This window comes from Pezoporus wallicus, unplaced genomic scaffold (assembly GCF_028554395.1).
Source record: "Pezoporus wallicus isolate ANWC-B61680 ecotype Strahan unplaced genomic scaffold, APGP_CSIRO_Pwel_v1 contig_10797, whole genome shotgun sequence".
Taxonomy (NCBI): domain Eukaryota; kingdom Metazoa; phylum Chordata; class Aves; order Psittaciformes; family Psittacidae; genus Pezoporus; species Pezoporus wallicus.
Window position 1 is genome coordinate 66,598 of NW_026642755.1, and position 60,903 is coordinate 127,500.

The following is a 60,903-nucleotide window of genomic DNA, read 5'->3' on the forward strand; positions in this document are numbered from 1 at the left end:
GGTGCTGGTAGGAACAGTCCCCCTGTTCCTCCAGGCACCCCTATACCACTCACTCCCAACAGGACCATGGGGTGGCAAAGGATGTCCAAGACCATGTCCCCACATCCCAGCCGGGATATGAGAGGCATGGTGTCTCCTTCCCTTGCAGAGCAGTACCGGCTGCTCTCTGTGTCCCCTAGAGCTGCTGGGTGCCCCATGTTGCTGGGGGGGCGGGACACAGACAGCCAGTGGGCATAGCACCACCTCCCAGCACTGGGTGCCCTCTGCTCCCCCGGTAAGGGCAGAAAGATGCTTCTGTGGCTCAATAAGCTGGTAATTGCTGCTGGGAGTGCACCCAGCGCACCCACAGTGGGGCTGGGGGAGCAGCAGGAGGGGGCACCACCAAGCACCACCCCATGTAGAATCATAGAACCATGGAATGATTTGTGTTGGAAGGGAGCTTAAAGCTCATTCAGCTCCAACCCCAACCCCTTCCACTGGAGCAGCTTGCTCCAAGCCCCTGTGTCCAACCTGGCCTTGAACACTGCCAGGGATGGGGCAGCCACAGCTTCTCTGGGCACCCTGTGCCAGCGCCTCAGCACCCTCCCAGGGAAGAGCTTCTGCCTAAGAGCTCATCTCAGTCTCCCCTCGGGCAGGTTCAAGCCGTTCCCCTTGGCCTGTCCCTACATCCCTTGTCCCAAGCCCCTCTCCAGGTTTCCTGCAGCCCCTTTAGGCACTGGAGCTGCTCTCAGGTCTCCCCTTCAGGAGCCTTCTCTTGTCCAGGCTGCCCCAGCCCAGCTCTCTCAGCCTGGCTCCAGAGCAGAGCTGCTCCAGCCCTCGCAGCATCTCCGTGCCCTCCGCTGGACTCCAGCAGCTCCACGTCCTTACGTCGAGGACACCAGAACTGCCCCCAGCGCTCCAAGCACCTGCAGGGCCGGGCAGGGCCAGGCACAGCACGTCAGCAGCGGGTGCGCCGCAGAACGGGTGGCAGCGGGAGCTGTGAGTCACCCCCGCACCTCCCTCCGCCCTGGACTTTGCCTCCTGTGGATGCTCCGGGCAATAAAACCCCCTCCAGGGAGGAGGGAAACGGGGTGGCAGGGAGAGCCCCCCCCCCCGCTGCAGGCACCCGTACGTGTGTGAGCGCCCTGCCTGCGGCGCTGCCCTGCCCCGCACACCACGGCCCCGGCCCCGGCACCGAGCGGAGCCGCGGGCGGGCCGACGGGAGGGTGGCGGCCGCGCCCCGGTCCGGGCGGGTGCCTCGCACCGCCCCGTCCGCATCCCGGTCCCCGCCGAGGCCAGGCTGGATCCGCCGGCCCCCATGCATCGGGAAGGGGCCCCCGCGGCCGAGGTGAAGGTGGTGGTGGTGGGGGACGGGGGCTGCGGGAAGACGTCTCTGCTGGTGGCGTTCGCCAGGGGCGACTTCCCAAAGGTACCGCATGCCGCGTCCCGGGGGAGCTCAGAGGGGTGCGATGTGGGCATGGGGGGGGAGTCGTGGTCCTGCAAGGGACGGGGGAGGCTCCTGGGAGCGGTGGCGTGGGAGAAGGGGGGCGGGATGGGGCGGGATGGGCACAGTGGGGCTGTTTGCAGGGCGTATAACTGGGGGTGCTGGGGCAGAGGGTGGCCCAGCATGGGGCTGATGGGAGCCTGATGAGGCTGATGAAGAAAGGCTCTTCATCAGGGACTGTAGCGACAGGACAAGGGGTGATGGTTTCAAACTGAACAGGGGAAGTTCAGGTTGGAGATGAGGAAGAAGTGCTTTACTGTGAGGGTGCTGAGGCGCTGGCACAGGGTGCCCAGAGAAGCTGTGGCTGCCCCATCTCTGGCAGTGTTCAAGGCCAGGTTGGACACAGGGGCTTGGAGCAACCTGCTCCAGTGGAAGGGGTCCCTGCCTGTGGCAGGGGTTGGAGCTGGATGGGCTTTAAGCTCGCTTCCACCATTCCATGTTTCTATGATGTTATGATGGACACCTCTGCCTCACCTGGGCAGGTTCATGGGATAGGGAGACGGGTCTGTCCTGTGGTCACGACCCCATTCTTTCCCCACATCCCATTTCCCTCTCCTGAGGCTGGGTATATCCTCGTGCCCTGTCTCATGCACACATCTCCTGTTGGGGGTCCCCTCTGCCTGTGGACAGGCAGGATTTGTCTCATGCCCTTCCTGTCCCCTGCCAGGTCTATGTCCCCACTGTATTCGAGAAGTACACAGCCTCCCTCCAGGTTGCTGGCAAGCCTGTGAAGATCCACCTCTGGGACACTGCAGGTAGGACAGCAGGGGATCCCAGCGTATTTATGGGGTTTGGGGTGTCATGATTCAGACGGGTGTCCCTATGCATTGACAACAGGAGATGGGAGGTTAACCTGGGGGGGGGGGGAACCCAGCCCATGAAGGAACTGGTGCATAAAAGCTTCCTCCCTGTGAGGGTGCTGAGGCGCTGGCACAGGGCGCCCAGAGAAGCTGCAGCTGCCCCATCCCTGGCAGTGTTCAAGGCCAGGTTGGACACAGGGGCTTGGAGAACACTGCTCTAGTGGAAGGTGTCCCTGCCCGTTGGGACTGGATGAGCTTGAAGTTCCTTTCTAACCCAAACCATTCCATGATTCCATGATCTCCACCCGGCAGGACAGGAAGACTATGACCGGCTTCGCCCATTGTCCTACTCGGATGCCAATGTTGTCCTCATCTGCTTTGACGTCACAGACCCCAGCAGCTACAACAACATCCTAACAAAGGTAACACATCCCCAGGGTGGCTTCTCCCACCCCACTCATCCTCCCTAGGAGAGGTGGCACTTCCCCATCGCTGGGCTCCATGAGTCCTCTCTCCATAGTGGTACCCAGAGGTGAACCACTTCTGCAAGAGCATCCCGGTGCTGCTGGTGGGCTGCAAGACCGACCTGCGGCGAGACCATGCCGTGCTGCGCAAGCTGCAGGAGGGGCGCTTGGAGCCCGTGTCCCACCACCAGGTGAGTGGTACCCCAGGATGCCCCCCAGTATGAGGGTGTGGGTGAACTGGGGCCATGTGGGGTGGGGGGGGTCTGACCCTGCTGCTCCCCACAGGGAGAGGCCATGGCCCGGCAGGTCCATGCCGTGTCCTACCTGGAGTGCTCGGCCAGGTACCAGGAGAACATCAGCAGCATCTTCACAGAGGCCTGCAGGGCTGCCCTCAGTGCTGCCCGCCGCAGCCAGCGCAGGAGGAGACCCAAGAGGGGCTGCGTGCTCTGCTGAGCCCCACACCATGGCTACGGGGAACCAGCGTGACCCAGCACCTCGGCTCCCAGCTGCTGCTGGGGATCATCAGCCACCACCGGCCCTCCGCTGCTACCGCTGTCACCCTGCAATGGGTCTGGGTGCAGAGAACTGATTTGGGGGGGGGGGGGCGTTCCTGCTGGCTGGCCAGTGAGGGAGGGGTGCCATGGGGTGAACGCGGTGCAGTGCCGACATTAAAGATCAACACAGAGCAGCGTGGCATGGTCCCTGTGGGCAGGAGCGGCCCTGGCTCCGTGATGGGGAGACGGGTCCCCTGTGGCCCCAGGGCCACTGGGAATGGGACCCTTGAGTTTGGATGGGGTGTGTCTATGTGTGTACATAGAGATGTGTGCATGTGTGTACATAGGTGTGTGTGTGCGGTGTGTACATAGATGTGTATGTGTGTTCTCTGTGTGCATAGGTGTGTATGTGTGTGCTGTGTGTACATAGATGTGTATGTGTGTTCTCTGTGTGCATAGGTGTGTATGTGTGTGCTGTGTGTACATAGGTGTGTATGTGTGTTCTCTGTGTGCATAGGCGTGTATGTGTGTGCTGTGTGGTGTGTATGTGTGTTCTCTGTGTGCATAGGTGTGTATGTGTGTGCTGTGTGTACATAGGTGTGTATGTGTGTGTGTAGGTGTGTATGTGTGTGTGTGTGTGTGTGTTTACATAGGTGTGTATGTGTGTGCTGTGTGTACATAGGTGTGTATGTGTGTGCTGTGTGTACATAGGTGTGTATGTGTGTGCTGTGTGTACATAGGTGTGTATGTGTGTGCTGTGTGTACATAGGTGTGTATGTGCGTGCTGTGTGTACATAGGTGTGTATGTGTGTGCTGTGTTTACATAGGTTTGTATGTGTGTGCTGTGTGTACAGGTGTGTAGGTGTGTATGTGTGTGCTGTGTGTGTGTATGTGTGTTCTCTGTGTTCATAGGTGTGTATGTGTGTGCTGTGTGTACATAGGTGTGTATGTGTGTTCTCTGTGTACATAGGTGTGTATGTGTGTTCTGTGTGTACATAGGTGTGTATGTGTGTGTGTTCATAGGTTTGTATGTGTGTGTGTGTCTGTGTGTACAGGTGTGTATGTGTGTGGTGTGTAGGTGTGTGTGTGTGCTGTGTGTACATAGGTGTGTATGTGTGTTCTGTGTGTACATAGGTGTGTATGTGTGTGTGCTGTGTGTACATAGGTGCTGTGTGTAGGTGTGTGTGTGTGTCTGTGTGTACATAGGTGTGTATGTGTGTGCTGTGTGTGTACATAGGTTTGTATGTGTGTGCTGTGTGTATAGGTGTGTGTGTGTTCTCTGTGTGTACATAGGTGTGTATGTGTGTGCTGTGTGTACATAGGTTTGGTGCTGTGTGTATAGGTGTGTATGTGTGTGCTGTGTGTACATAGGTGTGTATGTGTGTGTGTGTCTGTGTACAGGTGTGTATGTGTGTGCTGTGTGTACATAGGTGTGTATGTGTGTCTCTGTGTGTAGGTGTGTATGTGTGTTCTGTGTGTACATAGGTGTGTATGTGTGTGCTGTGTGTACATAGGTGTGTATGTGTGGTGTGTATGTGTGTTCTCTGTGTGTACATATGTGTGTGTGTATGTGTGTGCTGTGTGTACATAGGTGTGTATGTGTGTTCTCTGTGTGCATAGGTGTGTATGTGTGTGCTGTGTTTACATAGATGTGTATGTGTGTTCTCTGTGTGCATAGGTGTGTATGTGTGTGCTGTGTTTACATAGATGTGTATGTGTGTTCTCTGTGTGCATAGGTGTGTATGTGTGTGCTGTGTGTACATAGGTGTGTATGTGTGTTCTCTGTGTACATAGGTGTGTATGTGTGTGCTGTGTTTACATAGGTGTGTATGTGTGTTCTCTGTGTAAATAGGTGTGTATGTGTGTGCTGTGTGTACATAGGTGTGTATGTGTGTTCTCTGTGTAAATAGGTGTGTATGTGTGTGCTGTGTGTACATAGGTGTGTATGTGTGTTCTCTGTGTGAACATAGGTGTGTATGTGTGTTCTGTGTGTACATAGGTGTGTATGTGCGTGCTGTGTGTACATAGGTGTGTATGTGTGTGCTGTGTTTACATAGGTTTGTATGTGTGTGCTGTGTGTACATAGGTGTGTATGTGTGTTCTCTGTGTAAATAGGTGTGTATGTGTGTGCTGTGTGTACATAGGTGTGTATGTGTGTGCTGTGTGTACATAGGTGTGTATGTGTGTTCTCTGTGTACATAGGTGTGTATGTGTGTGCTGTGTTTACATAGGTGTGTATGTGTGTTCTCTGTGTAAGTAGGTGTGTATGTGTGTTCTCTGTGTGTACATAGGTGTGTATGTGCGTGCTGTGTGTACATAGGTGTGTATGTGTGTGCTGTGTGTACATAGGTGTGTATGTGTGTGCTGTGTGTACATAGGTGTGTATGTGTGTTCTCTGTGTACATAGGTGTGTATGTGTGTGCTGTGTTTACATAGGTTTGTATGTGCGTGCTGTGTGTACATAGGTGTGTATGTGTGTGCTGTGTTTACATAGGTGTGTATGTGTGTGCTGTGTTTACATAGGTGTGTATGTGTGTTCTCTGTGTAAATAGGTGTGTATGTGTGTGCTGTGTGTACATAGGTGTGTATGTGTGTTCTCTGTGTGTACATAGGTGTGTATGTGTGTGCTGTGTGTACATAGGTGTGTATGTGTGTTCTCTGTGTGTACATAGGTGTGTATGTGTGTGCTGTGTGTACATAGGTGTGTATGTGTGTTCTCTGTGTGCATAGGTGTGTATGTGTGTGCTGTGTTTACATAGGTGTGTATGTGTGTGCTGTGTTTACATAGGTGTGTATGTGTGTTCTCTGTGTAAATAGGTGTGTATGTGTGTGCTGTGTGTACATAGGTGTGTATGTGTGTGCTGTGTGTACATAGGTGTGTATGTGTGTGCTGTGTTTACATAGGTGTGTATGTGTGTTCTCTGTTCATAGGTGTGTATGTGTGTGCTGTGTGTACATAGGTGTGTATGTGTGTGCTGTGTGTACATAGGTGTGTATGTGCGTGCTGTGTGTACATAGGTGTGTATGTGTGTGCTGTGTTTACATAGGTGTGTATGTGTGTTCTCTGTTCATAGGTGTGTATGTGTGTGCTGTGTGTACATAGGTGTGTATGTGTGTGCTGTGTGTACATAGATGTGTATGTGTGTGCTGTGTGTACATAGATGTGTATGTGTGTTCTCTGTGTGCATAGGTGTGTATGTGGGCGCTGTGTGTACATAGGCAGGTGCATAGTGCTGCATGTATATGGGTGTGTATGTGTGTTCTGTGTGTACACAGGGGTGTGTGTGTGCTGTGTGTACACAGGGGGGTGTGTGTTGAATGTATTGGTGCATATGAGTGTGTTTTGCATGTATATATGGGTGCTGTGTTGCATATATACAGGAGTGTACGTATGTGTATGCATATATGCATGTGTAGGCTGCATGTATATAGATGTATGGGGGCTGCATGTATATGGGCATGCATATAGATGTGTGTTGCATGTATATAGCCGATTATGTGTTTTGTATGTGTATGTGTGTGCTGCATGTATGTTGCATGTATATAAGTGTGTGTTGCATGTATATAAGTGTGTATGCACTACATGCATATAGACATTTATATGGTTTGCATGTATATAGGTGTGATGTGTGTGTGCACATCTGTTGCATGCATGTGTTGCATGTACATAGCAGTGCACGTGTCCTGCATGTATATAGAACTGTATGTCTATATGCTACATGTATATAAACATGTATTGCATGTATATAGCCTTGTATGTGTTGCATGCCCATAGGTGTATATGTGTACATGCTGCATGTATATAGATGTGTGTTGCATGCATATAGGCATGTATCGTACGTACATAAAATACAAGCATGTATATACAAGCCTTGTGTATGTGTTGCATGTGTAATGGAGGCTATGTGTGTCTGTTGCATGTATGGGGGTGTGTGTGTTGCATGTGTATAGGTGTGTGTGTGCTGCATGTATATAGAGGTGCATGTGTCCTGCATCTTTATAGGAGTGTATGTGTGTATGCTACATGCGTATAAGCATGTATAGCCATGTATGTGTGCTGCATGTATACAGGAGTGTGTTGCATGGACCTAGGTATGTGACTGCCGCATGTATATAGGTGGGTGCGTTGCATGTATGTAGGCATGTACTACATGTATATAGCCTTGTATATGCATGCTGCATATACCTAGGTGTGCGTTACACGTACATAGGTGTGTTACATGTACCTAGGTGTGTGCTACACATACATAGGTGTGTGTTGCATGTACATAGCTGATATATGTACATAGGCGTGTTACATGTACATAGGTGTTACATGTACATAGGTGTGTGTTACATGTACATACGTGTTACATGTATATAGGTGTGTGTTACATGCACATAAGTGTGTGTTACATGTATATAGGCATGTTACATGCACATAGGTGTTACACGTACATAGGCGTGTAACACGTACATGGGTGTTACATGCACATAGTTGTGTGTTACACGTACATAGGTGTTACATGCACATAGTCGTGTGTTACACGTACACAGGCATGTTACATGCACATAGTCGTGTGTTACACGTACACAAGCATGTTACATGCACATAGTCGTGTGTTACATGTACACAGGCATGTTACATGCACATAGGTGTGTGTTACACATACATGGGTGTTACATGCACATAGTTGTGTGTTACACGTACATAGGTGTTACATGCACATAGTCGTGTGTTACACTTACACAGGCATGTTACATGCACATAGTCGTGTTACACGTACACAGGCATGTTACATGCACATAGTCGTGTGTTACACGTACACAAGCATGTTACATGCACATAGTCGTGTTACACGTACACAGGTGTGTTACATGCATAGTTGTGTGTTACATGTACATAAGCGTTACCTGCACATAGTTGTGTTACATGTACACAGGCATGTTACATGCACATAGTCGTGTGTTACACATACACAGGCGTGTTACATGCACACAGTCGTGTTACACGTGCACAGGCGTGTTACATGCACACAGTCGTGAGTAACACGTACACAGACATGCATGTCTTTCGCATGTACGCATGTGTGCCTGCGCCGCACGTACCCAGCCTCACAGGAGAGAGCATGCATAGAGGGGCCGGGCGCTGGGTACCGGCCGCCTCCCACCCGGCCGGGGCAGCGGTCCCGGCGCCCGAGGCGCGACCCGGGGGCGGGTCTCCCCTTGCTGGCGGCCCCCGGGAGGGCCGGGTCGGGAAGTTGGAGGGGAGCGGGCGGGTCCCGGGGCGGGCGGGTGCCGGCTGACAGCTCCCCCGGGACCGGGGTCCTGAGGGCTTTCCCCCGCCGCTGCTTTGTTCGGCCGGGCCGGAGCTGCTTTTCTCCTAGCCCGGAGGACAAGGGGCGGGGGGGGTGGCGTGGCCGGGGGTGGGTTAGGTGTTGTGTCACACTCCGGGTGTTTATAAACAAGAGTTCGGAAGTATAAGGGAGCTGCCTCAGCCGCGCTGGGAAGTCCGGTCCCGAATGGGAAGGGCGATAGGGATGGGGAAGGATGCTATGGGATGTGAGCGGCTCCGCTGTCAAACCGTGCTCGGAGGGTCCGGGAAGGGCAAGATGGAACAAGTTCTCTCCACGCTAGGGTAGCGGTTCTGTAACGCTTCACGGGGTGGGAAGGGGGGCAGATTCTTTGCCCGCAGGTCTGGTATAGGCATGGTGAATGGGATGAGGAGTTGCAATGTACCTGGGCTTTGGGTTCTTTTTGTCCCTTTACAAAGGGCAGGAAAAGTTGAGGTGCCATCAGATGCCTCGGGAGGCTTTGCTGAGTTCTTGTGCGGTGTCACAAGGTGGCAGGTTTTGAGATCTGAGTGTATAGGTAGGTCCTCTCAAGACAGGAGCTGCTCCCCTACCTGCAGCCCTGCTCGAGTGATGGGAGATGTTCTGTACCCGTGTGGCTTCTCCCAGGTACAGGATATGCAGGGGAGAGCAATGGTGTTTGGAGGAGTTGCTTCTCCAATGCCTCATCTTGTACTCCCTGATTGCTGTTGAGCGTTTGAGAGCAGCTTGCCTGCTCCATACCCCAACAGGGGCAAACTGAGCTGCCCCTGTGCTGGTGGTGGTGCAGAGCTGAGTCCTTTCTCTGCGCTCAGACCTGCAGCTCCTGTCGTGTTACAGAACAGCTGGTAAAGTCATTTACCCTGGGTCATGCCTAAAGTTAGAATGGGGGTGTTCAGAGTTGAGTTGGGCTCATCCACTGTGCTCTCTTAGCCCTGTGCAGGCTCCAAATGAGCAAAGAAATGAGGGATGGAGGAGTTTTATCTGTGTGCCCTGCTTCACTCTTTCTCTTTACTCCCAAGGAGGAAGAGGAGGAAGACAGCAGCCCTGGAGTGTCCTTCTCCCTCTCTTCAGAAGAGTCAGAGATGGAGCCTGAGGAAGAACGGATCCGTTATAGCCAAAGACTGGTCAGTATTGGCCCCAAACAGTTCTATTCTGTGCTTGGTTCTGTTGCAACTGAAGAAAGAAAAGGTTTAAACAACTCAGACAAGTGTTGTGGTGGATCCCTGCAGCCAGAGGTGTCAGCTCAGCTGGTGGGGGTTTTGATGGCTTCATGAGTCTTTCCTGTGTCAGTTTGCCTTAATGAAGGGCACTTGGCTCCTGAGCTCTGGAAGAGGGTTGGAGGCTGAGGCTGGGTAAGAAGCTGTGGATAGAAATAGGAAGTGAGTGTTGGTGTAGTTTCTGGCCCAGCAGCTTTTCTCCATGTGTTTGTGACAAGCAGAGAAGCTGGAATACTGTGTGTGACCATTGTGTTGGCCTGGACTTGCTTTGATTGTGCTGTGAAAACCAGTTTCAGCTTCAAGCTCAGATGTGCCCCTGTCTTCTCCTGGTGTCCTCTTTGGGAAGGAGCTATTCCAAAAGCCAGGCCCTAGTTAGGCCCTGTCTGGATTGTCAGGGGCACGCATGAAGTCCATGGTCTGTGAGTTGGGCTGTAACCGTGAGCACTTTGGGAGCAGTTGCTCTGAGAGGACATTCCCAGAGATGCCATGGAAGGAGGGAAGCTGCTGTGTCTCCTGCAGGTCATTTTTGCCTTGTTTTGAGGCACTGTAAACCCTATGAGTGAGTGTGGGCTCAGTGACAGCCGAAGCTATGATGGAGCTCCTCTGTGAGTACATGCACCCTCACCTTCAAGGTGCTGCCTGTAAAGGCAAATCCTTATCCTTTAATACTCTGGAATCATTTGGTGTGAGGGTGTGTGGTACTCAGCATTAAGCTTTGCCCTCAAGAACAAGCACTTCCTATTGCTGCTGGGTGCCAGGCTGTAGAAAGGGTGCTGGGAGTTGTGGCCAGCACTCACGGGTGTCTTTAAGGATGGAAATCCTCTTGTGAGGGTAGAAATGGTTATTCCAGCACTGGCCCCTATGGAGAAGAATGTACATTGTAAGCTGTGGTTTGTCCAGACCTTATAGAAGGTGTGCTCTTTTACTGGTGCTGCTTGTTGGGTCCTTCAGGATCACTTGGATTTTCCCCAAAGTGCTTTAGTGGCTGTTCTAATTTGGCAGTGCCTCCAAAAGCAGCAGTTCCACCTCCTCCTGACACCCTTGTGCCCACCACAACTGTGTGGCACACAATTCGACCTGCTGGTTTGCCTAGGGAGTGACTTGCTATAGGCAGCAGTCAGGAGAGCTTCACCTGGAGGCAAGGCCAGCTCCAGATTTGGTTCAACTGCAGTTTTGGCTACACTTTGACCAGAAATAATTCAAAATAGCTAGATAAAGGCATGGCAAATGAAGGGAACCAGCAGCCAGGAACATGCTGATGTTAAAATGCTTGTCATATCACAACTAAAACTGCTCAGGAAGAGTTGCTGACCTGGTGTAGGTGGCCTGGACTGCAGCAGCATGTACTAAGCTGGATAAATGAGCTGCATGCTTAAGGGGCTTGGGAAGACACATGGGCAGCAAGCAAAGGATGAGGCTGACCTCGGCTTTGGTGGCCTTATGTGCGTGTTGTCTCTGCTGGCCTGTGGCTGAGAGAAAACACAGCCCCTGTGTGGTAGGTGAGGTTTGGTTCATGGCTCCTGCTTCACTCTTCCAGGGAACTTCCAGCTCATGCCATTCCCTTTCTGTATCAGTAACTTTCCCTTCTTCAAGAACCTTCAAAAGATGATTATTCCCTTCAAGACACATGCTTTGAAATGGGGGAAGCTCTTAGCTTGTTTCTGACCGTTGCAGAACAAGATATCACAGGTGAATTACCCAGCAGGACAAAAGAGCTGAATAAGACTTATTTTAATATCCTACTCCTACACATGCTTTGGTTTTGGGAGTTGGCTTTAATATGCCTACATTAAAAGTTATAAGTAGGGAAACAGGTAACTGGTCGTACAGCATGTTGCTGTGTTTCTTGTATGCGAGTTCGAATCAATGCGGGGGTGACAGCAAAGGAATAAACCTATTTTAAAACGAAATCAAAAGCCAAGTGTGGTAGTTGTCCTGCCAGCCAAACAGCCTGGGCCAGAATGGTTTAGAGTGGTGAAGGAGCTCAATTCATTGCATGGGAAATGGTTTGATGATACCAGAGGCCTGAGATGGCAAAAGCAGTTTGTTATCTGCTGTGTCAGGGCACTTCCACCACCAGCATCTGTTGACTGACTGGTTTCCACAGCACAGAGGAGAAGTCTCGAGTGTTTTGTGCTACTGTTACCTTCCTCTGCTTCAACAAAAAGCTGATCTATGTCTGTTTTCTGAATGGGTTTACCAGTATTGGTGGAAGGTCTGGGTTTTGAAGAGAAAGTCGCCTCTGCTTTGGATGTAGTCACGCTCCTACAAGAACTCTGGCCTGGTTCACACATCCATGTGTAGTATAACACTGACATTAGGTGGGTCCCACTGCTTTAACTGTGCTTGCTTCCTAGTTCAGGCTCTCCATCCACAACTCCCAAGATTATAAAGGCCTGGGTGAGTTGGTTTGGATGTGGGATATCACTGGCAGTATGTCCTGTAGCCCTCTGAAATGAACTGTGGAAGGAGCTCTGAGAGGCTGACACAGGTAGGGAATGGCATCCTGCAGGTGATGCTGCATGAGCAGGGAGAGCAAGGAATGTCAGTGTTCCTCACCCAGAGATTCATCTGGGCCTCCCTGCACTGTGAGTAGCAGAGGAGGGGACTTAACAGGCACCATGGAGTAGCTTTCTACCAAGTGCATGCATATTTCTGCATCCTCAGCTCTGTAAGAGGCAGTACTTTGGGGCTTAGTGTGAGGTGCTGGCTTTACAAGCTGTAGATGTGTTTTGCAGGCCCTTAACTGTGGAGCTGAAACGCTCTATTGTATCCTGTGCCCTGAGTGACAGTGCAGCCCTGGCACCAACAATGTGATGGTTCCTTTCTGGGCCTTAGAAGTCTTCTGCTGACTGTCACTGGTTGCATCGAGCCCGTGTCACACCAAGCTGTTCAGCTCCCCATTAGGAGGCTGAGGGCACGCTGGCACTTTGAGCAGGAGCCTGGACCTCTTCAAGGCAGGAACAGCAATGTGAGCAGCTCTGGCTGTGAACTAGCAGCTATGGGGAGAAGGAAGTTGGGTTGGTCTGGTGCTGTGATGCTCAGGTGCTCTGTCTGCTTCAGGATTGTCCAGCAGTGATTTCACAGAGTGCGTTGTCCACCTCAGTACTCACAAGGTGACCCGAGTCAGAGGAGGAACTGTTGCATGTGTGTAGCTTAGTTTTTTGCTAAGGTTAGATCTGTGTTAAGTCACTGAGCACAATAAGGGGCAGCAGGGAAAGGAATCTCCTGGTGCTGCCTTTCAGCAAACTGGTCCATCTCAAAGCTGCTATGAAGGGGTTATTTGACGCAGCACGTTCTGAAGATGCTTTTGGTGTGCTGTAGGTGAGGTTGCCTCGCTGTCACAGCATGGGTGATGCTCTGCTGAGGACGGCTTTCTCATTTACTCCAGCCTTCACCACACACAAAGCCCCCAGACATGTCCAGATGTGTGTGAATTCATGGAGCTGCTGCAGGGCTTCTCAGTGGGATGTGGGGCTGGTGTCTGTAGCCACTGAGTATTCCTGGGTGCCACAAGTGTGAGGAAATGTTGCCTTCTGTCTGCTCCAGGCTACTTTTGCCAGGCCTTTACCGTGAACTAAAACTAGTCAGAATGTGAATTACGAGTTGGGATTAGCACATAGAGTCATGGAATGGTTTGTGTTGGAAAGGAGCTGAAAGCTCATCCAGTTCCAACCCCTGCCACAGGCAGGGACACCTTCCACTAGAGCAGCTTGCTCCAAGCCCCTGTGTCCAACCTGGCCTTGAGCACTGCCAGGGATGAGGCAGCCACAGCTTCTCTGGGCACCCTGTGCCAGTGCCTCAGCAAACATCACTGAAGTGATGCCAAACACTTCCAGAGGCAACACTGATGGGGAGGAATGAGGGGCAGCAGAGTTGTATCACTCCAGGATGGTTTGAGGGGAGCGTAGCAGGTGAATGCCATCACCCTAAGGACAAATCCTGCCCATCCTGGTGCCTCTGCTGCTGTCAAGTCAGCAGTCTGTATCTCAGGGTGTGGTTCCAGCATTGCTGGAGTGGCAGAGCTGGTTTAAGAGGTTTCCTCCCTCCCTTCCCTCCCTTAGTGCCTCAGGAGCTGATGCCCCTGAGCTAAATGCTCCTTCAGGGAGTTGTGGATCATGCCCTAGATAAAAGTTGGCAGCAGAGGGGGGCATCTAATCTAGATTGTCTGTGCTGTGCTATGAGCTACTGCCCCACCAGCCAACCTGATGAGAGTGGGGAGGTGGCAGCCTGAGACAGGGTGGCGTTGGAGCCTCTTCAGCTGGCTCTGCAGCTGCACCCTCCCTTGAGGCTCTGGGTGCTCTCTTGGGGTCAGGCTAAGGTATTATAGTGCCTGGGCTCTTGACCATCACGGCTGGGTGCACTGGCACCCTTGTTTTGGTTGTTGGAGGTTGATGTGACACCCATGAAGGGCAGTGGGTCTGTGGAGGAAGAGACCCACCTGCTCTTAAGTGCTCTGGGTGCACATAGGAGACAAGGGGTGGGGGGGGGTGAAGTGCTGTCTCTCCCATTGCTTGGGGCCTTGTGTCCTGCCTTAGCACGGCCCTGCCTCTGGTCAGATCCTTGTGTGAAATCTGAGAGGAGGCCTCTGCCTGTCCCTACCAGCCAAAACCTGAGGCCTCTCCTGTAAACAGCACTGAGCAAACCTGTCCTTACATGTTGGTGTCCATGTTATCCCTTGGGCAAAGGCTCACATGAGCTTCACAGTACGTGGAGTCATCAGCTGAGGGATGAAGCTTCGGAAGCACGGAGGGAAAGGCTTCTCTCTCAGCCGTGTATGTAGTGGTGTGGAGTGGCCCCAGCACGCTCAGGTGAGGGAGACTAGGATTCTGATGTGTGCCTAGAGTCACAGTGACTTTCATCCTGTGGTTTTCCAAGTCATTTGGTGGTACCAAATCCTTTCTGCAGGATGGGGTGATGGCAAATACAGGACACAACCCATGGGGCCAGGAAGGCTCAGGCATGGTAGTGTTCATGTGACACTTGTGACAAAAGGGGGCCTACAAGGATGCTGGGGAGGGACTCTTCATTAGGACTGTAGTGATAGGACAAAGGGTAATGGGTTAAAACTTAAACAGGGGAAGTTTAGATTGGATATAAGGAGGAAGTTCTCTGCTGTAAGGGTGGTGAGGCACTGGAATGGGTTGCCCAGGGAAGTTGTGAATGCTCCATCCCTGGCAGTGCTCAAGGCCAGGTTGGACAGAGCCTTGGGTGGCATGGTTTAGTGGGAGGTTTCCCTGCCCATGGAGGGGGGTTGGAACTGGATGATCTTAAGGTCCTTTCCAACCCTAACTTTTCTGTGATTCTAAAGTTCCAGCCCATATCCTCACATCACCAAGCGAGTAGGTGGCCTCAAAGCAGGGAGAGGGAGGTCAGCAGGTGCTGTGGCCTGGGAGGAGCTGCTTATGTCTGATAAGAGAGCAAAGAGGAGGACGCAGCTGCCTACCCATCCTGTGCTGGTCAAGCAGCTGCCCTTGCTCTATCTTGGATAGCTCATGCTGTCCTAAGCGGGATGCAAGGAACACTATCTCCAAATCAGGCTCTGCCTCACTCCTTGTTTGTTCTCCTTGTAACACTGCTCACCACCAGGTGATGATCCCTTGTGGCTGCTGCTGTTTGTTATCCTCAGATCTTGGTGTGCTCAGCAGAAGCCAGTCCTGCTGGATGCTGACTTTCCCAGAGGCAGTTCCATTGACTTGGGATTTGTTTGTGTGTGCTGGGATGAACCCAGTAGATCCTGCAGGTACTGAAGCATGGGATGAGCTGCATGTGCTGGGGTGAGAGTCTGGGTAGATGTACATCACCCCCATTTGAAACTTGGCACTGGCAATCCCTTATCCTGTCAAGTGAGTGTTCCTTGAGAAGGACGGGAGTTTGCTTCGTGTGAACCCCTGTCCAGATGTCCCTGCTCTGCTGGACACACCTCCATTCCCTAGTCTAGACAGGACCTGAGCAAGCAAAGTAATTAATCTCTCCCCACTGCCTCTGCTTCAAACTAAAGACACCACAAATGAGTCATTCCAAATGATCCAGGTGTAATAACTGAGCTCTAAATAATTCAGGGGCTGTTGAGATTGGATCTGAGCAGCTCTTTGGAAGCTAGCAGCCACTGAAGGTGATCCTTGGGAAACCTTTAGCAATCCCTGTGAGCATTTAGATCCTGAAAGATGCAAGAGCGTGCTGATCCCGGGCAGAAAATATCCTTGAAACCAACTGGATGAAGTTCTGTGTCAGCACAGAGGAGCACAGGAGGTAGATAGCTGATTTCTCATTGTCCCAAACCTGGCTGTGTCTCCAGTGTGGTCTGGAAGCTGCAGCACTGAATGAGCACCAGACAGCACAGGAGTACTTGAAGTTAACCTGTGAGTTACCAGACAACATCTGCAAGTTACATCCCTGTCTCCTGTTAATGCACAGGAGGAGGTTTTAACAGGGTTATCCCAGCTGGAGAAGACACTACAAGGTCTCCATGCCTCCGGTACCTGCTTTGTGTTTTTTAATTCTGTCAGGAGCCACTCAGACAAAGGTTGGCTGGGTTTAGGGAAGAAATGGCACATGTAGGTGTATTGGTTGTATGCTCAGAAGGTAAAGAAAGAAGGTGGTGCACTAACTGCCCTCTTTCAGCCATATCCTGGGCTGCATCCAAAGGAATGTGACCAGCAGGTTGAAGGAGGTGATTCTGCCCCTCTACTCTGCTCTCGTGAGACCTCACCTGGAGCATTGTGTGCAGTTCTGGTGTCCTCAACATAAAAAGGACATGGAACTGTTGGAACAAGTCCAGAGGAGGCCGTGAGGATGATCAGGGGCTGGAGCACCTCCTGTATGAAGACAGGCTGAGAAAGTTGGGGCTGTTCAGCCTAGAGAAGAGAAGGCTGTGTGGAGACCTCAGAGCAGCTTCCAGTATCTGAAGGGGGGCTGTAGGGATGCTGTGGAGGGACTCTTCATTAGGGACTGTAGTGATAGGACAAGGGGTAACAGGTTAAAACTTAAACAGGGGAAGTTTAGATTGGATCTTGCTTGGTTGCCTTGGGAAAAGCAGGAGAGCAAGTGGAAGAGCAAATCCTGTGGTAGGATGACAGGGCCTATAATTAGATACCAAAGATCCTCAGCTGTCAGGAGCACTGGGAGGCAGGGAGGGTGGGGAGCTTGTGTCACACGACTGGAGGTGTTGTCTCCAGTTGGTCTGGAGAACCTGGTTCAGTTTGGTTTTGGGGTGGGGGTCAGGCAGAACAAACCATGCCGAGCCTTCCCACTGGGAGGGAGCTGTGGATAGGCACATGCCTCTGTTTGGCAAATGGGATGTGACCATTTCAGCTGAAGCTAAGAAGCTCTCTGTGCGTGCACTTGTAGAAAAGCAGCATTAAAAAGCCTGTTGGTACAATCTGAAACCAGCATCATGGGTATCTTCTGTCTTGGATGGTCTCGAGCTAGTTGAGCTGCAGATAGAACTCCTTTTGTTGTGCAAGTGCCTGGGCTGGTCCAGGCTCCATTCCTTTTCTGGAGGGCTTGGGATAGGCTGTCAGCCTCTTGAAGGCTGTGGGTAGCTCTGGTGATGGTCTTCACTCCCCGTGCTGCCTCTCTTCAGGTACCTCCAGCTCTCCCTTGGCAAGGACACTAATGACCTCTGATATTTGAGGGCCAGGAGGTAGTAAGAACACGTTCCTACTGTTCTCTCTAACTCGCTACCTCTTGGGTCCTGTCAGTCCTGCTAAGTTCTCTGCTGCATTCCCTGTTCACCTCTTTTCCAGCTCCAAAGAACCGGGTGAGGAGGATGCATCGCTGTCTGCAGGTGCTGTGCTGGCACTTGAGGTGGTTTGGATAAACCTGGTGACAAAGTGGAGCCTGTGAATCCATGATGGGAGAGAGGAGATTGATCCATTTAGAATCCCAAGCTGGTTTGGTTTGGAAGGGAGCTTAAAGCCCATCCAGTTCCAACCCCTGCCACAGGCAGGGACACCTTCCACTAGAGCAGCTTGCTCCAACCTGACCTTGAACACTGCCAGGGATGGGGCAGCCACAGCTTCTCTGGGCACCCTGTGCCAGCGCCTCAGCACCCTCCCAGGGAAGAGCTTCTGCCTAAGAGTTCATCTCAGTCTCCTCTCTGGCAGGTTCAAGCCATTCCCCTTGGCCTGTTGGACAGGGTTTCTCTCTGTTCTGTTTCTGTGTGTCCATGCTTGTGCGCCTTGTTGCTGTAGGAACAGTACTGACAGTAAACAGCCCGAGCTGGCTGCCCAGGGACTATGAATCCCTGTGGAAGTTCAAGGAGCTTGAACTGGAGGAGATTTGGGGCTGGGATCTGCCCGGGGTTCCAGGGTGGTGAGAGGAAACAGGTGAGTTTATGCTTGTGCAGTGGTCTCATGGGGAGGTGTGTGCTCTGTAGTGCTTCCACCCGGGTCAGGTACTGGAAGGGTGCAAGTCTGGGTGACATCCTGCTGCCAGAAGAGCTGAGGTTGGCTGGTGGTGCTGTGTGTGATGTGCTCATGTGTGTGAGTGGGGCTGGGAGGGACAGGCCTGGCGGTTTTACTGCTGTGGAACAGAACAGGTCACTGTGACACTGAGGTGATGAGTGGAGCTGTGAACTTTCCTCCTTACACTCCATTAAACACTGCCAGCTTTTGTCTTTCCCTGGATCTTGCATGTTTTAGCTATTGCACTAGCAAGAGTTCAACAAAGCAGCACCCTCCCTACACCCTTGTATGTCAAGGAAGAGGTTCTGGGGTGCGATCATAGCATAGTTAGGGTCAGAAAGGAGCTTAGGATCATCAAGTTCCAACCCTGTCATCTGTGGTTTTTGTTAGTGCTGGTCCTTGGGTTGGGAGCTGGCTGCAGAGCGTGCTGGTGTGTCCCAGCCAGTCCTGACAGAGTCTGGGAGAAGAGGTCCCCTGATAAGAGGCACTGGGGGAAGGATGAGGACCTTGCTTGATAGAGCTGTTATCTCCAGCAGCAGATCCCAACCAAGGAGGCACATTCTCAAGTGAGATACTCAGAGGGGATGATCGTGTTTGGTGCTGGCTCTTACCTTGTCTAACCTTTCGTGAGGCAGTGGTGGAAGGGTGCAGGGTGAGGGAGAAGAGAGGTGGAGCTGCAGAACTTGGAGGGATGGCAAAGCAATCAGAAGGGGTAAAAGCAGAAAACACTATACGTATTTCAGAGTAACAAAGAGGCTGGCTTGTGCTGTTCAGTCCAAGGGTGCTGTGATTCCCTCTTTGCTCTCCCATGTTCCCCTGGTTCTCAGGAGCTGTAATCTTGGGATGGAGCTGGACGTTGAAATGAGAGGGCTGGCAACATGTGCTTCTATAGGGTGACACAGCCTCAGTGTCTCTAGTTTGCTCTGCATGAATATTTCCATGTGTCACTGAATTCTTGAGCTCCTTTGTCCCAGTTGGAGTAAGGAAGGGGCGAGTACTGGGCTTCTTGAGCAAAGGAGGGAGGAGAGTGTGCAGTGATGGTGTAACAGTGCAGAGTATGGGGGAAATACCCATCCGAGGCGGGGGGGGGGGGGGGCTTTGGACAAGGGCCTGTAGGGACAGGACAAGGGGAATGGCTTGAACCTGCCCGAGGGGAGACTGAGATGAGCTCTGAGGCAGAAGCTCTTCCCTGGGAGGGTGCTGAGGCGCTGGCACAGGGTGCCCAGAGAAGCTGTGGCTGCTCCATCCCTGGCAGTGTTCAAGGCCAGGTTGGACACAGGGGCTTGGAGCAAGCTGCTCTGGTGGAAGGTGTCCCTGCCCGTGGCAGGGGTTGGAACTGGAGGAGCCTTAAGCTCCCTTCCAGCACAAACCATTCCATGATTCTGTGGTTTCACGCACCATCCATGTTCTTCCCAATGGCCCTGGGTTGTATTCCTTCTCCATAAGCATCCCAGGCCCTCTAGCCTATAATTCAGGCAGCCTGTTTCTGCCCTCTTGAGAGGACAGTGTCGGCTTAGCAGGAATTGCAGGGCGCATCTCAAAGCTTCCTGCATTTTTGCTCTTCTGTGGTCCAGCCTTGCTCAGTTTGAGTGATGGGACAGAGAACTGGCAACAGGTTTCTGCAGAGCTGGGCTGGGGCACTGGGAGCTCTTCCCCACTGAAAATTCCAAGTCATTCCTCTGCATTCCCAGCATGTTGTGGGCAGGGAGTTGCTCTGCCTTTCCCAGCACGAGGAGGAGTAGTGCTGACCTACTAATGTGAGATGAGCTGTACATCTGTCTCTGAATGCATATGGCTCCATCTGCCCCTCGTGCTGTGGTCTGTGTGGGCTCAGCAGCCTGGACATGAATGGTCCAGTCTTTTCCCAGTGGGATTATGGATAAATGCATGGCGTTCTCAAGCTAAAAAGTTGGAGAAATTGGTTTGCTTTGTTCTGTTTGGGGATGCTCTATTGCCTTCCCATCCAAAGCAAAAAGTAGTGGCAAAGTTGGTAATGCTCATCTACCACATGCTGGGGACACCCGGGTAGGGAAAGGGCTCTACACAGCAAGCTTTTTGCTTGGATTCCTTCTGGTTTGGAATGGTGGGAGGTAATTAAAGGGGTTTCCTCAGTCTGCATGAGAAATAATAAGGCTGAATGTCCAAGAGTGGCTTTAACACAGCGTTTGTGGCTCAGAGGATGAGTGTTCAGTCCTGAAGTGTCGCATGGTGGGGGATTTTATGGGCTTTCATGACCTTCTTCAGGCTGACACAGAATCCATGCAGGTATTGTGCAGGTACCAGGGTGCTATGGCTGGTGCCGGGTATGGGCATGGGTGATCTGAGGGTTGGTAGTGCCATAAAGCTGGTTGGGACAGTGATGGCACATTGAAATACACTGCAGGTGATTGGAACTGCTTTCCTAGGAGCAGTGTTTCCTCATTGAGACTGTTGCCATCCACCTGTGTTGTGTTGTGATGTGATGTAGCGTGTTCCCCTGGCTCGTGGGTTTGCTGCTGGGGCTGGGCAGTGTGTGGTTTAGCAGCAGCAGCTGGACTTCTCCTTGGCCTGTTGGAGCTGCCCGTGTCAGCTGTGCTCTAATTCCCCTATTGCTCCTTGTGTACATCCAGTTTCATAACCCAAAGTGCAAACCAAAGCGTTCTCCTCCATCATTCTGAACTGCTGCCAGCCCTGCTCGTGATAGGAATCCCTCCTGGAGCTGTGAAGCCTGGAAGAGCTCCAGTTCCACATAAATCCTGTTCACTCCTCAGCCTGGTGCTCTTGAGTCTGTATCCAGGAATGTGCAACCTCAGGTGTGCCAGTTCTCCCCTCCAGGTTTGGAGGGAGACAGGAGATGCTGAGGGGCATTAACCCAGGTTAGTTCTTGGGTTCCTCTTGTGAAACCAGGCAGTGTGAGGTAGTTTAGGATGGCCACATTGTCCTGGTGGTCATCACTGGTGGATAGGGCACACAGAGCTGCTGAAAAGCCACCTGCAACCTTGTCCTAGCCCTGGGCTTGCCCTGGGACACATAGGGCCACTGAGAAGTTGTCCTGGATCACTTGCTTGAGGCATTATGGCCTCCTCTTCAGATCCTATTGCAGTGCAGCCTCCTAGTTGTGAATCAGTGAGCCCAGGACCACTTCATTGACCATCTCTAGGGCATTGGCTGTTGTTTGATGAAGCAAATGGCTCTGCAGAGCCAAAATGTTAACAGAAAATGGGCCCATCCTTATAGGACCCTCTGCATCCCAGGGGTGACAGGAGGTGCTGTGGTTTGGTTGTTGCTTCCTATGCTGGGGAGGAAGAGGAGCTGAGAAGCTGAAGTGACTGAAGGTGGGGAGGCACAGAGGGGAGAGAAACACAGGTGATGTGCTTGTATGGAGCAGAGCTTGGAGCCTGGACCAGGAGCTGAAGTGAGAGGTGCAGGCTTGGGGGAGAGTGATATAGAAAGGAAAAGCTCTTGTGCTTAAGCTAAGCAGTGACCTGGCACACTGCTCATTGGACGTCATAGGCTTTGTGCCTTGGTTCTTCGTGCTGTAGCTGAAAATACCTGCCAGGGAGCGTCTTCTGTGTGTGGTCAGTGCTAGCACTGGCATCTGCTCTGCCCCGCATCTGCCTGGTGGTGGCCTTGCTGCTTCCATGCTTGGCCATCCTCCTGCCTTTGCTTTGTGCCTTCCCAGAGGATCAAGACCTTTTCCCACAGAGAAGTTAAATTCCTAAAGGAGGAGAGTTGAGCTTGTTGCTTTATTACCACTTTGGATGTGTTGCAGCAAAGTAAACCTACAAAGGGATGGGTGGGAAGGAGACATCCAGTGAGGAACCTGAGTGGTGAAGGAGGGGGATCCACTGGTAAGTCCCTTTGTTCTCTACATGTGCTGGGAGCCAGGTAGAAGCTGTAATACCTGCAGTGAAAAGAGTTTGGAAGGAAAGAGTTCAGACACTTGTCTGCATTCTTTATGTCAGCATCCTGGCTCTGAAGGAATAAGGGAGGGCTGTGGGAGGCTTCAAACCAGGCTGGAAACACAGCAGGTATAGGGAAGGAGGCATAGGGAGAGGAAAAGCAAGAGTTGCAGTGGTCTCCTGAAGCGGTAGGAGTTGTGGCACAGCAGGAGGAAGCTTCCTGGGCCTGGGAGATGGATCCGCTGGGAGATGAGGGAGGGAATGGCAGCAGACAGCCCAGGAAGTGACTGAAATGCTGTGGTGTTTGTTGGTTTCACTCTGTCAATGCGGGAGGCCCTGTCAGCAGCAGCACAGCTTGTTCTGTCTTCAGATGTGACCTTGTACTTGTTCTGCTCTCAAAAACTCCCACAGGACACTCGTCTTCTGGTTCTCTTCGGCCAGCTAGCAGTTCCTTTGCCATTAGAGGTTGCTGTGCTCCATGGAGGCAGCGCTTCCCGATGGAGAGGTGTCCAAGGAAGGGTTTGGAAGGAGCTGCAGGAGGCGCTTCCCTGGGCATCCCTGGAAGGAGACTGCAGTGGAAAGGATCAGAGTAGAAGGGATGACACTGGTGCTGTCTGCAGGATTAATAGTCATGCTTCCTATTTCCTACATTAATTGAATGGTACCCAAGAGAGCCAGAAATGGGGAAGGACAGTTATCTTGGGTGAGGACTGCTGGCTGGTGTTGGAGGATGGATAAACTGCCTTTATCCTGACCCAGGCTGACACAGAGAGAGGCTTTGGACTGCTTGTCAGGTCGTCCTTACTGAAACTCTCATCAGGATGAATAATGCCTGAATCCTGACACAGATCTTGGAGCTGAAAAGGAAGCAATATTTAAACATCACTGCTTCATGCTGAGGTTGTCTGACAGGTATATAGAAATGTGATATGGAGCCAGGCTGAGAACATTGGGGCTGATCAGCCTGGAGGAGAGAAGCTGCATGGGGACCTCAGAGCAGCTTCCAGTGTCTGAAGGTGGCTGCAAGGATGCTGGGGAGGGACTATTCGTCAGGGACTGGAGCGATAGGACAAGGGTTGATAGGTTCAGACTGAAACAGGGGAAGTTCAGGTTGCAGATAAGGAAGTTCTTTACCGTGAGGGTGCTGAGGCGCTGGCACAGGGTGCCCAGAGAAGCTGTGGCTGCCCCATCCCTGGCAGTGCTCAAGGCCAGGTTGGACACAGGGGCTTGGAGCAAGCTGCTCCAGTGGAAGGTGTCCCTGCCCATGGCAGGGGTTGGAACTGGAGGAGCTTTAAGCACCCTTCCAACCCAACCCATTCCGTGATTCTGTGATGTGCCTGACATTTATCTCTTGCTTCACTGGGGCTGAGCTGCATCCGGGACACCCTCGGGGATGGCGGTTTTAGGGGTGTTTGCTGATCTCCTGTTTGGAAGTTGCACTCTGTTCCTTGCCTGAACCAACAGCTGAGGCATCAAGCTCTGTGCTGCAGGAAGGATTTGTGCAGCTGGGTCTTGACTCTACCCCTAAGCTTGGACACCGAGCACATCTGTCCTCATGTGGAGACCTGATTTGGGACACTGTGCTTTGTGAACTGGGCCATGAGGAAGCTGCAGGCTTCAGGAGGGGAAAACTGCTGCAGAGATCTGCCCAAAGCCCCCGCAGATGCTGCCTCTCCCCAAACACTCTCTTGGAAGCTCTTTTCCTTCCTCCTGCCTGCTCTGCACACACTGGGATGTTGTTGTTCCCCACCCTCCCAAGACAACAATGACATGAAAGCGCTGCAGCCCCGGCGAGCGCAGGAGAGGCGGTGTCTAACGACAGAGCTCTTTGTATTGTGGCAGCTCTTGGGGGTCCTCAGCCCCCACTGGGATCCTGGTCTCCTCCGTGCTGTGTGGATGAGGAGGCCGGGCTCTGCCCTGCCCACAGGAACCAGTTCTGTGGCTGACGCCTGCCTGATGACAGCAGTATTGGACTGTGGCATTTGCTCGGCTGGATGCGCCCTTCTATGCTCTGCATCTGTTTTCCCCGTTGCAAAGGGATTTGGGGTGTTTCTGCCTCTTTCCCTGGTGTTCACACCTTTGCAGTGTGGTTGTCTTAGTTTGCCTTGAGGCTGTGCTGTGAATGGGATCAGGGAATGGTTCCCTGCTTCCCGAAACGGATCCATGGGTGGATCTAGCTGGGATAAGGTGAAGTTTTGTCTCATGTCATGCGAGTCCATGACAGTGGCTTCATCTGAAACTTGTGTTTCTTTGGTCATGAAGTTTGTTAGTGAATGACCAGATCATCTGCTTCACATTCATGTAGGCTGGGATCTGTCCTCAAAGCCTGGCTCTGTCAGTCCTGGTGGGATTATTGCCTTCTTCCTGAGCTGCATCCCCACCAGGAGCGCAGCATCCACCTGAGGCACCAGCAGGATCTGGATGAGGCCTGGCCATGTGGTCACATTGCTGCTAAATGAGCTGGTCTGCACAATCCAGAGCCTGGGCTGGCTTGATGTCACTTCCAGAAGGAGAGACAGTGCCCGATGTGGCTGGCATGCAGGCTGGCAGGGCAGGAACTGTGTCCACACCAGATGGAAATCTGGAAGGGAGCTGCCAGGCTGAGCTTGCACAGGGTTAGAGCTCAGTTGTGGGGCTGCAGCAGTCTCAGTGTGGGGGAGGCTCCAAGGAATAAAGAATCATGGAATGGTTTGGGTTGGAAAGGAGCTTAGAGCCCATCCAGTTCCAACCCCTGCCACGGGCAGGGACCCCTTCCACTGGAGCAGCTTGCTCCAAGCCCCTGTGTCCAACCTGCCCTTGAACACTGCCAGGGATGGGGCAGCCACAGCTTCTCTGGGCACCCTGTGCCAACGCCTCAGCACCCTCACAGGGAAGAGCTTCTGCCTAAGAGCTCAGCTCAGTCTCCCCTCGGGCAGGTTCAAGCCATTCCCCTTGGCCTGTCCCTACAGGCCCTTGTCCCAAGCCCCTCTCCAGGTTTCCTGCAGGCCCTTTAGACACTGGAACTGCTCTAAGGTCTCCCCTTAAGGAGCCTTCTTTTCTCTAGAAAGTCCTTATTCATCCATGCTGTAGTTACTCAAACTAGAACTTCTCTCCATGTCGCCCTCTTTCCTGTCCTAGCAGTAACTATGGAACGATGACAAGGAGCAAGCTAATGCCAGCTCACATTCCACAGGGATAAAGGAAGTCTGATCACATCAGTTGGACACCAGAGTGTCTGTGAGGTGACAGCACAGGAAGGGTTTCCCTGCTGTGTTGGTTACCTGCCTGCTCGTGCTCTATCTTCCTGCTCCCTGGCTTTTCAGGCCACCAATGTCCTTGGATATGTGCTGTCATCTGCCCTTGCTGTGAGGGATACCTGCTTGAAACAGGCCTGCAGCCAGACATCATCCCTATGGCTGGAGCTGCATTCCAGCCCGGATCTCCTGGGATGAGAGCTTCATGGTTAAGCTCAAAACCTGAGTTTCAGCCCAATGCAGTAACCCCGGCTGTGTCCTGGAATACCACAGAGGCTTCCAGCCTAGGAGCCAGATAGAACTGGGTAAGGGACGGGTTTGGATGCACTTGCACAGGGAGCTGCTCTTCCCTAAACCTCACAACTTCAAGTGTCTTGAGTAGGAGCAGGTCAAGACACAGCCACAGCCTGGTCCTGGAGTGTTCCTGATCCCAAAGGAGGAAACTCATGGACTACAGGGCCCAGCATCCTCCACTTCGTTATGCTCATCCTCCGATGGGAATTGCCTGTGGGGCCAGCACTCCTAGGCCATTCTCAGGCAAGAAAACAAGGCTTAAGTGAAAACCAGTCATGCTGGAAGGCTATTTGTGCACTTGCAAAGTAGTCTGAGGTCTCCTGTAGCTGCTCTTGTTCCCCCAGCATTCAGAGGTGTCCTGGCAGGAGCCACAACAGGCAGCTGATGTCTGACAGCATCACAGGACAGGATCTGAGGCGAGTTTCAGCTGCGCAGGGAAAGGCCCAGACAGGCACAAGGAAGCACCGTGGCTGCTGCATCTTCTCTGAAAGCATGGAAATAGAAAGGGAAAGCTGCAAATGAGGTTTCCTTGAGGTGCTTGCCAGCATGACCTAAGCCTACTGCACTCTCATGCAGCACTCTTCAGGGCAGGAGTGAGGGACAGGCTGAGAGAGCTGGGCTGGGTCAGCCTGGACAAGAGAAGGCTCCTGAAGGGGAGACCTCAGAGCAGCTCCAGTGCCTAAAGGAGCTGCAGGAAACCTGGAGAGGGGCTTGGGACAAGGGCCTGTAGGGACAGGCCAAGGGGAATGGCTTGAACCTGCCAGAGGGGAGACTGAGATGAGCTCTTAGGCAGAAGCTCTTCCCTGGGAGGGTGCTGAGGCGCTGGCACAGGGTGCCCAGAGAAGCTGTGGCTGCCCCATCCCTGGCAGTGTTCAAGGCCAGGTTGGAGCAAGCTGCTCTAGTGGAAGGTGTCCCTGCCCGTGGCAGGGGTTGGAGCTGGATGAGCTTTAAGCTCCCTTCCAATTCAAATCATTCCATGACTTTAAATGGTTCTGGGATGGGAGTTGTGGTTGCCCAGCAAAAGGTTGCAGTTGCCCTTACCTCCAGCAAAGGTGAGGAAGATTCTATGGGTGTGCACGGAACTGGAATCACTGAGCTGGTTTTGTGAGAGCTCTCCCACCCCACAAACACCACAGCGAAACAGTGGGGTGAAGAGTGGGTGCTCTGGCACCCAGAGGTGAGCCCCTCGCAAGCTGTGCTCCCTGTGGGCCTTCAGCAAAGCCTCCCCAGGAGCTGAGAGGGATGGGAGCTGGTTTAGTAGCTTCCTGCCCCCAAAGGTGGGGCCAGCACAGCTCTGCCTGCCCATGCTGAGAGCCCAGAGCTCCCAGGCACGGTCCTCAGCTAACAGCAGCATGCCTGCTCCATCCATTCTCACCATGGGCATCTCTCTCCAGGTGGCTGTTCCATGGCCATCCCGCTCCATCCCTCCCAAGCAGCCAGTCTGGACTAATTCAGGGCACCAGCATGGAGGTGAAATGTGAGGGTTGTGGATGAGGGGAAAGGCTTTATCCTCCTGTTGCTTCCAGGTGCTGGAAGCTTGGCCTCAAACCTTTGGGTTGCAGCAGAAGAGCAGGGTGCTGAGATGATGTTTGCAGGAGCTGGGATTTGTGCCTGATGGGGGGAATGTGTTTGAAATGAGCCTTTCCCAAAGCACTGGGAAGGGAGGCTCTGGCTCATGGGTCCCTAAATCCTGTACAGGGACTTTAAAACTGAGCACTATGCAGAGTTAACCAATTCCATGAGTTTAAGGGATGGTGCTTTAGAAATGGACCTGTCCTCCACTATAACACATCCAGGTCCTCTTCTCCCACTAATACCACCACATCCCTTGTGCATCCCCTTGAAAGAGCCCATCTCAGTTTAAAGGCAGAAATGACAGAGTTTGGGAGTTCCAGAGCCTGGATTTGTGCTGGGATCAGTGGGAAGCGTGGCCCTGGCACCCAGCATTCGTGCCCCAAGGTGTTCCCCAGGAATATGGGTGTCACTTCTGTTTGTCTTTTATTTGTGCATTTATATAAAGCCTGTGAGCAAAGGGAATTTTAACTTTGTATCATTACAGAGAGTGAAAGAAAATACTCCTCCTTCATACGAGGTGTAGTGGGTGGCTTAGGACACAGCAGCCATCATTAACACAGGGCCTGGGTTCAGGATACTCAGGGCTCTTTCTGGGATGCGCCCCTCATTCGTATCCCTGCCTTGAAGTGAGGTGTTGGTGTCCCTATTCAGGTGTCTGGGAAGGGGAAAGCTAATGAGGTGTTGACAGCAAGGAGAGATAAGGAGCTCTGCTTTGATGGCAGGGAAGTGACTTGTGAATTGATCAGCTTCCTTGGAAGTGTGAGGCTGGAGGTATGAGGAGTTGTCTCCACATGCTCCTGCACCAGTGAGTTAATGACTTTAGAAGCATCTTTAAAGCAATACATGTGTGCAGGGGGGGATCCTTTCTCTTTCACTGGTACTGTTTAAATAAGTAAGACTATAAGGAATCCCAGACTGGTTTGTGTTGGAATGTACATTGAAGCTCCTCCAGCTCCAACCCCTGCCACGGGCAGGGACACCTTCCACTGGAGCAGCTTGCTCCAAGCCACTGTGTCCAACCTGGCCCTGAACACTGCCAGGGATGGGGCAGCCACAGCTTCTCTGGGTACCCTGTGCCAGCGCCTCAGCACCCTCACAGGGAGGAAGAGAGGCACCAGCAAAGCAAGGTAGTGATCAGTGATGGATGATTGATAGCCGGGTGTGTTTGATGCAGTTACTGAAGCTGTGATGGGTTTGGGGGAGCAGGGGTTAAGGGGAAGGGGATGGAGGCCAGGCAGGGCTGGGGGCAAAAGAAACCCTCACCCATGCCAGGGCTTTCATCAAGAGAGCCTAAAATAAGGAAGAAATGAGCTGTCAAACACCCCAGGCAGTGGGAGGTTGTGCAGGGCCCGGAGATGCATGGAGGGGAAGTTCAGGTTGGATCTGAGGCAGAAGTTGTTCCATGTGAGGGTGCTGAGACGCTGGCACAGGGTGCCCAGAGAAGCTGTGGCTGCCCCATCCCTGGCAGTGTTCAAGGGCAGGTTGGACACAGGGGCTTGGAGCAAGCTGCTCCAGTGGAAGGTGTCCCTGCCCGTGGCAGGGGTTGGAACTGGATGGGCTTTAAGGTCCCTTCCAACACAAACCATTCCATGACTTGATGTGCACGCTGCTCACCTCATTAGTGATGGTGACTTTTGCCATCCCAGCATCATGATCCATGGCTGTTGGTGGGATGTGACCCTGTTCCCATTGCCACCAGGCTGCTGCCTCCAGCTTCCAGGCCCAGATGTGACAGCAGCTGCTGCTGCATCATCTCCTGCCCCATCCCTGCCTGTCTGCTATCCCCATTGGTGTGAATGCTTTACAGCAGGAGCATCCCGAATTGGGTGAAGTCAGCTTAGCTAATTCAGACCAGGTTCACTTTTATCCCGGGGGATTTAGGGAGCATTCCCACAAAGGAAGCATGGAGGGGTGGCAAACAGCTGGGGACAGTAATTCCTTCCAGATCCAGCACTACTGGAAGAGGATGTCTGTCAGGCATCCCAGTACAGATGTACTTAAAGACCCTGTCAGAAAAGGGTTATTTCCCCTCCTGCTGCTCCCACACACACAAACAAGGGAATAAATCAGCTTCTGTGCATAACCAAAGCTGAAAACTTGGGAATTGTCTTCAGCATAAACCTGTTCCTGTATCACTTGGCATCGTGACAGGGGTTTAAATTCCCCTCCAGTGCAGCAAAATACTGATGTACCTGCAAAACCAGGTAACATTCTCCTTTCTTGTCCCCAGTTACACTGAACTGTTCCCCTCTTCCCATGTTTCTGTGTTAGCACTCATTGGGAGTGAAGTATCTGTCTCCCATACAGCCCAACTTGCACAAACCTGTTGGCTGGAGGAGGAGCAAACCTGATGTTTCAGTGGTGTGTGTTGGAACCAGGACAGACATTGCCTAAATAGATCTTCCCTGGCGCGTCCCTCTTGCAAACTGATCCCAGCAGTGCTTTTGAAGCAAGAGGAGTCATGGATAATATAATCCAGGGTCTCTTCTCTGGGAGCAGAAGCAGGGATCGAGGGCTCCCCCAGAGGCCCTGGTTGTCCCTCCTGGTCCCTGTCTCTTACCTCCTGCTCCCGTCTCTCCTCAGCGTGGCACGATGAGGCGGCGTTACGAGGACGATGGCATCTCTGATGATGAAATTGAAGGCAAGAGGACGTTTGACCTCGAGGAGAAGCTGTCCACCAACAAGTTTAACTCCACCTTCGTGGTCTTCATGGAAGGCAAAGGTTTGTCCTGGGACAGGCTGCGCTGCTGCTGTCAGTAACCACACAGCTGCAGTGGCTGGCTGCTTCTCCATGGTGTGAGGCGACCTTTCCGTGTAGAAAGCCAGCAGTGCTCACAGTTGGATGTGCTCTTGTGCATCTGACTACACCCAGAGCTTCCCTGGCTGCCTCAAAGGGTGGTTACAAGGCAGTTGTGGTGTTAATGCAATCCTAAATCGTTTCCTGTGTTTTGCTACCTTTTACTTCCCGTCTTCCTGTGAAGTTGGGAAAACTGCTGTTCACACCAGTTCTGTGCTTGGAAACCGCTTTGCTCTCGTAACCTAAGTGGTGGGGGATGTTCCTATCTGCTTCCCCACAAGTCCTGTGCAGTCCCCAAGCAGTTGGAAGGTGATATGAGGTGTATTGTTGGAGTATTGACTCAAGCCTGCTAAGGGAGCTGATAACAGGGAGTGTGTATGGGAAATGGCATGGAATCCCCTCAGTCTGGAGAGCAAGGAGCCCATCTGCAGGCCTGCTGGGACACATGGCAGCCAGGAACAAGAGGGTTTGCCTGGGTCAGCACCTGTAATTGCAGCCACATGTCTACTAGATGCTCAATTCAGAGGCTCTGTGGGATCTCTCCCCTTTCTTTCACCATACATATGGCCCAGTGGGATGTTTTTTCATCACACAGCCAGTGCATCCCTCACAAGGATTTACCACGAGGGAGGAGCATTCCTTCAGGGCATCTCTAACTTGGCTCAGAGCTTCTTGGGGAAGTGAGGACCAAACTCCACGCTATTCCCCCTGCCTGGTGCTGCTTGTTGGAGCAAATTCCCTCCTCCTTAGAGGCTCTGTTTGAGGTTTGTCAGCAGCACACACCATGCTGCTCACAGAACTGCCTCAGAGGAGTTCCGGGGTCTCCAAGAAGTGTAGAAATAGCAAGGAGCAGCACTTCCTTTTGCTGGTGAGCCTTGTCACAGGGACAAGAGTTGGTTCTCAGCTCTCAACTGCTCTGAACACCTCTTCTGAGTCTGAATTCAGCTTCCTGGGAGCAGAGTGGAAGTAGGGAGCTCCAGAGATCCTTTCTAACCTCACTTTGTCTCTAGTCCTCTGCAGGAATCTCCCCTAACACCTTCCCTTTGGTTTCTCACAGACTTCACAGTTGAATACATCCAGAGGGGTGGCCTGAGGGACCCTCTCATCTTCAGGAGCTCCGATGGCTTGGGGATAAAGTAAGTGCTAGGGGTGGATGACTCCTGATTTCCTGCCTCTCTCCCCACATTCTGTGGGATCTGATCCTGGTAGCTGGATCTGAAACCAGGTTGTTATGGCAGTGTCCTGTCCATACTGTTCTTTACCTGCAGTGAGAAGTATCTTCCACCTCAGTTATCCTGTTCTAACGAGTCTGGACTTAAAGTCAGAGCTAGCTGTAGGTGACCACAATGCAACTAAATGCCTGGAATATCCCACTGCTGCTCTGATGCAACATCTGGCTGGGTTCCTTTCCTAGTAATACAGCACCACTTGCCAGAGTCAAGCAATTTGTAGTATTTCTGGCATTTCCCAGCAGTTCCAACCTGATTTATCCAATGTGGTTACTTCTAAACTGCCATCTCTGTCTCTTGCTACAGTCAATCAAAGTTTACGGCTTGGAGTGTGAAGCTGTGCTGATGCAGGACTTTGTGCTGGTTTATGATGTTCATATAAATACACGATGGGGTGGTAGATGTAGTGTTAAGGCAAATAATGCTATAAAACATTACAGCTGGCTTTAAATAAACCTCAGACCTGATCTGATTGGATGTTTCTGCTGGGTCAATGGGGTTTGGGTTTGGTTAAAGGGATAAACTAGCCTTTGTTGGAGCCAGCATCATCCGCATTGCTCTTAACTTCCTCAGCTGGCTGTGAATTGATGGGTAGCATCTCACCCAGTGCATGATGTGCTGTACTGGGGTGACTTAGATGGTACCACGCTCAGGTTTAGCAGCTGGGTGGTTTGGAAAGGCAAGGATTTGATCCTGAGGATTCCAGTGTGGGTGAACCTGGATTTCCTCTGAGCTTTTGGTGATTTCTCTGGGTCAAGAGCTGCTTGAATGGCTGCCTGCCCGTTCTGCCTGTGTTTGTACAGATAAGTGTGCCAGTACAAACAGGGAGAGGAGTTCTGCTGTGTCAGTGAAATACATCCCTTGTGCGGGTCTGGCCGTGCTCTTTATGTTGGGATAACTCATAGGAACAGTCTCTCAAATGAGAGCTGGGATTGCTTAGCTCAAAGCTTGCCAGAGCATTTGCCAGAAGCCACTACAAGAGCTCGTGCTCTGGAGATGATGTATCCTATTCCCAAATCTGCTTCCTTAGCCAGGAGTTGGGGCCCTGTGTTTCACCCCAGAGATCTGGTTTCATGCTCTTCACCCCCATCCAAGAGGAAGAGAAGCCCAGTAGCATCTTCAAGGTGCTAATACTGGGGTTGGAGGTGGGAAGGGTCTGCAACCAGAAGCATTTCATGATGTTTTAGCAAGGTGTTTGTCCTGCAGGATGCCAGACCCAGACTTCAGCGTCAATGATGTGCGGCTCTGCGTTGGTAAGTGTCCGGGGAGCACAGGCTGCCTCTGGTGTGCCCTGGGCAGATGGGGAGGGATGGGCAGAGTCACTGGGTGTATCAATGGTCTGGTACCAATGGGAGGTCTGGTTATGTGGCTTCCCCAGTGTGCCTGAGCCAGTGGATCACAGCTTTTACCTGCTTGAGTCCAGTTTGACCTGAAGCAGGTTCAGTTTCAGTGTGGGTATGGAAGAAGATGAAGTTATGGAGAGGCCAGAGCATCCCACTGTTGTGGGTGGGTTCTTTGAGGAGGTATCTTGTGTCTCCTGGAGCATCTCTTCTGGGTGGTCCATTGTGCCCAGGGATGGTTCCAGTGACGTCTGTCTGTCCCGGCAGGGAGCCGGCGGATGGTGGATGTCATGGATGTGAACACACAGAGGGACATTGAGATGTCCATGGCACAGTGGGCACGTTACTACGAAACACCAGAGGCTGAGAGGGAGAAACTTTACAACGTCATCAGCCTGGAGTTCAGCCACACCAAACTGGAGAACCTGGTGCAGAGACCTGCTACGGTGAGCATGGCTCTTCCTTCCCTTGTGCTTGTGGGCCTCTGTAGGTAAGGTGCAGCCTGGCATTGAGTGCAGGAGAAGAGCTGCTCGTAACATGCATGGGCTCAACCAGGGATGTCACTGCTGTGCTCTGGAAGCTGCTGGAGCTGATCCCGTGTCTGACATGTACCTTGTTCGCTGGAGCTGATCTCACAGTCAGCCCTAGCCTGTGCATCCTCATCCTATATAGGCAAGCCACCATGGTCAAGTCCTTGGTGTGTTGCTCTGTAGAGAGCTGACTTCTTCTGCAGAGAGCTCACTAGCTATCAGCAGCTAATGGATTGGCTATCAGCAATTAATAGGAAGGAATAATTAAAGGGAAGTAACCTGCTCCTGCTGGCTGCTGATCAAGAACAAGCACCTCAGTTTGAATAGAGAGGTTGTCAGGTTGGTGCTCAGCCACAGGGAACACTGAGGACAGGATGGGGATGCTGGCTTCCAGCCTCTCCCAGGTAGCCACTTCCACTGCCTGCCAAGACCTTGGCTGTCATTCAGTCTTGGGTCTGCCTTACATCTGTGTGCTTCACTGATGCTTGGTGTGGAGCCCTCTCCTGCATCCTGCAGCCGTGATCAGCTCCACTGTGGCAAGAGAGAGGTGGCAGTGGAGAGCAAGGGTGGACCTGCCATCATGTATGGGACAGCAGAGCTCAGCTGCGTTTGGAGAGAGCAGCTAAAGCCTGGATGCTGGTTGAGCTTTGAGGTTTTCCTGGTGTTTGGAAACCATGGTCCCATTAGGACACCAACCCTGTGTGCAGCTGGGACTAATCTTGGAGGGCAGAGGAGGCCAAGACTGGAGCTGTGCTGGAAGGGGGCAGGAAGCAGTATGACAGTGGGAGAACAGGGATGGACATCCTGGACTCCCTCTGCAGTCGGGGAAGAGGAAGGGGCAGCTCTGTAGAGCCGTTCACTTCTCCCTGTTAACTGTAGAGGGAGCCTGGACATCTCTGCCTGCTCTGGGGCTGTGCTGAAGCTTAGTGACTTGAATCTCACCCTGGCAGATTCTGCCCAGCATGGTTTGTCTATCCCCAGTGCATACCAGTTCCTGCCTAGCCCCTAAGTAGACAACCAGCGTCCCAGTACCATGCTTGGGATCTTGCTGTGGTGTTTGCTGCTTGTGTGAAATCAGGGGGTCACTATACAGCAACTGGCATCAGAGCAGCTGGTCCTAAAGCGCTTTATGTGTGGGATTGCACCAGTGCAATGGGGAAGGTTGCACATGAGAGCTATGGGCCTACCAGGCAGGCATAGGTATTTGAGCTTCTAGGACAGCCAGGGAGAGTACCAGAAGGGGTTACAGTTCCCCTGTCATCTCTACTCATGTCTCCCACCCTTCTTGCTGTAGGTGGATTTGATTGACTGGGTTGATAATATGTGGCCCAGGCACCTGAAGGAGAGTCAGACAGAGTCTACGAATGCCATCCTGGAGATGCAGTATCCAAAGGTGCAGAAGTAAGTGACTTCCTGAGCTGTTCCAGTGGTGGCAGGCGCAGAGCATCTCTTGCAAGAGAACTGCCTAAGGCAGAAGTGGTTTGTACCAAGGGGAAGAGGGAGGAGCAGTCTGTTTCAGTGGGTGACACTTGTAGGGATGTTGCAGGCGCTTATTTAAGCCCCTAACAAATGATGTGTGGAAGGGTGACACTCTTGGTGCTCACCACCTTGAAACATCTGGAGCCAGCCCAGCTGCTGAGCATTGCCTGTCCTGTCCCATAGGCCTGTGACAGGGGGTTTCTAGAGCTGCAGATGTGTGAGGATGAGAGCTCTGCTCTTGCCTGGATTAGATCTTTGTGTGGGGATGTGACATAACTGCAAAGTGAGCTCTCCTGCAAACCACCACCTTCCTGCAGCTCAGGTGCTTAGCACTGCAGTAATTGTGTGCTGGCACTGCTGTGAGTCTGGGTTTAGGCAGCCCATTCCCTTTGAATATGTTTTACCTGCTCTCAAATGTTGCTCACCATTCATTTCACCTTATCCCTTTCTTGTTCTCCACCAGATACTGTCTGATGAGTGTCAAGGGCTGCTACACAGACTTCCACGTGGACTTCGGTGGCACTTCTGTGTGGTACCACATCCACCGAGGGGGAAAGGTAGGAGGACAGTCCCTGTTGGACAGTTACAGATGCTTTAGGAGAGTGGCTTTTAGTCTATCCTCTTGTTAATCCTTGAGGGTGCAGGTTCCAGACAGCAAATTGAAGTCTTTCCATCCTAAACTGGTTGATCAGAGGTGCACCAGGCACAGACTGAAAACCTGTGCTGTAGGGATGATGCCAAGACAACCTTATAAAGAGCTAAAAGACACTGAGTAGAATAACCCAATCCATACAGGGCCTTGGCTTCTGAGAGGTGATTTGGCTGCATGGCTGATCACCCCTTGGTATGGCACAAATAGCACACTGGGAGCAGCAGCAAGCTGAAGAAAGGTAGTTAAAGATGGATGGAAGCCGCTCCTAAAGCTAAGCGTTTCAGGGGGTTTAAATAGCCAACATATACGTAAGGGGTCACCTTAAAACATGAAGTGACTTCAAAAGCAGAAGCATTTGAACTGAAGGTTACTGACAGAGCTTCACTGCAGAACAGTTGCATGGTTTCTGGTGAGAAGTAGCTCTGAAACAGTGTCAGGTTTAAGCTGTTCTCTGGAGTCGCTTCCTGGAGCTGAGCTCAGCCAAAGAGACTAAAAGCAAACCTCAGGCTTCATTGTGTTTGAGTCTCTCTGGTTGCAGCCTTTATCTGAGTGCAGTGTTTGTCCCCTGATGGGTTTCTTCCAGCTATAATTGTGTAGGGATTTCATACAATCATGGAATGGTTTCAGTTGGAAAGGACCTTAAAGCCCATCCAGTTCCACCCCCTGCCGTGGGCAGGGACACCTTCCACTAGAGCAGCTTGCTCCAAGCCCCTGTGTCCAACCTGGCCTTGAACACTGCCAGGGATGGGGCAGCAGCAAACTCTGCCCTACCTGAAGAATCTGGGCTTTTCACCCACCTTTCCTTGCAAAGGAGATGTAGCTGCCAGACTTCTGTTGATGGTTTGTGGCTCCAGTGCCTTCCCCTGAAGACCTAACAGTCTCTGAACAGCCTAGTTGGGGCTGGATAGCTCCTTGCCACCTGCATTGCATGGATCCAGACAGGCTTAAATCTCTAGTTCAGCTGTAGCTCTTACTAACATGGCAGAAACACTCAGGTGGGTATCTCTTTGTCTCTAATACTCTGGTGTCTTTGGTGGGCTCTGCCTCTTAACACTGATAGGAACAAAACCTCACAAAGCATCCCAAGCTCAGTCTGCCTGTGGTGCTCAGTGAGTTAGGTTAGGAAAGATCTCACTCAGCAGCTTGCCCTCTCCAATGGGACATGTGTTCAGGTTGCTTTACTGGGAATGTCTCTGGATTTGCATCCTCTGGTGGGGAAAGGAACAGATTTGGATGTCTGGAGAGGGAGCAGGGCAGGTTTGGAAGAAGCAGGCAGTATTTAATAGCTGTCAGTTATGTTATGACTTGCATACACGTGTTATCTTCATCTGCAGATCTTCTGGCTGATCCCTCCTACACCGCAGAACCTGGAGCTCTATGAAAACTGGCTTCTCTCAGGGAAGCAGGGAGACATTTTCCTTGGGGACAGAGTGTCTGAGTGCCAGCGCATCGAGCTCAAGCAGGGCTACACATTTGTCATCCCCTCAGGTACCACAGGGTGGGCAGGTCCCTCCTGGCCTTTGCTGGGGTTGTGGCAAGAGACTAAAACTCCTGGGACACAAACTGGGAAGAGGCAGGATTTAGCTTCCTCTTCATGTAATTGGGAGAGGGAGATGTGACGTGGCTGCCTCCTCTTGCTTGCCAGCTCTCAAAACATGCCTGTCATGGCACTGTGGATTCAGCCCAAGTGATGGGAAAGCTGTGGCTGGCTCACATCGCTCTGGATAGTCACTAAAGGAGGCTTTCCCAGTGCTTTTCATGGTGACATGCAGAGTGGTGTCCAAGGCAGCACAGCTCCTCAGCCTCACAGCTTGTGAGATCACTGTACAGTTACAGTCCAGTTGTGAAGCAAGGAAGGGAGCCAGTGTGTGTGTGTGTGTGTGTGTGTGTGTTTAAGGAGCAAGGTGACTGCTCTGGGCACAAGGAAAGGCAATGAAACAGTCTGCATGTACTGGAAATGGGAGGATTGAAAAGCATATAGCTAGAAAATGGGATGTTGGAAAACACTGAAACCCAGCAGGGAGCTGAGAAGCAAAACCAGGGAGAGACTTGCAGGTAACTGCTTTGCAGAGAGCTTGGGCAAGGAGACTGAGGTTGGGAATGGGAACACTCAAGAGTTAAAAGAATCCTTTAGCCTGACTTGGTTTAGGAAGCAGAGTAACTGGAGGGCATCAGCAGTATCTGCATGCACAGTTAGCTCAGTGCAGTGCTAGAGAAGAGCAGAGGCACAAGAGATGAGGCAGCTGAAAAGCAGCTCAAGTCGGTTGATTGCAAGGGCTGACCTTTTAGAACCTGGGATGGATGCCTGGGATGTCTGTAACTTGTTCCTCTTGCCCTAGGGAATAGTCTCTTGTCAGGAGAAACATTGTTGGACCCCTGCTAATAACTGTTGCATATAAATTGTGTCCATAAGACTGTCTCTGGTGTCAATGGCTGCCTCCTTACAGCAGGACCAGAACAGAAAACCACAGGGGTTGTACAAGTTACTCATTTGAGTCCTGTTATCACAACTGACGCTTCTTTTGAATTGAGTGCCCTTGCCTGAACGAAACCCAGGCTGCAGTACCCAAAACGTTGGGCTTGTCTGCATTGCTTGGCCCTGAAGGTAACAGAGCTGGAATTTGTATTCCTTGGAGGGTATTTTAACAGTTAACCAGCCTTTGGAAGACTGTTTCCTTCTTAGGCCTAATACAAGGCCTAAGCACCTTGTATTAGGTAGGTAGGCACCGCTCCAGAGGTAGGATGACAAAAAGCATTGGACAGGAGGTGGATACAGGCACATGGGCCACCATGAGAGGACAGATCCATAGGTGTATTGAAGTGCTTGAGTACAAGTCTGTCTCTAGCCATTAGTGGGATCAAGTGAGCTGGTATTGAGTGGTGCAGCAGTGTTTGAATTAGTAGGGACTGTCAGTTGTGAGACCTTGACCTCCCCCAGGATGCTTCAAGCTCTGCTTTCTCTCCAAGGTTGGATCCATGCTGTGTACACTCCCATGGACACACTAGTGTTTGGAGGCAACTTCTTACACAGCTTCAACATCCCTATGCAGCTCCGGATCTACAGCATTGAAGACCGGACACGGGTAAGGACCTGTGAGAAGGTGGGAGGATGTGTGCTCCTGGGGTGGTGAGGAGGGTACAGCCAAGAGCAGTGCTGTGCAGGCAGAGAAGTCATCTCCCCCTGGGACAGATGGCTCCACCCCCAGCTCTCTGTAAGCATAATGTCCAAGCCTCCTAAATGTACAGGTCTGGAGCAGAGCATGCTGTTGGCAAGCAGGTGTTCTTACTTGCACCTTGGGGAGATATGGGTCCTGCTGTGCAGAGAGGCTTCAGGGCTATGATGGACAGCCTGATGGCTTCTCCAAAGCAGTTTAGGGTGCTGCAGCAGGCAGGACTTGCGGGTTAGCACTCAGATGTCAGACCATCATCCAGAGTAGCTGAGACACAGGATGATGCAGGTCCGCCGTCTGAGTAGCCTCAGGAAGGTGAGAACAGCAGCAGGGTCAGGAGCATCTTCTGCCAGCATGTGAATTGCTGGCCCTGATGTGACAGAGCCCTGATAGCACTCTGCTAAATAGCTGAGCCTGGTTAAACCTCTGCATAGACCAACTCTTTCCCTTCATACCAATCCTGTCAGATGCTGTGCTGTGGTTTGGGAGGAGGTCTTGAACCTCTTCCCTTCAGCTGCAACCTTTTGTGGCACTCTGCCACTTCTTCTTGTACTGATGAGAAGGTCTGTGGGGGAAGAGCTGCAACCCTAACAAAGAGAAATGAAATGTTAATGGCTTGCAAGTGAATAGTGCCTGGTCTCTGCTCTGCTTGGTGATAACATCCTCCTGCAAGGAGAATTACATCAGGCTGCCAGAAGGATGAATGATGCTGTTACACATGTACATGCGTTTCCTGTCTCTCAGGAGGGGATCAGTCTGGTTTGAGGCAGCAGTAATAAATAAGAGCTATCTCTGTGCTGGTGGAGGAGGCCTGAGCCAACCCCTTTTTCCTCTCCTCTTTTGCAGGTCCCAAATAAGTTTCGTTATCCCTTCTATTATGAGATGTGTTGGTACGTGCTGGAGCGCTATGTCTACTGCATCACCAGCCGCTCCCATCTCACCAAGGACTTCCAGAAGGAATCACTCAGTATGGGTAAGCCCCCTGCATTGACCATCCAGCCATTATTCCTCCCTCACCTGTGTCAAAGCACCCTCCTGAAGGGGTGCTGGCTGGCTCAGTGGGGTGCTGGCCAGGGGAAGAATCACTTTGGAACCATCAATTCCTCAGTTTCACAAGGTGTTTCTGTGGGTGTTTCCTCCCTTAGCACTGTTTGCTGCACTGAGCAGTCAGGACAGCTGATGGTGTTGCAGACTGGCCAAAGGAGGTGCTATTTCTTTCTTTCTCTTTAAACAAGCAGTCAAAACCAGACAGTTTTGCTTCCTCTTTTGGTACAGGCCAGGTTCCTTTGCTTGTGTAAAACCAGCACACAAGTTCCTGCCCTTGCTGGTACACACAAAGCCTTTAATAGAAGAGGTGAAGGGAAGTTGAAGTCCCCACTGCTGTACTGTGGGGCAGAAATGCCTTCTGGCTGATCATGACCTTCCTCCACGCAGAGTTTAAAGCACTGTCAAAGTTATGTGTGCAGGGAGTCTCTTGCAAAAGGAATGTTTGGCCTCCTTACAAGAGATGGTTTCGTACGGAGAGACCTTTCTTCAGAGCAGGAGAAAGCTGAACAGCATCCACCCAAGGCCCTTGAGGCAAATCCGTCCTCACTCCCCTCAGAGGCTGTGGTTACTGACCCGAGGGCACCTCTCCTCACAGCTACAGCCTCTTTGGGGCTTTCTGTCCAAGGAGCTCTAGCAGAGGGAAACAGCTCCCAGTTCTTGTCCTTTCCCTGTGGTTCCCTGAAGACCCCCTTCAGCACTTGGTTTGGGAAAGGCCATCTCTGTCCTCCTCCTGCCTGGAGGTCTCCAGCACCTTCATCACCTTTACCGCTGAGCAGTGTGAAGTGGGAACTAATGCAGGGAGCTGAGAGGAAGGGAGCAGGAGAGCTGTCAGAGACGGGTGTTTTATCGTGCACCATCAGGCCAAGAGGCCTCACAATCATCTAGTTAAAGTCCGCATCCTCTTTTTCCCACCGTGAAGGCAGGATCAAGGTCTCAAGTCACTCAGGACCAAATGTCTGCAGATCCCAAGCCCTCCAAAGCAAATCGGGTTGGATGGGGCTTCAAGCAACCTGATACCGTGAAAGATGCCCCTGCCCATGGGTTGGACTTAGATGATCTTTAAGGTCCCTTCCAACCCAAACCATTCTAGTATTGTATGAAATCCTATCTAGGGTGTTGCTGTCTCCAATTCTTGGATGTTTTCCTATGTCCTGTGCCTCGCCTTCCCACAAAATGAGCCAGGAATGGGAAAAGGTTTTAGCTGTTCTTTTCCAACTGCAGAATGTCCCATCCTTTCCTTCTGCTTTGTCCCCATAATATATCTGTTGCTCCAACATCTCTGATGGACTCCTCTAGAAACCCCTTCTGTGAGTGCCTGGCCACTGTGCTCTTCTCACTCCTTTTCCATCATGGCAGATATGGAGCTGAGCTCCTCGGACTCGGTAAACATGGAAGAGGAAGAGGAGGAGGAAGAGGATGAGGATGGAACAGGGAAGGAGCCCCGGCGACCGATCACAAGGAGGTCCATTCTCACCAGCCCCATTGCCAACGGTGCCAATGTGGACTATGATGAACTGGGCAAGAGCTGCCGGAGCAGCCTTCCAGGTCTGAAGAAGACCCCATCTATAGACTCTTCTGACTCCAGTCGGGGCTCCCAGAATGGCCAGGCCTGTGATCCCAATGGAGGCAGCCCACGCAAGAGCAGGAAGGTGCATCTGACCCAGTTTGAGCTGGAGGGGCTGCGCTGCCTCGTGGACAAGCTGGAGTCACTCCCCCTGCACAAGAAGTGTGTTCCCACCGGCATTGAGGATGAGGATGCTCTCATCGCTGACGTCAAGGTAGGGAGGTGTGATGGGGATGCAAGTTCCTTTGGTTGCCAGGGTGCTGGGATTGATCCTGACCTTATCTCGCCGTCCTGGATTGAGGGGGTGATGTGTCTGCAGACTTGGGGTCCTTCCTCTCCATGAGGCTTATATTGCACCAGTTGATGTTGAGGGACACCCATGGCTTGGATTTTGGGTTAGGGCTGAGCAGCATGGCTGAGACTCCTCTGGAGACCCTCTGGGCCCTGTCTGGGTCCCTTATGGGTGTCAGTGCAAGGGTGCTTGTCTGTGATGCCATTTGCGTCCAGTTCTGGCTGTGGACTCCTTGAGCTGCTGGACGCTGACAGTTAGAGCCCTTCCCTTGCCCCAGGTGGATTTGGTTTCTTTGGGTTGTTTGTCCAGGATGTGGCCTTAGGTAATGTGAACCTTACCCCTTCTCCCCATCCTGCTTTACACTGCTGAGCTGTATCTGCCAAACCTGTTGAGCTGCCTCCAGGAGCTGTCTCAGCCCTTTCAGCCTCACTCCTCCCCAGAAATCCAGTTTAGTCCCTCAGACCACAGTTACCACCTTCTCCCTTCCTTGCTGATGGTGATCTGCTCAGCTGCTTGCCTGTACCAAAGCTGTCATCCAGACACAGCCATGGGTGTATCCTGGTCTTTGCCGTCATGTTTCTTGGTTCCAGGTGCTGTCTCCTGACAGTTTTACGTGGTAAATCCAGTGCTGTGCTGTGTTTGGAGCAATGGGTGCAGTTTTGGGGTGCCAGGGTGAGCTGTTGTGTGCAGGCCAAGCTCTGGTAGAGCTAAAGGAGTGTGAGTAGGTGCTGCTGGAGGGCTGTGCTTCTGGCTTCCTGTGGCTTCTTCAAGTACTCAACACGTGTGTTTCTGAGCCACTGCAGTGGGGTGGCCTCACCCTTACTACAAACCGGATGAAGCTCTGGAGGAAGTCAAGCTTTGAGCTGTGTTTCATCCTTCTTGGACTGAAACAGGGAGGCCGATGGGGTGTGTTGGGTGTTTTGAAGACAGAGCATTCAAGGTTGCCAATGTTCAGCTGGGTTTTGAGACCTGCTCAAAGGGCTTGGTTGTTGTGGAGCAGATGGATGTGCCTGTGGTTTTGGTGTGACTCACCAGCCCCTGTCTGGTTGTAGCTCACAGCTGGGCTGTGGGTGACAGTCCCTGCAGTGTGGTCAGAGCAAACGGCTTCCCTGAAGGACTTGCACCTTAAAGCTGTTCTCTGAGGTACAGGAGGATCCTGAGCTGCAGGGCTCTGTTTCTCAGGACCAGCGGCCTCCCAAGTAAAGGCTGTGCTATGGAGGATCCTTGGGGAATGAAGATCCTTTATCAGGCTGCAGTGGCAGAGGAAACGGGACAAGTTTCTCAAACTACAGGAAATCTGCCTTCAAAGCCTGCCTTGTCCTTAGAGGGGGTGGAAGCGGCAAATAGAAGTTGGCTTCTAAAACCTGGCAAGGGGGAAGACGTTTGTAGCTAACCCTTTTATAACTGCCCTGATCACTGAAAAGCCCAATGAGTGAAGGTCTGGTTTTCAATATCAGCAGCTTGTATGGAGAACACCATCTCTATTTATTCTATTTTTTAAAGCAGGACAAGTTGTTACCAAGCAAGAGGTGTGAAGTTTCCATCTGTGCAACCATAGCTCATGATGTGGGATGTAGATCCTAAGCCAGTCAGGTTTCCTTTGGAAGCTTCCCTCCTCTGATGGCTGTTATGTTCTTGCACTCCCAGAGCACAGTCCTGCCATGGCTGTGTTTAAGCACAGCCCTTCCTTTCTCTGGGCTTGTTCTGGTGATCCTACCTTTCCTTGCTGCTCCTGGGAGACATAATCTTTGTAGGATCCCTCATGCTGCACTGCAGACCTGAGTCCTTTATGTTCATCTGTTCTTCCTTTTGTGCTAGTGGAGAATTAGACCCTACTCCACTTTCAGTGACTTAAGCTAAATGGAAACCATACATCCTACGCAGCATCTTAGCCTGACTCTGAGGCCACTGATCTGCACCAGGTACTCTCCCAACCTTTACATCTCAGCAGGTGAGGTCATCAGTGGACCTGGGATGAGGACTTTGGGAAAGACCTGCTCCCAAAGAAGCACAGAATCAACTCGGTCCCTCCAAGGGTCCAGTCAGCAGATGCTGTGTTGGTGGGAAGCAGGAAAATGCTTCCCTTTCCCACAGCCTCCTGTGTGGTCACGAATCCGGGATGTCTGTATGTTGGGTCATGTGAAGGAACACACTTCTGTATCTTGTCATGGGTTGAGCCTGGAGTCATCACGTGGTGGGATGTGACACTTTGGATATGACAAAGATGTGCTTCTAGTTCCATGGCAGGAGGGATTGTCCATCTGTTGGCACTTTAAACCCATCCTAGACAGGGCTGCATTGGGCATCTTGAACAGGAAGAGCATGTTGCCTCATCTAGCTTTGCCTTGGAAAGCTGCTGGTGTCACCACATCACCATCTCTGAACCAGTGACTGTGAGAGATGCTCTCCAGTGGCTTAAGTGAGAGGACCAGCAGGAGTCAAAAAGGCTTTAGCACTGCCCCAGGAGAAGATCTGCCCTTGCAAAATGAGGTTGAGACACATTGTTTTGTGGCACTGAAGTATTGCTGGAAAGCCTCCATGCATCTGGTGATGCTTCTGTGCATGGTCTGCACTGGGGTCCTCAGAAAGATCAGTGACAGAGGCGGTTCTTCTGAGAGGCTCTGTTGTGTCTTGGTTGCTCCTGTCCCTCACTTCTGATGGACCCACCTCTTGGGGTGTGCTGGTTTCCATCACTTGGACATCAAAGGAGCGGGATGGTTCACGAGGATGGGACCTGCTGAACTCAGGGGAGCTGAGCCTACGTTTGAACCATTCTCTTGCTGCAGGGCCACCAAACCCTGTGGCCTTGGTAGCTGTCACAAATGGGTTATATCTGGGCTCTGCATGGAGGTGGTGGAGCACCAAGCAAGAAGAACCTCTCCCAGACGTGCTTTGAGCTCATCTCGAAGCCTCCAGTGTGGCACTGCCCTCATACATGGCTCTGTTGTGTTGGGTCTCCCCATGATCAGAGGCATCTTCTCACTCCTCTGCAAACACATGTTGCTGTCCCCATCTCCTCCTCCTGTAGGTCACATCTGCCTGAAGCATTCCCTGTGCTTCCTGCTCTCCTTTCCCTGCCCAGTCAATCTGCCGGCTGCAATTGGCTTTCCCATTCGCTGCAGTGCAATGGGACACGGAGAAGCCTTGGTGAGGAACAGGGGATGCTTCCACCAGGGGTGGATGAGAAAGGTCAGGGTGGCCTTTGAGCTGTGCTAACAAGGTTCCCCCCGGGTTGTGACAGCAGCACTGGTCTGCAGAGAGCCTGTGGGTGGTATTGGTGGCTCAGATGGTGACAGTCTGGACCCAGATATCTGGTCAAGGTACCTGGGGACAGGACAGATGAGCTGGAGATGCTTTGGCTGCACCAGGCGTGGGATCAGCCTCTGTTCTCCATTGCTGCTTTGGGCACTTGCTTCATTTCCAGCCTTCCCTTCATTTGAACTGTGGTGCTGTGTAGCTGGAGCTGGGGTCCTGGGGGACCTGGGTGATGGCTGGGGAGACCTTGTTTCACCCAGCGTGGTCGTCCCCATCCAGTGGTTGGGTCACTGATGGCTTTGGGACGCCAGCAGCTCCAGAGGGGATGTTTGTCGAGGGAGGCTGGGTGCTGTCCCTGCAGCCCCCACCTTCCAAAGGGCAGATCCCCCCCGTGCCTTCACCTCCAACCCCTTTCCCCCCTCCCTCACCCCACTGCTGCCTCCGCGTGGCTCCCGCATCCCCCAGGAACCCCCCAAACCCACCTCGGCGAAGACAAAAGAAAGGCGGCGCGGGGGGGGGGGGGGTCCGAGCTCTTGGCTACGCTTTACCCTTGCCCTGGGGAGCCTGGTCCTGGGCTCGGGGCTGGTGCTGAGGGCTGGAGGTGGGCCCCAGCGCCCGTGTCCCTGCGCCAATCGGCGAGGCGCCAGCCGCCCGTGCCGGCCCCTCCCGGCGCTGCAGCAGAACGGCTCTGCCCTCTCTGCTCCAACGTTGCCTCGGTTTTTTTTCTCTCTCTCTCTCTTCTGCCATCTTCCCGTTGCAAAGCATTGCTGGGAACCGCATGTGGGTGACGCAGCAGCATTGTTTGAGGCTCAGGAAGCTGCCGCTGCTGCTGCCCAAAGGCTCGGGAGGAACACGCGGTTGCCGGGGCGGCTGCCGGAGCCCCGCGGCGAGCGGCAGCGCTCAGGGCCGGGGGTCCCGCTGCTCCCCCAGCCATGTCCCTAAAAACCGGGGGTCCTGCTTGGGGCCGCTCAGACTGAGGCAGCCCCTGGAGGGGGCCGTGTGGAGGGGGGGCACTCGGAACAAAGAGGGCTCGGCAAACTTCACCCCGGAGTCGCGGCAGCTCCAGAGGCGCAAGGTCAGGCGGGTGGCAGCGCTCCTGGGACGGGGAGGGGACGCGGGGACGCGCTCGGCACAACCAGGCTGGGAGGGGAGCGCGGGGGGGGGACGGGACGGGACACCCCTGTTTCCATAGCGGGGATCCTTGGCTGGTGCTTGGGCTCTCTCCGCTCCTCTCCCCTTCTGCCGGCTAGCACGTTCCGGCTGGGGGATGCGTGCGGTGCGCTCGCAGGGACCCCTCTGCTTGTCCCCATGGGCAGAGGGGACAAGGAGGCTTTTATCCACCCCCGATGCAGCCGGAGCACCCGGGTTCTCCGCCTCCGACAGCAGCCCCTTGGGACCCCCATGGCTGGAAATGTGCTTGAGCCACCACCAGCACCCCCACAGTGCTTCCGAGCAAGGGGGAGACTGCGGTTCCCTGCCCGTGCGTGTGATCTATAGGTTATATAGATGTATTTATATGTATTTATATATATTTATATATATATATGTGAGCCCCCAGCCCCTGACCTTTCCTTCTAGCGTGTGCTCATGGGAAAGGCTGGGGGGAGGCGGAAGGTCTGTAGGCAGCAGGGGAGCGGAGGGGGAGGCTGCAGCAGCTTCCTGCCTCCCGCAGCCCGCCGAGGAGGAGGGGGGGAACGCCGGAAAGCCAGGCTGGAGCCAGGGGCTTGGATACCCCCCTCCCCGCGGAGCTGGATACCCGGCGAGGGGGGGGGGGGGGGCTCTGGCCCGGCCCTTGCCCTGGCCGTGCCTGGCAGCGGGAAGCAGCACCGGGATGCAGGCAGGAGGTTCCAGCGTAGCCATGGCAACGCCAAGTAAATAAAGCACCCAAATTCGGTGGGGAGGTGATGGAGGAGGAGGGTGAAAGGGATGGGGGAGCACCCATCCACCCCGAGCCAGGGTGCCAGCGTGCCTATCCGGTGGGTTCTGAGCATCCCTTATGTTAACGCCAAACCCTGAGGCAATGCAGGAGAGCAGCTCTTGACTCCCCACAGCTTGTGCCAGGCTGTGGAGGGGCTGCTGGGGGACCGCATCCTGCCACCGCTGCACCCTCCAGCTGCCCCATGCAGGGGGAACAATGAGGACTGACCCTCCTGCATCCTCCCCTGTAAATCCCAATGGATTGCAGAAGCTTGGCACACTCTTCCCCCCCACCCCTGCACAGCACGGGGCCTCGGGGCTGAAATGCAGTTGATGAAAGCGCTGGTGCAGATCGACTCGACAGAGCTTGGCTGTGTGATGTGGGGAGGGATCGCTGCTGGCGGGGGTGGGATGGGGATGGGGAGAGCTCCTTCCCAGCCCTCTTGGAAGCATGTTGGCATCAGGTCAGAGCCCGCCTTGTTTCATTGCACTCATACCTGTGCTTCTTGTCTCTCTGCTTCTCCCCATCTCCCTCCATTAGCTGCTGCTAGAAGAGTACGCAAACAGCGACCCCAAACTGGCACTTACAGGCATCCCCATCGTCCAGTGGCCCAAGAGAGATAAGGTAGGAGCTGCACAGAGGGGACATGGGTGGGTGTTGTGTGTGGTTGAGATGATGACTTGGCTGTTAATGGGATATGGTAGCACCACTTTCATACCTGCCTCTGGAGGCCAAGGCAGTGGGTGGAAAAGGAGCAGTGCCAGGGCAGGGCATGGGGTGCAACCAGCTCCACAGCCCTTTGTGGGCAGCGGTGGAGGTCTCCCACCCTGTGGTTACCCCAGCTCAGCCAGTGGATGGTAACTGGGTCAGCCCCAGCTCCTTCAGTCGTTCTCTGAGGAGCTGGAGCCCTGCTGTTGATGCAAGTGTGATCCTCTAAAGGGCATTCACCAGCAGCTCTCTGGCCCACCATGGAAGGCCTGGGTGGTGTGGGTAGTGCTGTGTGTCAGGTGAACGTATCCCTGTTGTGTTCCCTGAGAGATGAAGGGCAAGGGGAAGGAATGATGGTCAGCATCAACCCTGCCTGCCCAGCCACTCACTGCTAGGTGAGCCTGTCCCTTGGGTCCCTGCCCCTGCCAGCACACTGCTGTGCTGCAGCATTGGCTCTTGCAACCCCAGGGAATGCAGCTCCCTCCCTGGGGGGTCTCTACCTGCAGGCAGCAGCCAGGAAAAGGATCTTTGGTTTTGCTCCTGCCCTTCCTTCCACAGCTGGGCCACAGATGGGCAGATAGAGGCAAGGAGCAGCCATTGTCCGGTTGGACTTCCCCTCTGCAGGCTGCCTTCCCATAGCCCACCAGCATGGTTCCTGTAGGTCACTGCTTCCTTCCTGCCAGGAGACAGGCTCATGGGCAGCCATATGAGAAGAGCAGCACCCCATTGCACTGGGGAGGATGGATAACAATACCCTGTCTGGGTGTCTAGAGAGGGACAGCCCTCTAGGATTGGAGGTGCCTGTCTCTGCCTGCCCTGCCCAAGGGGATCCACAGTGATTTGCTGGTCCTTGAGCAGCACAAGCATCTCTGGAAGCTTTTTTGGGAGAAAAGACCTGGAAATGTCTGCATGCTTTGGATGCAGCACTCAGATGCTTGGCACATGCCTAACCTTGTCTTTGTGCTGGGTTTTTTGGGTGCCTGCCCTTCCCCAAGCCCATCAGTTGTGGTGTGCACGCCAGCATTGCCCGTCCTGAAGGATGCTACAGCTCTGAGGGCTGATGTCTGCTGGAGAGCTGTGCTGTCCCACCTGCATCTTGTACAGGGGTGCTTGGGTGTCCTCAGCACACCTCAAACAAGTCAGAGGAAGAGATTCTCCCCCTCTGCTGTGCTCTGGGGAGAACCCCCGCCCTGCAGTCCTGATCCAGCTCTGGGGCAGCAGCACAAGAGGGATGTGGAGTTGACAGAGGAAGCCATGGAGATGCTGTGAGGGCTGGAGCAGCTCTGCTCTGGAGCCAGGCTGAGAGAGCTGGGCTGGAGCAGCCTGGACAAGAGAAGGCTCCTGAAGGGGAGACCTGAGAGCAGCTCCAGTGCCTGAAGGGGCTGCAGGAAAGCTGGAGAGGGGCTTGGGACAAGGGATGTAGGGACAGGCCAAGGGAACGGCTTTAACCTGCCCGAGGGGAGACTGAGATGAGCTCTGAGGCACAAGTTCTTCCCTGTGAGGGTGCTGAGGCGCTGGCACAGGGTGCCCAGAGAAGCTGTGGCTGCCCCATCCCTGGCAGTGTTCAAGGGCAGGTTGGACACAGGGGCTTGGAGCAAGCTGCTCCAGTGGAAGGTGTCCCTGCCCATGGCAGGGATTGGAGCTGGATGAGCTTTAAGGTCCCTTCAACACAAACCAGGCTGGGATTCTACGACCAGAGCTCTTGCATCAGAGCTGGGCCCTGTCCCCTTGCACAGCTGCAGAGGGACCTGGGCAGCACACATCAAGGACCCCCTTTCCGGCTGCCTGGGTGGACCGAAGGAAAGCGCAGCTGTTCCTGGAGCACCACTTTTGAGCCTCAGCAGCCCTTTTCAGACCCACTGCTGACTCCTGATGGGGGGTGGGAGGAAGGAGAGCTCTTGGCTTGTGGAATGCTGGAGCATGATACAGGCTCCTTTGTCTGCAGAGAGGTGATGGAGCGGGGCTGCTGTCACGTTACCCGAGGGAGCTGCGGATCAGCGGCGTTCTGCTCCAAGCTGAACACTTTCTCACACCACTTCCTTCTCCGTTTCTCTCGGCAGCTAAAGCTCCAGGCCCGGCTGCGGGTGCGCCTGCCCACCATCCCCATCACCAAACCACACACCATGAAGCCAACCCCTCGCCCGACGCCCGTCAGGTCCACGGTGTCTCCCATCGTGTCCGGCGCCCGGCGGAGGCGGGTGCGGTGCCGAAAGTGCAAGGCTTGCATGCAGGGCGAGTGTGGCATGTGCCACTACTGCAGGGACATGAAGAAGTTCGGTGGCCCTGGCCGCATGAAGCAGTCCTGCGTCCTCCGGCAGTGCTTAGCAGTGAGTCTGCGGCATCATCCTTTGCTGTGAAGTCCACTGGGAACTCTGTGTGGCCAAGCAGGGTTGGGCAGAGGAGGGCCATGAGGATGGTCAGGAGCTGGAGCATCTCCTGTATGAGGACAGGCTGAGAACATTTGGGCCCAGAAGAGAGTCTGCATGGAGATCTTATAGCAGCCTTCCAGTGTCTAGAAGGGGGCTGCAGGGGTGCTGGAGAGGGACTCTTCGTCAGGAGCTGTAGTGACAGGACAAGGGGTGATGGATTCAAACTGAAACATGGGAAGTTCAGGTTGGAGATGTGGAAGAAGTTCTTTACTGTGAGGGTGGTGAGGCCCTGGATCAGGTTGCCCAAAGAAGCTGTGAATGCTGAATCCCTGGCAGTGTTCAAGACTAGGTTGGACAGAGCCTCGGGTGACATGGTCTAGTGTGAGGTGTCCCTGCCCATGACAGGAGGTTGGAACTGGATGATCTTAAAGTCCTTTCCAACCCAAACCATTCCGTGATTCTATGAAATTCAGTTCCTGGGGGTTAGTTATCTCCTTCCCCATGATTCAGTGGGAAAGAGGAGGAGGAAAGGGGAAAAGCTGTCTCACCTTGCCCTGGTTTCGCCCCTGCTTTCCTTTGTAGCCCAGGCTGCCTCACTCGGTCACGTGTGCACTTTGTGGGGAGGTGGATCAGAACGAGGACTCGCAGGACTTTGAGAAGAAGCTCATGGAGTGCTGTATCTGCAACGAGATCGTTCACCCTGGCTGCCTGCAGGTGAGCTGCACGGGCACCGGGGAGGAGGGAGCCTGGCTGGGGGGAAGGCCTGGTGCTCACTTCCCCCTTCTCTTTGCAGATGGATGGCGAAGGGCTGCTCAACGATGAGCTCCCCAACTGCTGGGAGTGCCCTAAGTGCTACCAGGGTGATGACTCAGAGAAGGGACAGGTAGGAAGCGTGACCTCCATCCCACTGCATCCTGCTAGGGGTTGGGCAGTGGTGGGCTGCAGCTGCAATCCAGGGCAGCAGTGAGTGACAGTGGGGTCATTGGCAGTCTCCTGCTGCAGTCTGGTCCTGGGGTCTCACAGGGGGATGAGCTGTCAGCCCCCAGCTCTTTGTGCCTGGCTCCCCTGGCAGAAGCAGCAGGGGCAGATGGGTCCCTCTTGAGCCAGCAGGTGACCGTGTGGTGGCAGCCAGTGGCTGCCAGCACTGCCCAAGACACCAGCCTATGGCTGCTGCATCAGCTATAGAGCCCTGTCCACTGCTGTGAATGGAAGTGTGGCAGCAAAGGCAAGCCAGGCAGGGAGCAGCCTCCCTGGGGCACCTTCTGCTGAGTGATGTGCGTGCTTGGGGTGCACATCTGCCCGGTTCCTGGGTCCCCCAGTGCTTCATGCAGACGCAGTGAGCACCCCTTGTCCTTATGGTGCCTTGTGCTGAGCTGTGATCCCCAGAGCTTCTGCTGCAAGAAGCAGGGGACTGTTAGGCACAGAGTGGGAGCCATCCCAAACCTTGGGGACACCCCGTTTGTGAAGGGAGGAGGAAAACATCAGTTACTGATGCGGGTTGACTCTGGTCCTGGTGGTATTGCCAGCACCATGATGTTGCCCAGGAGAAGGGGACACGTTCCCCAGCCCCACCACAGGCTCCATCCCCACTAAGCTGCCCCCCCTCTTCCCCGCAGAAGCGGAAGGTGGAGGAGAGCGACGACGACACGGCGCAAGCCAAGGTGCTGCGGCCCCTGCGGAGCTGCGAGGAGCCCCTGACCCCCCCTCCCAACTCTCCCACCCCAATGCTGCAGCTGATCCACGACCCAGCATCACCTCGGGGCATGGTGACGCGCTCGTCCCCGGGAGCCGGCCCCAGCGACCACCACAGCGCCAGCAGGGACGAGCGCTTCAAGCGGCGGCAGCTGCTGCGGCTCCAGGCCACCGAGAGAACCATGGTGAGGGAGAAGGAGAACAACCCCAGCGGCAAGAAGGAGCTGTCAGAGGTGGAGAAGGCCAAGCTGCACGGCTCCTACCTCACCGTCACGCTCCAGCGCCCCACCAAAGACGTCCATGGCACTTCCATCGTCCCCAAGCTGCAAGCCATCACGGCTTCCTCCACCAACCTGCAGCACTCGCCGCGCGTGGTCATGCGTCACGCACCCACCAGGATGCCCCTGCGGGGCGGGGGTGAGGACGAAGCAGCCGCCGAGGAGGAGGAGGAGGAAGAGGAAGAGGAGGACGAGAACGCGGAGGAAGGGGGGGCGGCCCGGCTCAATGGCCGAGGGGGCCGGGGGCAGGAGGGCGACGAGAGCTGCATGCAGCGCGAGGTGTGGATGTCTGTCTTCCGCTACCTCACCCGCAGGGAGCTCTGCGAGTGCATGCGGGTGTGCAAGACCTGGTACAAGTGGTGAGTGTGGGGACGGGGAGGGTCAGGAGGGGGCAGCCCGTGTCCTCATCCCACCACCAGGCACGGCCGTGTGGGAAGGGGAGAAGGGATCTCCAGTCAGTGCCCTCCCTTTCCTCTCTGTCAGAGGTGCATCCCAGGCAGCGTTGCACTCAGAGCCTGCTGGCTGCTGCCTCTGCCATATGTGCAGTGGTCTGTATTGTCTCCTTCTGCCTTCCTCCTGTCCCCTCTGCTGAGTGGCAGAGGCAGGCTGTGCTGTCACCTGAGTACCCGTGTCCTTGCAAGGTGCTGATGCCCTTTCCTCTCCCGCTGCCCTTGTCCTTCCCTGTCCCTGCTTCGCAGCAGGCAGGGGAGGGCTGGCTGAGGCGGGGAATGGGTTTGCTGGCTGGAAACGCCTCGGGGGGCCGCAGGCCCAGAAGACAATGCTGGCACAGGGACAGCTGTGGATGGAGGGCTTGGGAACAGCCTGGAAACTGGGAGGTTTCTAACTGCTGAGCAGCAGGAATGGCACGATGGGAAAGGACCAGCCCACTTTTATCAGCAGTGGGTGGGAATGGTGTGTGATGGCTGGAGGAGAGCATCCTCTCCCCCCCTCACTGGGGTGGCACTTTCAGACTCACAGCGGAGCTGCCATCGATTCCTGGGTCTCCCCACGTTCCCATGGGAGAAGAAGCCACCTCCAGGCTCTGTTGCAGTTGCTGGCACGGCAGCAAAACACTGTCGGAGCCATGGGGTGGAACCAGGCTGAATGTCTTGTCTGCTGGGAGCAGGGATGCTTAAGATCTTTGCTGTGGCAGGAGGAGCACCCAGGAGGGGGCAAACAGGCTGAGCTGCAACTCCCAGTCCTGTTACACGGCAGCAAAAGCCTCCTGGAGTTGTTTTGGGTGTCCCTGTATGGCTGGATATCCTCTCCTCGTGTTGGGGAGACCAGGCAGAGCAGCCTTGTTCTGCATCTGGGACCACACCAAGGCTGGGCTTCTCCTTCCTAAAGTCAGGCAACCTGCTGGCTGTCATCTCTTGCCCCACGGGGCTCACCTTGTCCTTGCCCCCAGGTGCTGTGACAAGAGATTGTGGACAAAGATCGATTTGAGCCGGTGCAAGTCCATCACCCCACAGGCGCTGAGCGGCATCATCAAGAGACAGCCTGTCAGCCTCGACCTCAGCTGGACCAACATCTCCAAAAAGCAGCTCACGTGGCTTGTCAACAGGCTCCCAGGTGAGGGTGGGATGGGATGGGGTCCCTGTCCCTGCTCCCAGGCTTCCTGATGGCTGGAGCCCAGCAGGAGACACCCTGGTGCCTGCATCCCTGCAGCAAGCAGCCGGTAGCGATGTGGTTTCCTGCTGCTCTCCATCAGAGAGCCCAGCTCTCTATCCCACTCCAGGCAGGGAGAGGAGCTGCTTTTTCCTGTGCTTGGAAAACAAAAGGGATGAGATCTGGGATGCCTTGGAGCTAACCAAGCCTGTCTGACTCGTTCCCTCTCCCTTGTGCTGTCAGGCCTGAAAGACCTCATCTTAGCGGGCTGTTCCTGGTCTGCGGTCTGTGCTCTCAGTACCTCCAGCTGCCCCCTTCTCAGGACCCTCGATCTTCGGTGGGCAGTAGGAATCAAGGACCCTCAGATCCGGGATCTACTCACGCCTCCCACAGACAAACCCAGTAAGCTGTTCCTGGTGGTGGTGGATGACGAGGGTCCCAATGGCTATGGGGAGCTGGAGGAGGGTGACCTCTTGGGCGCAGAGCAGGGAGGTGATGCTGGATCTGGAATACCCCAGCGCAGCTGGGTGGATAAGTCCCTGCTCAGCCTCTCCTCTCCCTCTGCAGGTCAGGACAATCGCAGCAAGCTCCGGAACATGATCGATTTCCGGCTCGCCGGCCTGGACATCACGGATGCCACGCTGCGGCTGATCATCCGCCACATGCCCCTGCTCTCCCGCCTCGACCTCAGCCACTGCAACCACCTTACGGACCAGTCGGCCAACCTCCTCACGGCCATGGGCTCTTCCACGCGCAACTCCCTCACCGAGCTCAACATGGCAGGTGGGTTCCTGCTCCGGGTGGCACAGGCTGGTCACAGAGGCATGCGATGGTTCGGGTTGGAAGGGGACTTAAGATCTCCCAGGTCCAATCCCCTGCCACGGGCAGGGACACCTTCCACTAGAGCAGGGTGCTTCAAGCCCCTGTGTCCAGCCTGGCCTTGAACACTGCCATGGATGGGGCAGCCACAGCTTCTCTGGGCACCCTGTGCCAGCGCCTCAGCACCCTCACAGGGAAGAACTTCCTCCTTATATCCAACCTGAACTTCCCCTGTTTCAGTTTGAGCCCATCACCCCTTGTCCTGTCGCTCCAGTCCCTAATGAAGAGTCCCTCTCCAGTATCCTTGTAGCCCCTTTCAGACACTGGAAGCTGCTCTGAGGTCTCCATGCAGCTTCTCCAGGCTGAACAGCCTCAATGTTCCCAGCCTGGCTCCATACGGGAGCTGCTCCAGCCCCTGAGCATCCTCACAGCCTCCTCTGATTTGCTCCGACAGCTCCATGTCCTTCTTATGCTGAGGACACCCAGAGCTGCACCCAGTGCTGCAAGTGGGGTCTCACAAGAGCAGAGCAGAGGGGCAGGATCCCCTCCCTGAGCTGCGGCTCACGCCCTAGGGGTGCAGCCCAGCACCCAGTGGGGGTTCTGGGCTCTAGCACACACTGAAGCTGGGTCACGGGGAGCTTCCCCTCACACAACCCCCCCAAGTCTTTCTCCTCAGGGCTCCTCTGAATCACTTCTCTGCCCGTCCTGTAGCTATGCTGTGAGCAGGACCTTGCACTTGGCCTTGTTGAACTCCATGAGGTTCACATGGTCCCACCTCTTCAGCCTGTCCTGGTCCCTCTGGATCCCATCCCTTCCCTCCGTAATGTGGATAGCACTGCATCGTTTGATGTTATCAGCAAACTTCCTGGTCCAAAGGTGGCCTGGCTGGACTTGCTGTCGTAAAGCAGCTTCCTCCTCCCATCCTGACATGAGAGCTCAACTCGCTCTTCCTCTCGTCTCCTCCTTCCAGGCTGCAATAAGCTGACGGACCAGGCCTTGCTGTACCTGCGCCGCATCTCCAACGTCACCCTCATTGACCTGCGAGGTTGCAAACAGATCACCCGCAAAGCCTGTGAGCACTTCATCTCGGACCTGTCCATCAACAGCCTCTACTGCCTGTCCGACGAGAAGCTGATCCAAAAGATCAGCTAGAGACCCTCCCCGGGGCAGACTGAGGAGAAGGAAAAAGAGCCCATCCCACCCCTCTCGGAGAGCCGCTCCTCCACATCCCCATCCTTGCCCTCTGTGTCCTGCCGCTGCTTCCCATCGGACTCGGCAGGCAGGGCCGCTGCTGGCCTCGCTCCACCGTCCTTCCTCCTCCTCCTCCCCCGGGACTTCTGCCGATGAAGACGTCCCGCCAAGGCTGGCCAGTACCAGAGGAGGAGCGGGCACATGGCAGGGAGCCTCAGCCCGGAGGCTGGCCGCTCCCAAGGTGGAGGTTGAAACAGAGATCTCTGTGCAGAGAATTGGGGCACCCTCTTCCCCCCCCCCACCATCCCAGCTTTCCCCTTCCTCCCCGTTGTCTCCTTGCCTTGAAACACTTTGTCACTTCCCCGTTAGCACAAAGCTTGAGGGTCAAGGTCTCTCCGAGAAGCGGGAGCAGAGCTGGAACAAAACGTCCCCCTCCGTGCCACAACCAGGTCATCGCTTGCCCCTGCGCTCTCAGCCCCATCACTGGTCCCCTCATCCAGCTGCAGGGGCTGGGGTCCAAGCTCCTCCTTCTCGCACCGCTCTCCTGCATCCCGGTGGCTCTGACAGCGAGGACAGGAGCCCCACAGCACCGGCCAGGACTTGGGGAGGGGGGAGCTTTGCATCCTGCTCTTCCCATCGCCCGGGGAGGCGAGGCTGGGGGACAACGCGCTTCCACTCCGGGCCAGCGCCAGCCTTCCCGGAGCACCGCCTGTCCCCAGCGCAGCCCCGCACCGAGGCGATGGCCGGGGCCGGAGCAGGGGCCACCCTACAGGTACACCAGAGCTCAGGGAGGACTCGGGAAGCATCAGCCAGGGGTGAGTGAGCTCACGAACGAGGGGAGGACGAAGAGCTGCCTCCTCTTCCTCGCCACCTCCTCTCCGCGTGGCCCAGCATCATGAAGCACTCTAGGGGCCACCATGGCCATGGTTGGAAGGGGGGTGAAGGCTGCTCTGTCTTAACCTGGGGCGCTGCGGCCTGGGACCGAACTGGCACGAATGTCCCCGCTGCATCGTCCTCTCTCCTTCCCCTCACCCCACTTTTCGCTGCCGTTTTTCCTTTGCAATGAATGGTCGGTCCAAAGAACCTCTCTCTTGGGCAGCAGAGAGTTTTTTGCACTTTAAAAAGAAAAAAAAACAAGCAAACAACAAAAACAAAAAAAAAGACAAAAAAAAAGACACAGGAAAAAAAAAAGAAAAAGGAAAAAAAAAAGTTGGAATCTTTTTTTTGTTTGTTTTTTTGGGGGGTCACTGTTTTATTCCCCCCCTGTGACCGGACGCTCCCCATCTCTCTCCTGGTGTCAGGACCCTGCTGGCCCCAAGTCTGGCCCCATAGCACAACCCAGCCTCCCCCCTGATACCCCCTCTCAACCCTGCAGAGGACAACAGCCAAGGGGGGGGATCCCCACTGCTTCAGAAGCAATAAGGGAGGAAGGAGACGCCTCCATCTGTCCTCCGCTTCCCGGCTGCTGGATAAGGGGGATGGATGCAAGGAGCAACGAGAGGGTTGTGCCGCGGGGGGAGCCGGAGGGCTCGGAGCAGCCACCGCGGCTCCGGGTGTGAGGAAGAGCGGAGGCCGCCCTGCCTTAGCCTCCTTTGGGAAGGACATATGGAATCTCCCGAGCTTTTCTTTTTCCTTTTGGATTGAGGTTTTTGGTTTGAGTTCTTTTGCAACGAGAAAGAAAGAATTCCAGGCTGGGATCGAGCTCGGCCGGAGCCGGTGGGCGCAGGGACATCCTCCACCATGGCCATGGTTGGGGTTGGATGGAGGGGCCGTAATCCCCTTCATCATCCTCCTCCCGCATGGCTGCAGAGACTCCGGTGCGCGGCCCTCATCCCCCTTCCACTCCTCGGGCAAAAGGGGGAGGAAAATCCATAAGGAAGAGAAAGAAAAAGAATTATATATATAAAAAGAAGAAAGCAATCACGTAGTGATTTAAAAAGCACCCAGACTGCTCCCTCAAGACAACCCCTGCAAGAAGAAGTCATTGTTTAAAGGGTTTGGTTGTGTTTTGGTTTCGTTTCAATTCCCACCCTCCTCTTCCTCCCCCTTCCCAATTTTTCCCCCCCATTCCATCCCCCCCCCCCCCCCCCCTCCCCCGGAGAAATATTGTAAATATCTATTTTTTTGTTGGCGATTTAGAGTCCATCTCTGATGTTTGTGCTTTAAAATTAAATGTAAGCATTAAGGGTAAAAAGCAAACCACGTCTGGCCCTTCTCTCAGTCGCCTTTGGGGGGGTTCTGATTCCCTGAGCCCAGGGATTGGTTTCGATCCCGTTTTAGTGGGAGGTTTTGATTGGGTTTTCCCTTGTTTTCCCTTCCAGTGGTGGGGTTTAGGAGAGGATCGTCGCTTTCATGAACACGGGGATGGGGGAAGGAAAATCCCAGTCGCTGAAGGGGAATTTTGTTTCTTGGGATGGATTTTTTTTTTTTTTTGGAATAAATTAGGAGAAAATGGGGGGAAAGAAGAAAAAGTAAGGAAATATCCAAATCCTGCATTTTGGCTCTGCACATTGTCCATGGGGGAAGTGGAGGGGATGAGATTGGAGATCCCGGCCCTTTGCAGGGACTTCTGAAGCATTCTCTGATGGTTCATAGCATCCATGTATCCCTGTTGCGTCGGTGGCAGCCATCCCCATGTCCCCATCATTATTGGGGTATGGTGATGGTGCTTGTCCCTATGTCCCCATTATCTCTTGGGGAATGGAGGTGGCATCTGTCCCTGTGTCCCCATCATCCCTTAGGGAATGGTGTTGGCAGCCATCTCTGTCTCCATTATCTCTTGGGGAATGGTGGTGGCATCTGTCCCTGTGTCCCCATCATCCCTTAGGGAATGGTGGTGGCAGCCATCTCTGTGTCTCCATTATCTCTTGGGGAATGGAGGTGGCATCTGTCCCTGTGTCCCCATCATCCCTTAGGGAATGGTGGTGATAGCCATCTCTGTGTCTCCATTATCTCTTGGGGAATGGTGATGGCAGTGATCCCTGTGTCCCCATCATCTTCTAGGGAATGGTGGTGGCAGCCATCACAGTGTCCCTGTCATCTGTGGAATGGTGGTGGCAGTTGTCCCCATGTCTCCATCCTCCCTTAGGGAATGGTGGTGGCAGCCATCACAGTGTCCCTGTCATCTGTGGAATGGTGGTGGCAGTTGTCCCCATGTCTCCATCCTCAGGGAGTGGTGGTGGCAGCCATCCCTGTGTCCCCATCACCTCCTTCCCCACCCATGAGCCTGGCCGCAAGAGGCTGTTGCCCATCCCTTGGGAATACCCCTTGTTCCCGGTGGACTCCAGGGCTGCTCCCCTGCTCACCTCCCAACCGGAGCTGTCTCTCTATAGCACCCGTGTTGGAGCAGGATTCCAACCTCTGCCTGGCAAAGAGCGGGCAGGGAATGCAGGCAGGGAATGTGGGCAGGGAGCACAGGCAGCTCAGGGGCTGGCTCTGGCTCCATCTCCCCGTGTTGGCCAAACCAAAGGGATTTCCCGGCTGGGATCAGGCCCACAGGGATGTGCCGGCAGCATTCCATGGGGATTTGTTCCTCTCCTCCCTGGTTTAGATGCCAGGAGCGGGGCCGGAGCAGTACCACATTGGTGAGCGTCGTGCACGGGGACACTGGGGCTCTCACACGTGGTTGCACTGCCTGCTGCGTGGTGCCATGTGTGTGGTCACACACGCACGCGGTGTGACAGGCGGAGGGACACACGTGGGGTCACGCACACCTGCGGTGTCACACATCCGCAGCGTCGCACTCGGCATGGCACACACACGGTGTCACACACACGGTGTTCACTCAGTGTGACAGAGCCAGTGTCACACACATGATGTCACACACGTGATGTCACATATGTCATACACGATGTCACATGCATGATGTCACACGTCATACATGTCATGGTGTCACATGATGTCACAGTCACGCAATGTTGCATACATCACACGTGATGTCACAGTGTCACACACACGTCACACTCATGATGCCTTACGATGTCATACACATGTCACATATGCATGATGTCACACACAATGTCGTACACGTCACAGTGTCACATGATGTCAGTCACATGATATTACATGTCACACATGATGTCACAGTGTCACACATCACACACATAACGTCACACACACGATGTCACACAAACGTCACACGATGTCACACATCACATGATGTCACGCACACGTCACACAATGTCACACACTCACACACACGTCACACAGTGTCACACGATGTCACACACATGATGTCACACACACAATGTCACACACACATGTCACACACACGATGTCACACACGATGTCACACACACGATGTCACACACACACACGATGTCACACACACACGATGTCACACACACACACGATGTCACACACACACACGATGTCACACACACACGATGTCACACACACACACACGATGTCACACACACACACGATGTCACACACACAGATGATGTCACACACACACACGATGTCACGTGTCACACACGATGTCACACATACACACGATGTCACACACACACACGATGTCACACACACACGATGTCACACACACACACGATGTCACACACATACGATGTCACACACACACAATACACACACACAATGTCACACACACACACGATGTCACACACACACACATGATGTCACACACACACACACGATGTCACACACACACACGATGTCACACACACACACACAATGTCACACACACACACACGATGTCACACACACACACAGATGATGTCACACACACACAGATGATGTCACACACACACACGATGTCACACACACACACACGATGTCACACACACACACAGATGATGTCACACACACACACAATGTCACACACACACGCGATGTCACACACACACAATGTCACACACACACACACACACACACACGTCACACACACACACACACACACACACACACACACACGATGTCACACACACACACACGATGTCACACACACACACGATGTCACACACACACACACAGATGATGTCACACACACACATGACACACACACACACACACACACGATGATGTCACACACACACACGATGATGTCACACACACACACACACACACACACACACACACACACACACACACACGCGATGTCACACACACACACGATGTCACACACACACAATGTCACACACACACACGATGTCACACACACACGATGTCACACACACACGCGATCACACACACACACACGATGTCACACACACACACACGATGTCACACACACACAGATGATGTCACACACACACACACGATGTCACACACACACACAGATGATGTCACACACACACACACGATGTCACACACACACACACACGATCTCACACACACACACACTCTCTCACACACACACACACAGACGATGTCACACACACACACACACGATGTCACACACACACACACGATGTCACACACACACACACGACACACACACACAGATGATGTCACACACACACACACTATGTCACACACACACAATGTCACACACACACACATGATGTCACACACACACACACGATGTCACACACAGATGATGTCACACACACACACACACACACACACACACACACACACGACACACACACACACACACACACGATGTCACACACACACACGATGTCACACACACACAGATGATGTCACACACACACACACGATGTCACACACACACACACACGATGTCACACACACAGACGATGTCACACACACACACACACACACACACACGATGTCACACACACACACACGACACACACACACACACACGACACACACACACACGA

The 60,903-nt window shown here is 53.7% G+C and overlaps 2 protein-coding genes across 3 annotated transcripts; both read left to right on the plus strand.

The window, feature by feature from the left end:
* Positions 1-1,204: 1,204 nt before the first annotated feature.
* Positions 1,205-3,288, plus strand: LOC130611463 (rho-related GTP-binding protein RhoD-like). The gene is made up of 5 exons (XM_057432215.1): positions 1,205-1,408; positions 2,151-2,238; positions 2,596-2,705; positions 2,804-2,938; positions 3,033-3,288. Exons 1-5 carry the CDS (start codon positions 1,298-1,300, stop codon positions 3,198-3,200), a joined length of 612 nt encoding a protein of 203 aa, XP_057288198.1. The 5' UTR covers positions 1,205-1,297; the 3' UTR covers positions 3,201-3,288.
* Positions 3,289-8,921: 5,633 nt separating this feature from the next.
* KDM2A (lysine demethylase 2A) lies at positions 8,922-56,296 on the plus strand. Of its 2 annotated transcripts, XM_057432210.1 has the most exons (21): positions 8,922-9,141; positions 9,573-9,677; positions 29,745-29,883; positions 31,016-31,094; positions 32,394-32,440; positions 32,795-32,973; positions 34,352-34,458; positions 35,000-35,093; positions 36,523-36,676; positions 38,156-38,271; positions 39,205-39,331; positions 40,762-41,183; positions 46,975-47,058; positions 49,203-49,469; positions 50,094-50,225; positions 50,305-50,394; positions 51,128-51,840; positions 52,890-53,053; positions 53,333-53,491; positions 53,657-53,872; positions 54,879-56,296. In XM_057432210.1, the coding sequence occupies exons 1-21, from the start codon at positions 8,929-8,931 to the stop codon at positions 55,058-55,060; spliced, it is 3,789 nt and encodes a 1,262-aa protein (XP_057288193.1). In that variant the 5' UTR covers positions 8,922-8,928; the 3' UTR covers positions 55,061-56,296. The 2 variants fall into 2 exon arrangements, with proteins under 2 accessions (XP_057288193.1, XP_057288192.1); XM_057432209.1 differs by having other exon boundaries at positions 53,333-53,872.
* The last annotated feature ends 4,607 nt before the right edge of the window (positions 56,297-60,903 follow it).

Coding starts and splice junctions, on each gene's coding strand:
- LOC130611463 (XM_057432215.1), top strand. CDS start 1,298: ATGCATCGGGAAGGGGCCCCCGCGGCCGAGGTGAAGGTGGTGGTGGTG. Junction 1,409..2,150: donor CCAGGGGCGACTTCCCAAAG/GTACCGCATGCC, acceptor GTCCCCTGCCAG/GTCTATGTCCCCACTGTATT. Junction 2,706..2,803: donor ACAACAACATCCTAACAAAG/GTAACACATCCC, acceptor CTCTCTCCATAG/TGGTACCCAGAGGTGAACCA.
- KDM2A (XM_057432209.1), top strand. CDS start 8,929: ATGGTGAATGGGATGAGGAGTTGCAATGTACCTGGGCTTTGGGTTCTT. Junction 39,332..40,761: donor GAAGGAATCACTCAGTATGG/GTAAGCCCCCTG, acceptor CCATCATGGCAG/ATATGGAGCTGAGCTCCTCG. Junction 47,059..49,202: donor AGTGGCCCAAGAGAGATAAG/GTAGGAGCTGCA, acceptor TTCTCTCGGCAG/CTAAAGCTCCAGGCCCGGCT.